Below are 61329 nucleotides of genomic sequence, written 5' to 3' on the forward strand. Positions count from 1 at the left end.
GACTGCTATTTAGTGTTAAATGTGGTGAGCTGACTTTTGGTGATGTGGTTTTGATGTGGAGATCAGTTCTCTGGGAAGTGAACTGAGATCACCAGAAACGGTTTACCCTCAGAAGGCTCTTCAGCATTTTATATATGTAACCCACACAACTCCTGGGTATGGTATTCTGTTCCCTCTAGCAGCATTGAGACCACTTAGAGATTAATGACTCTGCTACAGTCCTAGGTAAGAGCCTTGTGGCTTTTAGCTCATGCAGTAGAGGCTCAAACATTTAGCTGCAGAGGTCCGATCCCGGCCACAGATGACCAGGGTCTGTCAGCGTTACATATATATAACTTGTTTACTACCAGATGGTAAACAACTTTGGTAACTACCGCTTGGGCTGGATTTGAACCTGTGAACTAGAGAAGAAAGTCTCTGTATTCATCAATGAATTGCATGAGAAATGCAGCCAACCTGGAAACCCCACAACTACTATTATTTTATGTACAGTATCTTAATTATCTCCCTTATCATCCTAGCACAGAGTCTACAACATATGAAGCACTGTTTGAAGCTATGAGATGTTGGAACAGATGGCAAGAATGTGGTCACTGTTAAGCAGAGAAGAACCTTTGGATACTAGTCAAAAAGAAACAACAGCACTGGATAGGATTTACAAGTGGGGAACAGGTTGTTTTATTTTCTCCTCATTCCACATACACCATTTCCTGTTCGATTTATCAAAATACTTTAAAGCAATGGTTTTACTGGGCGTCTTGTGGATCACATATTACACATTAAAGAATGAGGAAATAAAATATTCATAGAATACTTGACTACATTTTTAGATCACCATAGCTACGGACACATGCTGGACCAATCTTGATTTTAATGGCAGGGAAAGGAAATATTGCAACTACATAAATTATTGGCTAGCACCGTTAAAAAAAAATGTATCTCTTCACCAGTTTCACAAAAGGAAAGGAACATCTTTTTAGCTTTCCATTTGCCTCACCAGCCTACGCCCCTTGGAACTAGGAGCCTGAGTTTTCAAAGTGCCAATTCCCTGAAACTGCACTGACTTCAACTGGAGCTGCAGTTACTCAGTACGTCTGATAAGCAGTCCATACACGAGTTTTGAAAGCAGCCTGTTGCCCCTGATATTAGTCACCCGTGGAATATTTTCTCCATACTGATATTATCAATCCTACCTCCCCGCCCCAAGACAATTAAAGTGACATTGCCCTCATCAGCACAGAGAAAATATTCCATGAAACTTGGAGGGAGGAGAACAGGTTGCAAAAGAGAAGGCACACTCTTTGGAGGAGGCACTAAGAAGTTAGCCTGTACATACATTTTTTGAAAGCTAGCAGTAGTTACAGCACAGCTGTAAGTAATTAATGAAGAGCAGTTTTGTTTTATAAGCATGGAGTCCTCATTCTCAGTACATGGAACCTTGATATGAAGTAATAATTTTATCTCAACACAAGGTTGAAGATTTGTTTTTGACGTACCACAATATCCTCCTGGTGAATAAAATGGTCTGAACTTTATCCAAGATAGTTAAGTCCATTTATTCAGAGTGTGTATGTTATCTCATACAGCAATACATAGCTAAAACCAAAAAGGACTGTTGTGATCATCTAAGTCTGGCCTCCTTTATAAGAAAGGCCATAGGACTCCCTGAATTAATTCCTATTTGAACAAGAGCATATCTTTAAGAAAAATATCCAATGCTGATTTTTTTTTTAAATGCTAGTGGTGGAGAATACACCACAATCCTTGGAATGTTGTTCCAATGGTTAATTACCCCTACCGTTAAAAATGTATGTTAACTACATGACAAAGAGGAAGACAGAAACCAAGCCAGGCAGATCTACCCATCCCTGGGAAGGATTCCCCTGCCATTGGGGAAGCTGTTGGATGCCAGTTATTGCAGACAGTAGATCAAGATATTGTTTCCACTGGATCCCTGAAATCTGCACAAATCTTGGAAGAGTAGGTGGGAAATATTGTGAGATTTGGGACAGAAATCTTGGCCTCTTCTATGAAAGGGGGGAAAACTCCCCACCCTACCTGTACAAAGTAACCAGGACATTCTGAAGGAGGCTCTAGCGCTTGATTTGGGAGGGTAACTTCTTGCAATATCTTATGTAAATGGTTTGGATGTGGTTATTTGATTACTCTCCAGGTGTGCAATGCTGCCTCATTTGACATCAGAAGCGTCACTGAAGCACCAAGTTTGAGACTTTGGCTATCAAGCTGAGATAAAGAAAGATGATTGGTACTACAAGATGTTGGTGAAAAATAAAAATTGCTGCTCTATAGGGATAGTGCAAGGAGTCTTCCCCTGCATTTCGGAACATCGTCTGGGCATAGATCTAGGGAGTGGAAGGACTCAAGCATAGGCCTACACTGGCACTGAAGCCCACAAAGTGTGCAAGCAGGGAAAGACAGAAGCTGGCCCATGTCCACGCAGTTCAGCTAAGGTGGCCTCACGTGAGGGAGAACACACACTGCCTGACTGGAGATTGCTAGATCTGCCTGAGAAGAATTTAATCTTCTCTTCCCATATAATTTATTACTCAGGTTGTTTTCTAACCTCTCATTTTAAATCTGGTTGGAAGCTTTCAGCATAATTGTCAATTGAGACTTTGCTCCCTCTGTTGTACTCAAGTTGTTTTTCTCATTTGGCTTTCTGTGCTCCCACTGAGCTGCTAATGAGCTGTCAATTATTTGTGCAAATTGGGAGAAAGACACTGAAAAGCTGCTGTACCTGAACTAGAACCCTGCTAACTCATAATGTTATGAAATAAGTCATTTTAGTTTTGACAACTATCTTTAGTCGTGTCCCCTCTTCAGTGACTGTACCATTTGTCTTCTAACAGCCATTATGTAAAATAGATGTGCCTTTAAAAGTAGTTCAGTGAGATAAAAGATCTGCTTGTTTAAACTTAAAGTATATTGAATATAAAAGAAAAGGACCTCATTTCATCAGCTAATTTTGTAACAATATTTGAGGAACAAGGGATGAAAGAGATCAAGCTTCCATTGGCATAATAAGTTATGATCCTGGTCATGAGGTTAACAACAAAACTGTCAAATATGCCCCTGATGTGGGGGGAAAAGAATCTCACAAATGTGCAAGTGTGGGTTGTCACAGGAGAACACACAGTGGCATGACTCAAGTGCTTCATTTTAATTACCTGCTTAAGTCATTACAGTATCAGGGCCATAGAGATATCCAGCTTGGAGCCCCACGCTTCCTCCACTGAGGTGTTTGTCTCTGTTGAGTCTCCTCCCTACCCCCAAACTATGGGAAAGGCAAGTTCAAATCTTGGCAAACGTAGGATCACTGCTTCAACTGGCTCCCTAAGAACGGCATGGATCTTGCAGGGCCCACCAAATGTAGGGACAAAACCCTAGGCCTTTTCCAGAAGGGGTGGGAATGGATGGCAAACCTCACCATCCCAGGGGGAGAATTCCCAAGAAACTCTGCAAATTGAAACTCCTGACATTTTTACTTTCCTGCATGGATTAGTCCAGTTTACTACAAAGCCTTTTATAGATGACTGGTACAGATTCTGGTAAAGCATTTTTAACTGTGAAAACAAAGACTGATTGACAAAGTGGATCATGTAAAGAGACCACCTAAGGATAAAGTAAGCTGCATTGTAGCAAGTATTTTCTTTAATTAGTAAAGAACACTAGACAATAATTGTTTTATATAGTCATATAAGATATATAGAAAGTAGAGTGTCCGATTCATACTGTTCCTTTAAAGTGTGCTTTGGGGAGGAAGGGAAAGAAAAAAATATAATAAACTGTTTTTGTGCATACCCTGATACAACTAGATACATGTGTACTACAATGTCATGTCTATGAAACATGGAATACTCAGGATTTATTAGAACCTGTCACCAGCTGCCAATTTGAATCCAGGTCAGATCAGTAATGAACAAAACAAGTTATTACTGTATGATAATTGTTCAGAGTTTATATCACTTGCTCTATTGCTCATATTATGACAGCTACTATTCACATGGCACTAACTGGTATCCTTTCTAGGAGAAGTAAAGGCCAACAATCAAGCCAGGAGAATTAATCACATTCCCACCCCTACCTCTAGAGGTACTCCAGGCTAACATTCAGGCCCACAGGAGGGGCAGCGTGACAATGTTATACTGACTCTGTGAACAATCAAAAGAATATCGGTCTTGTCAATCTCCAAGGCTATCTATCCATCACCTTTCACAGACAAGTTCACTTAAAAAACAGAAAATGAATGTCTTTTCTTTTCAGACTAGATTTATTTTCATTGACATCTGCTGAAATCATATGCTTTGGAATACAGATCCTCAAAAGGACAGTTTGTAACCTAAAAGATGCTGGAGTGATTTCAGCTGCCAATGGAGAGCAGCCAATCACTAATGCCCTGCTTTGCAACAAAATAAAGTATCAACATCACTGGTCATACATGACAGGTTCAGGTGTACAAACCTTTCCTTTATTCCATATTATAAAACTGTCCAATTTCAGCCATGTACCTGTAGGATGTATTTAATTTAGAAGAGATGGATGATTAATTGCACTTGTTATCACTTTTAAGTTTATTAAAGCCATTATACTTCAAAATCATGTTATTTGTATTACAATAGCACTTCAAGGTCCCAGCTGAGATAAGAGGTAAAGTAACTTGCACAAGGTCACACAAAAGGTTAATGACAGTCATAATTAGAACCAGGATCAGCTGAGTTCCAGACCAGTGTCCAACAGTCTCAATAATTCTTCCTGTACCCTGCATAACCATAGCTACACCATGTGGCATTAATTTCCCCTGTTGAAATTTTGTAGTGTAGAAACAAATTATAAAAGAAAAATATTATGTTCAACTCTTTATATCTATTCTTAAAAGGAGAGAAATTTTACTGTTTTTGTTTTTAAAATGTAGTTATCCAAATCCAATTGTAAAGAAACACCACTTAACACTTGCAGAGCTCTCACAATGACAGGATGTAATGCTATCTTTCTGCACTGTGGCATTATGCACACGAACACCTCCCAGTCATTTTGGTTTTGAGGAGTCTTTTGCCATGATCACTTTGTTTAGTTAGTGTACCAGTGATACAGTCTCTTTGAATGTATCAGTTTTTTTCATTGTTTCACTGTCAGTACTAAAAGTCACCTACATGGGAACAGCCCTCAGCTTCTATTCAGGGAAGCCTCTTCTTGAAGAGAACAGGAATCTTGCTTGAATAAGGATTGAAGGAGTTTCCCCCAATAAATGCGGGGGGGGGGGGGGGGGGCAGGAATGTTGCAGGAAAAAAAGAAGAAGGCAGATTCCCCAGTACCTTTCACAGTCAGTGCAAAGTAAGTATAAAATGCATGCATATCACAATAGTGCAAATGACTCAAAAGGTGCAGGGCAGTGAAAGAGTGAGGTCCACAGAATGCGGTAACACAATGAATAAATATCTCCCATCAATGCACATATACTTCCTTTCAGAGTAAGAATACCACCTGAAAACCACGTATCTGTTCCTAATGGCAATTCTAGGCTTGCATGATTCAAAGAAAGCACTTCCTGCCCCCCCACCCCCAAACACACAGAGTGAAAGACATGTAGTACCTCCACTAGCAAGATTAAACATATGAAAATAAAGATTAAAAAGTTATTGACTGATTGGTAAAACCTGGCATTTGCCATCTAACTGGGTGGAAAAGACACTGGGGCAAAGTCTGCTATAACTTAAACTGGGGTAAATCCAGAGAAATTTCACTGAAGTCAGTGAAATTTCTCTGAATCTACATCAATGTAACAGAGAAGAATTTGGACCAATATTACAAAATGGTTTCTATTATATAGTCCTCTACTAAATAGGATTATTCTTGTATACCCATTTAAATAGAATTACACCAAAGAACAAAAATTGAACTTAATCGCTTTTTTGTGTATTTTTAAAAAAGCCTTCAGAAAGAGAATTTTAGTATTAATGTCTGACATTCCTGGGTTGTCTATATTATCCCCAAATGATAGGTTTCCATTTTTTTAAAAAAAGGAATGAATAATTTCATAGATTCATAGATACTAAGGTCAGAAGGGACCATTATGATCATCTAGTCTGACCTCCTGCACAACGCAGGCCACAGAATCTCACCCACCCACCCCTGAGAAAAACCTCTCACCCATGTCTGTGCTATTGAAGTCCTCAAATCGTGGTTTAAAGACTTCAAGGAGCAGAGAATCCTTCAGCAAGTGACCCATGTCCCATGCTACAGAGGAAGGTGAAAAACCTCCAGGGCCTCTTCCAATCTGCCCTGGAGGAAAATTCCTTCCCGACCCCAAATATGGCGATCAGCTAAACCCTGAACATATGGGCAAGATTCATCAGCCAGATACTACAGAAAATTCTTTCCTGGGTAACTCAGATCCCACCACATCTAATATCCCATCACAGGCCATTGGGCCTATTTACCATGAATATTTAATTACCTAAACTGTGTTATCCCATCATACCATCTCCTCCATAAACTTATCAAGTTTATTCTTAAAGCCAGATAGATCTTTTGCCCCCACTGCTTCCCTTGGAAGGCTATTCCAAAACTTCACTCCTCTGATGGTTAGAAACCTTCGTCTAATTTCAAGTCTAAACTTCCCAATGACCAGTTTATATCCATTTGTTCTTGTGTCCACACTGGTACTGAGCTTAAATAATTCATCTCCCTCTCCGGTATTTATCCCTCTGATATAGTTATAGAGAGCAATCATATCTCCCCTCAACCTTCTTTTAGTTAGGCTAAACAAGCCAAGCTGCTTGAGTCGCCTTTCATAAGACATGTTTTCCATTCCTCGGATCATCCTAGTAGCCCTTCTCTGTACCTGTTCCAGTTTGAATTCATCCTTCTTAAACATGGCCTCGAAGAAAGAGTTCATTCTTGTAAACCATTCTCAGGCAAAGCTGAATCAGGGTATTAAAGGACAAAAGTCATGAAAATACATTTTTGAAAGTAGAAGGTATTACAACCCTTTTTTTCTCCCATAAATAAACTTCATTATGCCACAGTAGTGCAATTAATTAGAACTGTGCTTATTCTATGATAAACAGACAAATTGAAACATAGAAGCTGGCATAACAGAACTGACCTTTGTAAATCAGTCTCTCTCAAAAAAAGAGAGAGAACTGTTTATTCTTGTAAGCTTTGGGGAGAAAAAAATGCACCTCCACTGGAGAAATTAAAAATCTCAGAGTTCACTGGTGTGATCCTGAGTGTCACGGCGGTTTTGTTTATTAAATCTCTTTCCTCATTGCATCTCATAAAGCCCAACATTTAACTTGGCAGCTCCTAAGTTGTCCATGGATATGGAGCATCTGTGTGCTCCACCACCGCCACCCACCCAATGATGAAGTATCAGACAGAAGTCAGGGAGAAAATATATTCTTACACAATGTCCTAAAGAATTTCGTTGGTACAAATGATAATGCTATTTTATAAAATAAAGTGGACAATGATATCCCTGCCATAAGCATTGGAGGATGGTGCCAAGGGTCTCAATTCACTATTAAAGTCTATAGGATTTTTTTTCGGAATTTTTACAGGATGCTTTCTCACTTATTAAAATTGCACAGGACTTTCCCTAAAATGGTTATGTTTAATTCTGTAGGACTTGCCATAGGATACTTATTTTTAATTACATACTCCAAAAAAATCACAGATCCCATGACTCCTGTAACCAGTGCAATATGGTATAAGGTGATCTGTGAAAATCAGGAACGTTTTCCTCCACTCCCTCCAGGATATGGTACAAAATGGCATGATCTTCTAGATGCATGATGTCATCATGGAATAAGGAAGAAGTTTGGCTCCATTTTCTCTCCTCCCACAGAATGCCTGATTATGATCCTTCGGTATATCAACATTCCTATGTAGACTCAGACTTTATTTATCGCAATGCTAGACAATAACTATATAAACCACATACACCCTTGGGTGTCCAGAGCTAGAACCCAGAGACTTCATTTCCCAAAACACAGGCATCTACCACTTGTACTAATGGTGAATGTCCTTAGCTGTAGCAGCAGCAGATTCCTTAATCTCTCTGTAGGCCAACTACCTGAGGGCAAGATTGCAAATATACAAAGACAGTTCATTACATTAGCATATTATTTTAAAATATAGATAAAATGTTCTTGTCATGAGAGAAAAAAAAAGCTTTAAAATCGGGTAAGTTTCCATGTGGAAGGGAATCAACAGCCTTAAATAATAGCTAAGATGTCAGGTCTTTCAATCACACTGCAAAATAACCTACCATTAACTCCACAAATAAGAATCAAGTTGAAAGGCTTCTAGCAAATTATCAGTGAATCACCAGAATCTGCTTCAGGCAGAGAGATATTATTCCTAAATTGTCGCCAGTGATATATAGCTTTAGCATTTCTTATTGCTAATTTGCACTGGTTTCTCATACTCTAACAGATCATTACATGAGCCAGATAATTTGTACTGCTGCCAATAACTGTCTCAGAGGTAAGGCTGCTCAGTTTGACCATGTAGAATGAATAGCAAGAGGGAGTTTTCCCCAACTGGAGTGTTCTTAAGAGAAAATAAGAATAAAAAGCAACCTACTGATGTATCAGCTAAAAAAAAAGTCATGTGTTCTTAAGGCAGGTTAAAAATAACACAATGCCTTAATAATGCGCAAGGTGGTGTTTCCACCCCCATTTCTAGAAATACTGGCATTTAGACTGTGCCAGGATATAAACTATATTTTGAATGTTAAAACAAACAAAAATTGGGAGATCAGGAGAAACTGAGATGTCAGATGCAACTAGAATGATTCAAAGTCATCATTCTATGGATTAAAAATTGGCTAACTGATAGGTCTCAACTGGAACATATCTTGATTTAAAGGTGAAGAATCCACCAGAATCCTTGGTTAATTGTTCCAATAGTTAATTATGCTCACTGTTAAAAAAAAAAATCTATACCCTGTTTCCAGTCTGAATTTGTCTAGCTTCCAGTTCAAACAGGAATTAATTCAGGGAAGTCCTGTGGCCTGTTATATACAGGTCAACCTACATGATCACAATGGTCCCTTCTGGACTTAAAATTTTTAATTCTGAAGAATTAAAGGCATTTGAAAAATAAGAGATTACATGCAAAAGCAGATGATTCGCCTGTCCTGTCTGGAAGAGGGGAGGAGGGAAGTGGCGAGACAGAGGAAGGAGACAATAGCAGAAGAGTAGATCTTCCTTTAGGGAAAGCAAATAGGGAACTTATGGCTGAGGCACCTCTTCTCCAGCCAGATGCTGCCACTGCTCTGTAGCATGGCTAGAAACCTTTGAAACTCCTCAGCCAGAAGATAGCACCAACTGCTGCTCTCACCTCATCTCCCCACTCCTTGGAGAGTCCTCATTAGGTAGAAGATGGGGAGCAGAGGTTTCCCAGGTGGAGAGTGGGAGAGGATGGGGAGATGCATTCTTCATGTTCCTGATTACTTTAAGCCCTGGATGAAGGCTACATTTTTGTTGCGGCTACATTTTATGTATGTTACCCTGTCTGAGGTGTTCCCTGGGGTAGCTTTACCTCGTGGGTGTGCTGGGTTGTTTAACATCTAATATTACCTAGAATGGTTATTTTTCCAGGAACATTCAGTTTCCACGGTACTCCTGCCTATCCTTTCTTTCCGATTCTGCAGTTAGGACAAAAATTCTCATTTCCACTGCACTGCCAATCTCTATTGAATATGCTAGTCTCAACCTCCGCTGCAAAACTCCCATTGACATTGACAGATTCTGCATGCCCCACAGGTGCAAAATAGCCAATAGAGATCCTTAAATCAGATCTATGGAAGAGCACTGTTCCTAATTTGTTATTTAAAGTGTGAAGGTAAGACAGTGGACAGTATTAGATGCACAGCCTCTGGTCTTACTGACTGTCATGATTTGTTTTCTGGAACAAGGACCTGGGATTTGACAGGAACTATCTTTGAGCCCATTAGGCTTGCTCAGAAGTAAGGAAATAACATCAACTGTTTAATGGACTGGTAGCTACGGAAACAATGCTATTAATGTGCTTGAATTTACAAAAAAAAAATTGTCAGTATCTGAGCAACTGCTAGCTTCTTGCATGGAGGGACATTAAACCAAAACATTGTCGAGTGGCCCAACAAAAATGCATTAGAGTAGTTGACGCTCATAGCAAGGAAAGTGATGAATTATGAAGGATGAAAGCTAGATTCTGAGAGTTAAAGGAAAGGTTTGGAATAAACATAACTGAGGATTCGGCTATCATCTTCAGATGTCAAAGTTAAGCTTTGTTAAGATCCTCTACTTTAAATCCTATTTATTTTGCCTAATATTTTATAAAAAAAAATAGTACATCCTTTAATTACTATAAAATGGCTCCATTTTCTATTTGCTGCCCCACATGCAGCAAAAGTTGCTGTCAGCTTCTCAGGATTAGCACCACAGATCTGAAACTTCTTGTAAATATGCAGGGCATAGGAATGTTTTCTATTTTTTCCTTGCAAAGAGGAGATTATATACTACAAATTCGTGAGTTTTTCTTAAAATTTCTTACATTATTCTGTTTCTTCTTTTTAAAATTTATGTCGAAAAGAATCTCATTTCCCATCACTCAGGATAAGCAGCATAAGTCACAATATGGAGCTTATGTTTACAGATGGTTTAATATTTTGAGAAACACTACCAAATTCCCAATGTAATTAAATGATTCCACCTTTGAAGACATTACAGTGTAAATAAACCAAACCCTCAGAGCTAATAAAACTCACACAATTCTTTTAAAATAGGCCATAATTGTATTAAGATTATACAAAACAGTGAGAAAGAATTAACATAAATTTACACATTTACTGGAAAATAAAATCAAAGTAGGCCCTCAGATATTTAATATATCTTGAGCCAATTTTCTGATAATTTCATAGCCACTAAAATGCAGCTGTTAATGTTCCATTACATAAATTACTCCTAAAAGCCAAGGAATGCTGCCACTGAGGGCTTCTGTTTAGTCTGCATTTAACTACAGGAAATTGTGTTGTATCCAAAGTTTCGTCTCCCACAAACATAAGCTCTGAAAATAAAGAGATAGCAGAATCAATATTTGACTCAAGTGATATATAAATCTGGATAGCAAAGAAACACAGAAAGCCCATATTTGCAAACTATTTGTGCCAATGGTAAAATATACATTGTAAGGTGTAGATGGCTGGAATATATTCCAGAGGAACCTCATAGCAGAGGCAGATGAAACAGTTTGTAAAGAAGGAAACTGTCCATTAGTTAACATCAGACCTAACAAATTTTGTTCACTGCTCACTAACCTCTGATTCAGTCAAGGTGGATAGTTATGATCCATAGCACTTAATTGTAAAAACATACACAGCTTTTAATAATCTCCTGCTGTCTGAACTGGGGTAAGTGCTGCAATGTGTCTCTCTGCCATAAGTAATGTAAATGGGCTGTTAGCAAATTTTGTCCTTTCAGTTCAAACAGTTTCAGGCAACACTTGAGATGGTAATAGCTAGGTGAAGTTACATAGTTATTTTACTCACACCAATAAATACAAATGTTGTCTTGTGGGAAGCTTCTAATTAGCACCTGAACAACACCTGAGGTCCCAACATCCAATATATTATGTTTTGTTTCCTGAGTGCTAAGGAGACTAACTTTGGGGGTTAATTTTAGCTGCATATTTTTGAACCTGCTGTGCCCACATATGGTGGGCTATGCAATACAAACATGCAGCCTGTGGCTCCTTAATTGCCTCTCCTCCTTGTGGTCTGTACTCTTATTATCCTCTAATGTTCCAGACACAAGAAGTAGCTGATTCATTAGGAGACAGGGATGCTTTTGTGGTTAAGGCAGGAGATAATCACTCAAGGTATCTGGGACCAAATTCGGGCCTTAACTGACTTCAGTGGAATTGCATAGGTGCAAATGAAGGCAGCATCTGATCCCTTGTGTGGTGTGCAGTAATCACACAGACAAGGTGCTTGACAGATCTTTTCATTCAGTACCTAACTCCCCAGCGTCTGCATTACATAACATGAGCCTGTTAAAAGGTACAGTTCCTCACACCTGGGTGCTATTCCTTACTCTGTCACAGATTTCCCTTATGGCAGTTAACTTAAAGGTGAATTTTCAGAGGATCTTCTCTCTGGGTCACCAACAGAGTGTTTGGCCAGCCAAGCCTAGGTTCACAGAAAATATGTTTTAGACCATCCTTGTTACTTGAAAAATTGTTTGCATTTCAGTCACCCTCCTGCTACGGATTAGAAGGAAGATGTACACATCCCCACAGATACAAATTTATGAAATTTCAGTAAAAATGAAATGAAGTTACGATGAATTTTCAGACCTGGATATGTTTTTTATTTCCCAAAATTTGAGAAAAAAACTGGTCATTACTATTTTAGTGCAATCCAGTGGTTTTGCACAACTCTGGAACTCCGTTCTATTACCAATATTTGGCTCTGAAGACAAGTTAGGAAGGCTCTTATATTTTATTCTCTCATCACTAGAGAATAGAAAATGTTACACTGTCTCAGACAGTTTCATACAAGGATTTGGCACATGCAAGAACCTTCTTACAGCCTGTCTGATTAAATACATTTCACCAAGCATCATGGCAAATATACAGTACAAACTAGTGTCCTTTCACTGAGGATATAACCAACTGCCAGTCTTTGTCTTTGTCCTTGTCAGCTCCAGTGGACATTATATTTAGTGGTGACTACTTTAAATATGACAAAGGACAAGCAATCTAAAACATCAGCCCAGAAGCTAATATGTAAATTAATAAATGCAATAATTTTAATATAAAAGATTCCACCCAAGGGGAGAGCTTTTGAAAGTCTACACTGAGTGACTGTCTTCAGAAGGAAATGTTAATTAAACATCTGAACTACCCTAGCAAGGGTAGATATGAATTTAATATATTTTCAAAATGATTTGACACTGCAGGATCAGCAACAGATAAATTGGATAAATTAGAAATGGATAGCCTACATGATAAGACCTAACTGTGTTATGTCCTTGAGCAGCAGTCAGCCCCAATACTTTTTGTCATGAACTGCAACTAATACATGGTAGCTGCAGGCGTTCCAACATTCTAAGAGTACAGGAAGCCTTGCTCACTTCTCACTTGCAATGCATGCTATTGGAAAAATTGAAAGGAAACTGGGTGGGTGTCTGAGTACTCATGGATAGTGTATATAATGAGTGAAATCACAGCCCCAGTGAAGTCAACTGAGCTTTTCCAGTGACATCAATGGGGGCAGGATTTCACCCTCTGAACCTGCAAATAATGAATCAAGCTCTGTGCTTCCAATCACTAATGTATTTGATTTTTTTTAAATTAATTTAATTTTCTCTCTTTCTAAGACACATAGTAGTCCCTCCCCACCGCAAACAAAGCCAACTGATTTTAAAACAGAAGATTATTCCTATTACCCAAATACACCATTTTTTTTACAACTCCTTAAAATATATAAGAACTTACCCTCACACAGAAAGTACTAAAGCAATACTGCAAAGTTCTCCTCAGCTTTCATCATTTACGTCATACACTCTGTAGACTCAGCAGGATGTATGGGACTCAAGGCATTCAGCTGATTCAGGATGAATAAATATTCAAAGGAGAGTACCTTATCAACCAGATTGGTTCTTTTATACTCTCCAAATCATCTGCCAAATCCTCTCCGTTCTCACTAAGCAAGCTTCCACACTTAGGGTGGTGCCAGGGCTGGATTAAGACCTTTAGAGGCCCTAGGCATTGAAAAGTTTATGGTGCCCCCCAACCCATGTAATTCAAAATAAAAACAATATTATACTGTAAAATAAAATTTTATTTTTTGAAATGACATAAAAAAAATTTACATGTATGCTGAAATTAAAATAGCTTTTTTCCAGATTTTCTGATTTGCAAAATTCTGGATAAGTTCATCGAAGCTGACTTGACGAAGCATGTCTGCTTCCGTACACAATAGGGAAAGTGAATCAAGTCTGTCCTGACACATTGTTGTTCTCTGAGGGTCTTTTATTCTTTTCAGCTCAGAAAAAGCATTCTGCGGAGCAGTTAGTAATCATCAATGTTAGAAAAATACGTAGTGCGATCTCTACATTTGGAAATACACATTGTATTCCGTCTTTCAATACTGTGTCATGAAGATCAATGTGACAATTTAATTTTTCCTGTTTCATTAAACTTTGCACGTATATAACAGTGGAACTGCCGTACTTCTCCACAGAGATTCATGTTCAACTCAACAGGGTATGAGTCAACTAGCTTTTGGGAACTTTGTGAATATTGTTAGTCAGATAAGTCCATATCATTTAGAAAAGAAAATCTACTTGATACTTCTTTGTACACGTCACCTCTCCTCTTTAAATGAGCTTCAAGTGTATCAATTATAGCGTAGTAAGTAGATACGCAAAATTTGTCTCTAGGATTCAATGGTGTTTCTGTTGCACTGCTATCGTTTGCTTGTTTTTTCCTGATTCGCTTGCAGGACTCGGCTTCTTTGTAGTTAGTATCAGGCAAGATATCTTTTGATAGGTCTTCAAATCTTTCAAAATCATTCCTCAAAGTGTGTAAGTAGTCTGCTAATGATTGCCAGAGGTCTGCACATGTTTTCAAATCCAATTCTTTTTCTTGGAGAGCTTGACTTGTGTGGTAAAAGTTAAAAACGTATAAAGTAACGGGACTGCTGAGAAAAAACTTACTGCCACCGGACAACGATCAACAGCACTGCAGCCAACAAGATTGAGAGAGTATGCAGCACGTGGTATGAATATGGCATATTTGTTCTGTTCTAAAAGCTTCTTCTGCATTCGTTGATAACGCCTTGACATGTTGGCAGCACTGTCATAAGATTGACCTCTGCACTTTGAGAAATCTATTTTGCAAACTTGGCACAGATAATGCAGTACTTGATTTGCCATTTCTTCACCAGTGTGGCTTTTGAAATTGAGGAATGTTATAAATCATTCAACTGGTTTTTCCATCTGTGGGAGACACATCTTAGTACAATACTCAATTGATCAATATATGAAAGATCAGGTGTAGAGTCAACAGATAAACTGAAGTACCCAGCAGTACTTAGTTCATCCACAATAGCTGAACGAACTTTGTCACTCATTAGACCAATGAGTTCATCACATATTGTCTTGGAAAAGTATGATGGGTTACCTTTGCTAGCATTCCCATATTTTGAGATATGGCCTGCTAAAAACGGATCAAACTGAGCCACATGCTCTAACAATCCCAAGAAATTTCCATTCTGCAATGATCCAAATGTATCATTTGTTCCCCGGAAAGGCAGACCACGTTCAGCTAATGTTTGAACAATAGCTCTAACAAGATACAAGACATGTTGCCAGTATTCACGCTCCCCTTTAATTTGTTCTTTCAATTAACCCCCACCCTCTGTCCTGATTTTTCACACTTGCTGTCTGGTCACCCTTTCTGGTCCCTTAATTCCCTTCCAGGGTAGCAGTGTCCAACAAATTAAAGTCCAACGTCCTTACAAAAAAATTTTTAGCCCCAAGTCTGGGCCCTGTGGTCCTTATATCCCCACATCTTAAGGCTTTCAAAAGTCCTTATTCCCTTATATCAGGGGTTGACTTCACATCACCTTCCCTGGTGGTTGGTAGGAGGTTCCCTGGCCTCTGGGTTATAGCTCAGGGACTCTCTAGTGAGCAGGCAAGATCTGTCTCTTTGGACCCAATGCCTGCTACCTCCCCCTAGGCTTCTTCTTATCTCAGCCTATCGGTAGGCCCCTCCCACAGCCTCTATAGTCTCACCCTTTTTTCATGGCCAGGATTCACAAGACTTCCCCCTGGAATCCCCTAATAACTACCAAACCAAAAGTCAAGTTCAGGATCCTGACACAAGGAGGAAAGGAAAGCAGCAGAATACGGACCCTGGACTTCAGAAAAGCAGACTTTGACTCCCTCAGGGAACTGATGGGCAAGATCCCCTGGGAGAATAACATGAGGGAGAAAGGAGTCCAGGAGAGCTGGCTGTATTTTAAAGAATCCTTATTGACGTTACAGGGGCAAACCATCCTGATGTGTAGAAAGAATAGTAAATATGGCAGGCGGCCAGCTTGGCTTAACAGTGAAGTCCTTGCTGATCTTAAACACAAAAAAGAAGCTTACAAGAAGTGGAAGATTGGACAAATGACTAGGGACGAGTATAAAAATATTGCTCGGGCATGCAGGAGTGAAATCAGGAAGGCCAAATCACACCTGGAGTTGCAGCTAGCAAGAGATGTTAAGAGTAACAAGAAGGGTTTCTTCAAGTATGTTGGCAACAAGAAGAAAGCCAAGGAAAGTGTGGGCCCCTTACTGAATGAGGGAGGCAACCTAGTGACAGAGGATGTGGAAAAAGCTAATGTACTCAATGCTTTTTTTGCCTCTGTCTTCACGAACAAGGTCAGCTCCCAGACTATTGCACTGGGCAGCACAGCATGGGGAGGAGGTGACCAGCCCTCTGTGGAGAAAGAAGTGGTTCGGGACTATTTAGAAAAGCTGGATGAGCACAAGTCCATGGGGCCGAATGTGCTGCATCTGAGAGTGCTAAAGGAGTTGGCGGATGGGATTGCAGAGCCATTGGCCATTATCTTTGAAAACTCATGGCGATCGGGGGAGGTCCCGGACAACTGGAAAAAGGCTAATGTAGTGCCCATCTTTAAAAAAGGGAAGGAGGAGGATCCTGGGAATTACAGGCCAGTCAGCCTCACCTCAGTCCCTGGAAAAATCATGGAGCAGGTCCTCAAGGAATCAATTTTGAAGCACTTAGAGGAGAGGAAAGTGATCAGAAACAGTCAGCATGGATTCACCAAGGGCAAGTCATGCCTGACTAATCTAATTGCCTTCTATGACGACATAACTGGTTCTGTGGATGAAGGGAAAGCAGTGGACGTGGTGTTCCTTGACTTTAGCAAAGCTTTTGACACGGTCTCCCACAGTATTCTTGTCAGCAAGTTAAAGAAGTATGGGCTGGATGAATGCCCTATAAGGTGGGTAGAAAATTGGCTAGATTGTCGGGCTCAATGGGTAGTGATCAATGGCTCCATGTCTAGTTGGCAGCCAGTATCAAGTGGAGTGCCTCAAGGGTCGGTCCTGGGGCCGGTTTTGTTCAATATCTTCATTAATGATCTGGAGGATGGTGTGGATTGCACCCTCAGCAAGTTTGCAGACGACACTAAACTGGGAGGAGTGGTAGATACACTGGAGGGTAGGGATAGGATACAGAGGGACCTAGACAAATTGGAGGATTGGGCCAAAAGAAATCTGATGAGGTTCAGTGAGGACAAGTGCAGAGTCCTGCACTTAGGACGGAAGAATCCAATGCACCGCTACAGACTAGGGACCGAATGGCTAGGCAGCAGTTCTGCAGAAAAGGACCTAGGGGTTACAGTGGACGAGAAGCTGGATATGCGTCAACAGTGTGCCCTTGTAGCCAAGAAGACCAATGGCATTTTGGGATGTATAAGCAGGGGCATTGCCAGCAGATCGAGGGACGTGATCGTTCCCCTCTATTCGACATTGATGAGGCCTCATCTGGAGTACTGTGTCCAGTTCTGGGCCCCACACTACAAGAAGGATGTGGAAAAATTGGAGAGAGTCCAGCGGAGGGCAACAAAAATGATTAGGGGACTGGAACACATGACTTACGAGGAGAGGCTGAGGGAACTGGGATTGTTTAGTCTACAGAAGAGAAGAATGAGGGGAGATTTGATAGCTGCTTTCAACTACCTGAAGGGTGGTTCCAAGGAGGATGGATCTAGACTATTCTCAGTGGTAGTGGATGACAGGACAAGGAGTCTCAAGTTGCAGTGGGGGAGATTTAGGTTGGATATTAGGAAAAACTTTTTCACTAGGAGGGTGGTGAAACACTGGAACGCGTTACCTAGGGAGGTGGTGGAATCTCCTTCCTTAGAAGTTTTTAAGGTCAGGCTTGACAAAGCCCTGGCTGGGATGATTTAATTGGGGATCGGTCCTGCTTTGAGCAGGGGGTTGGACTAGATGACCTCCTGAGGTCCCTTCCAACCCTGATATTCTATGATTCTATGATTCTACTAACAAAACAAATTCTGCCCTCCTCAGTCTTGACCTCTCATCACTCGTTAGTTTCCCCTGCTCTGTTCCTCAGCTGAACACTTCCGAAGACTTTCTCCCCGGAAATCCAGATCTTGCCCTTTTATCGGGCTCACCACCAGAGCTTGCTCTACCCTGATAGCTGCTTTGAGTTCTCCCTGGCCTCTTGCCAGACTTCTCTGTTCAGGAGAGAATCCCAGGGCCAGCTCTCTCCCTGGACTTCCTCCTTGAGACTAGAAAGACCAGCACAGTCTCGTATCAAGAGAGGAACTGCAGAGTTTCTTCCCTTTCTTCCTTCAGCCCTCTTCCTACTCTAGCTTCCTCTCTTTATACTAACCACCCAGCTACTTCTCCAAATGTCACTCATCTTTAATTGGGCCTGGTTCACCCTCCAAGTGCAACTACCTTACTTTTCAGCTCCACTTAACTCTTTCATCACTTGTGTGAGGTGTACACCCCATCTCAAATATAAAAAAGAAAAAAAAATAATCAAAGCAACCAAAATCCAACTCTAGAGTTTTGTGCTGCTGTATCATTGCTAATCCTGAGGTACTTATTCAGGGTCCGTTCAGACCCCATCTGTACAAGGAGTTCCTCACATTATATTGCTCTGAACACATAGAAACGGGGGGAAGGCAAGACATTTGCCTCTTGGGCACCATCCATTCCCTGTTGTCAGGTAGATGGAGTGATCTCTGCAGATCCAGGGATCTGTAGTGGCAAGGCAGCAAACCAAGGGCAGGATGGGCAGGGTGAAGAATGGAGCCAGTTGGAGAGACACTTTTGCCCCCCAGGGATTAGTCACCAAAAATAAAGTTTCAAGCTGTATTAAGATGTCTTGCTTGCCCTCTGCCCCCCCCCCCCCCCCCCCCCCCCCCCCCCCGTACATACACAGGGGAAGCCTTTCTTAAAGTGGGATCCTGTACTGGGAAGAAGGGGGAAGCTCTGGCAATGTTCAGAAAGTGGAGATTTCCCTGGATAATTGGAGAGCTGCATGGCTTGGGGGCTGTACCCCTGCTTCTCTACCAAAGGCAGAAGGTCTCTCTGCCTCATTTCCTCCAGGGGAACTAGGGGAAGACTCCTTACAAAGAAGCTCACTGGAATCCTAAGGTAGTCAGGATAGCCATCTATGAACTTTCCCCATTAGCTGGCATTACCTGGGTCTTCTGTTTTACTCAATCCTTCACTTAAGTTAGAGTTACCTGAAGAAAAACTGACCCAGAATTTCAGAATTTGACCCTATATAGATACATTGGAATGATATCTTAGTAACACAGGCTTAAACAAACATGAGAAAACCATCTGTGCTTCCTGGCAGGTCACTGTCTGTTAATCATTAGTTATATGATATACCTGCCAGATTGCAATCCTTTAGGTGAAATCATAGGCTTTTTAAGCAGATATATACATGGCTTCTCTTAAGGACCTAGAAATATTTCACTATCAAAAGACATGCAGTGAAACTGTTGCATACATAAGAAATTTTTTTTGTAATATATTCTTTTTTTAATTTGCTTGACAAAATGTGTTCACAAACATGGATCTCTGTATAAAACTACTGGTATTTTATATTACTTCCCCTCCTTAGATAATTAACAATAGCCTTTTGTTTCTTTTTCTGCTTCACAAATGTAAATGCAAAGTTACTATTAATCCTCCATTTGGTTCCCTGTTATAGGTTTTCTATATATGTTGCTGCATTTATTTGGTACCTGATTTTTTGAATAAAATTACATGGTACTAAGCTGTCAAGGCATCTGTACCCCGTAGATGAAATACAGCTTTATAATTAATCAGTCTCACCATTTTATATTTTTAGATGACATGCAATATGCATTTTCTTGAACCCATAAAGCTGTTTTAAAAATTTATATTGTCAGCATGCCACTAAAAAGGATACTTTAATACTGAAACCGTTTGGTAATGAACATATGCATGTTTTTCAGTAAATTGGAACCAGAATGAGAAGTCTCAAACTGTGAATATAAATTAGTAAACTCTACTGTATACATTTATTCCACCACATCACTTTCCTCTGAGTTCTTTAATAGTTTTTTGCATAACAAAGCATCCATGTTTTAAAATGAAAATGAAAATTCAATTGAAGTAGTTCCTCTAGATAGAGCTGTATTTCCAACCATTGTAATACAAACTCTGAATGAATGCAATCTCTTACCAATTCAAATCAAAATCTGTTTTGGCTACAGAAGATATTTTTCCCTTCCTGGCAATATTGAAAAAAAACCCTCAAATATTGCAAAAAAAAAATTCCTTAATGAAAAATGTAAAATGTATGGGAAGACTGCACAGGAAGAGCAAATGTTTTCCCTTCATTTGACTTCCTCAGAGAACTTTGTAAAAAACCATAATCCTTGCTTAATATTAAGATATACACATGATCTACTTTAAATTATCTAATTATTATTCACTTACTTGGTACCTACATCTTACAAAGATGATACACTGTTGATTTCAATGGGAATTTTGCCCATCTATAGACTTCATAATCAGTGTCTTGATTTCTGTCTATTGGGCTAAACCCTCAGCTGCTTTGGAGCAAGGGTTGGTGTGGCTGAGATGCAAGATGGCAAAGATTGCTATAAACTGGGGTAGACTGGTGGCCCAACCATCTCCAGAGGCAAATTAGAGCATCTTTTATGCTGCTTTACTTTTTTCCAGCTACTACAGCCTCCCGAAGGCCATTATGGTAGAGAAGATTGTTGAGTACAGTGCCCTCCGGCTCCAGCTCCACAGTGCCCTCCATACTTCTATACCAGGGAAGGAGCAGATCATAGAGAGGGGTCTGGAAACAATGACTTTATACCAAAAGAGCATTTCTCCCTGTCAGGGGAATCCTCAGCTGCCTATTTAATGCTTCTTTAAGGTCCCTTTGCTCTATAAACAGGTCATGGCATGGGCCAGAATCTGGCTAGCCTACCATCATTTACAAAGTTACCCTTTCTTGTGAGTGTTTCTCATATTTTATCTTGTATCTGGAGTACCCAAACTGTTCTGTCATAAGCAGTGTATATTACATGCCCATGTATTTTATATTTCTCTCAGTTACACCAGTGCCACTGCATGGACCTCAATGGCATAACCCGAGCACACATGGAAGTAGCAGAGATATATTTTATACTCACAAGATTACATATCATATGTCCTGTAATTCTATAATAATGGAATTAATCTTTATGGGAAAAACTCTGTCATTAATTATACCCCTACATCCACCCCCACACTGACTTCAAAACAATTGCATGGAGACTTGAATCCCTTATTTACTGTCATTAACCTTTTTTTAACAGCAGATTAGGAATGAATTCAAGAAGTTGATTTGGATCACTGAAATACCAGGATTTTGGATGTCATCTTCTTCATAAAATGTGGTGCTAATTTAGCTTCAACCATCACATAAAAGGGGCCTGACCATTAAGTGGCACCCATTTTAGTGGGAGTTATGCCTACAACTGATGGGAATATTTTGTCCAACATTTGTATTAAAGATGTTTCCATAAAGAATGACTGTGCAGTACAAAGGATCAATGCCAATTCGTTTCTTATGTTAGGCAGTTCTTAAAAAAGTTGACATTCCCATGGGAATGGTAAATTGGAACAGTATTTACTACTAATAGTGTTGGTGTTTCACCCAGCAGGGAAACTGGGACATGGGGGCAGGAGAGAGAGGAGGCAGAGACAGGAGCATTCCTCGTTAGGAATGGAAGTTGATCTTGGTTCCTGCCTGACCCCAAGAAAGGGGGAACACAGCTCTCACAGTCACACCAAGATTCCTTGAACCGTCCCTGGCTGAGTAGGTCAGGAAAAAAAACTTTAATTAAAACTTTGCTTCTCTTCAAATACGGTAACACATATTTCCTAAGAATTGTTTTAGAGCTCAATGCATGAATTCTCTGTCCTCTTGATTGTTTATTAGTCTCAAAGATACAATAGAAAATTAAAATATTTCACAAGTGTTGTTTGGAACTGTTCATTTTTCCCCTCTTGTCGCTGCCCTCCCTTGAGTGAATTAGGACATTTTCTTTGATTCTTTTTGCAAAATATCAGCTAAGAATACCTGAAGGGAAAAACTTGAGTCGTGCTGACCTATCGTTTCTTTGTCTTTTCATTGTCATTGAGACATTATTCCAAGAGCACTGCACTGCTAAAAAAAGTTCAAACAAATTATTTGCTCACTATAGGGATAACTAGTTGAAATTTAACAGTGTGATATACAGGAAGTCAGAGTAGATGCTTTAATGTCCCCTGCTGGCCTTAAACTGTGAACAAAAGTGGAACACCCAGGAAAATCACTGCAGTGCCAGCTGATTTGCTGTTTCCTTATCTACAGCCACAATGACATACAAAGAAAACAGCCTCTGTGTTCAGTGCCCCTCTATGAACACTAAGATAACATACCTACAGCTGAAATATGTCAGTCACAACCCATTTCGACTTAAAAGTGCTTTATTGACATAACCCATCCAATACAGCAAAAGACGATGAGCCTAGAAACTACAGAATTATTATTTGTGCTGTTAGTGCCGAATCAGGGTCAGGGCTCCATTGTGCTACTTACTCTACAATCACATAGATATGGTCCCTGCCCCCAGCCTCCCAAAAAACTTTGCAATCTAATTTGAGTCAGCAAACGATAGGAGGAAAGGAGTGGGAGCATGAGAGTAACAGTAATAAGTTCACACATCTACGCAGACTAGCTGTAGACATAGTACAGCTCCCAACAAAGTCTATGGCAAATCCTCCTTTAACTTCAGTGGGATGAGGATCAAGGCTTGTTGATGGCTCAACATCATGTAGAAGTTTCAGGGAGAGGTGTAAGGGTGGGGGGAAGAGAGAGGGATTTTTTTCCTTAAAATTACCATCAACTGCTGTCCAATCTCTTGTTGCCATAAGTTCAGAAGTGGGTTTTGAGAAGGGGTCTGAAGGAGGGGAGGGTAGTGGCCTTACAGGCTTGATCACAGATGGCACTCGATCTACCAGGGGTGGCACAAAAGAAAGCGTGAAGACAGTTGTAACAGGCCAGGGCAGAAAACATTTTTGGCACATACCATGTGCCCCACCCCCAAGCAGTCAAGCTAAAATCTCCACAGAAGAGAAAGATGGGAGGGGAAGGGGATGGGGAGGCTACCAGTCACTGGCAGGGAGGGGCAAGGAAGATCATTTCAGCAGCTGTGCTTTGTGTGGACTGAAGAAAGGCGTGAGTTGTCAGGGTTGCCAAAGAAGTGGTAACAGTAATCAAGACATGAGAATGAGGGCCTGGACAATGAAGCTTTGTTTACTAGTATTCCTGTTCAATAGCATTCAGTGGCCCAGCCTGTGGACCAGCTTGCACGGTGGTACAAGGGACTAAGCCCTCCCCACCCTTTACTCCCTTGCACTAACTATCCAGGTTGCAGGTAACAGTGGGCGAAGGCAGCAGACTCACCAAGCTACTCTCATTTTCCCCCACCATGCAAGTGGGTGGGAGAAGGCTGGATGGAGAGGGAAGTGGTTGGAGGCCACAATGCAATGCACCACATAGTATAGCTATACCAGTATGCTGGAGGACATATACTACACCAGGAATAAGCCAGACACATGTTATTTGCCCCACAGAACAGGGGGAAAGTGGGAGGCAGATTATGGCTCAGTCTCATAGTCTATCTTTTGGTCTAGTTCAGATACAGCACAATAACGTGCTGCTTGTAGTAAGCATTTCCAAAACAAAAGTTTGGGCCATATGTGTGTTCAATTTTTTTTCACAGTCTGGAATAACTTGGCATTTGTCAAAAAAATAAAACTTTCAGTTAAAAGACCAATTTTCCACTGGGGAAGGGGAATGACAAAAAAAAAACGAAAAGCAGCTTGACTGAAAATTTTTGGCCAGCACAAATGAATATGCACTACATTGTCAGTACACCACTGTGATGTCATCACAACTGGGGAATAAGGGTCCAGTTCTCTAAAGGCTAGATTCACAAAGATACTTATGCAGTGTGACACTGATTGTTGCAACACCTGATTTGAGGGGCTGCTTATACAACACCGGGATTCACAAAGCCTAGGTTCCTTATACAATGAATGAGGAGAGAGAGGTGCCTCAGAATGTAATCCAAAAATCCACTGCACTAGGGTGGGGAGCCGTCTAAGCCAGCCAACGGAAGATACCAAGGAGAGAGAGGTGTCCTAAGTCCCATGTCTCTCATGGAGATGGGATGCACCTGTCTCTACTAGCAATTCACAGATGGGAACACCTCTGCTGGAGTCATACAGGTTAGGGGCCTACATCAGTTTCTGTGATAATTTGGCAGGCACCTACCTTATTCCACACAAAACAGCTGGAGGAGGAGAAGGGATGTGTTGCCCACCTTTGCCAAGAGGTTAGAGCACCCACATGGCATGCGGGAGGCCAGGTTCAATTTGCTTCTCTGCCTGAGAAGGAGAAAGGTGGGAGACCTCTCTGAATCCCCCTCTGAGCTATGGGATCATTCGATATGGGGCTCTACCACTTCCCCCTGCTGAAGCTGTTGCACAGCATATAAATACTTCAAGAGTCATTGGAGCAGGGGGACTGGACCCTGAGTCTCCCCCCTCCCAGGTGGGTGCCCTAACTAGAGTCAGTCTCTCTCTCACATGCGTGCATGCCCAGTATATATACAGGGGAACAGCTTCAAGAAGATGGGGGAAATGAACCTGGGTTTCCCACATCCCAGGTAAGGGCTCTAGCCACTGGGCTAAAGACAGGCACCACCAGCTCCTGACAGATTTTGCAAGTAGGTGGCTTCTGAGCACACCTACCCTATTGGGCTTCACATGCAAAGATAGGCAGAAGAGCACCTATCTTCTCCCGGTTCGCGGATAACTCTAGGAGTTAGGCAGGATGTAGGCATCTGACACTCAGAATGAGGCAGCAGTGTACACACTCATGGGCAAAAGAACTTAGGCACTTAGGGAACTTTTATCCTGGAAATTTAATTGCCAAGTGAGTTTAGGAGCCTACAGGGTTCAACAGAAGTTTTGCGGACTACTTTGGAGCTTGAAACCTGGGCTTCGGTACCTAAATATGGCATTTAGGCACTTAAGTCTGGAACATAAGTGCATAAACACCTGTGTGAATCTGGGCCTAAAGTTCTTACTCATGACAGTAGTCACATTATTTTATGGAACTATTCATATGAGTAAGGGTTTGAAGCATATACTCAATTTTGCTGTTACTTGAATAATATAATGTATAGCAGTAAGTAAGAAAAATACCCATAAACCTGTATTGGAGTAGGTAAAACAGGGAATTCAAGCAAGTGTTCTACATAATAGGGGCTATGCCTATAGCTCATTCTTTAATTTAGCTAAAAAAACCATTAAAACACATCAGCTGTCAGCTATTAAGGACCAAATGAAGACATTCTGAGTATAGAGTCAGCTGTGGTTGCATTAGAGGATGGAAACATTAGCTGTGGCACTAACATCATTGTGGTTTACTCTGTATGATTATAAATGCGTGTTTTTAAAAATACATGGTGACCTTTGCAATTTATTGTATGCACTAATTATTATGCATCATTGGCAGATTTTCTTAATGACATAAATGCTCATCTGGCATTGAGACTATGTTGTTGTTTGTTAGTGTATTTTATAGTGTGTAATTGTATGATGTAAATAAACCGACCTGTGCAAGAAGGCCCTGTGAATCTAAGTATAATTTTGCTGTACAATAATAGTGATATTAGCTAATTATATATTTCTTATAACAGTTTTAAAGTAACCTATTGCAGTATATATATCCAACTTGTAAAATAAGGAAGAGAGGGATGAAAGAAGATTTCCCTTTTGGAATGATTTACCATTTAAAAAAAGCATTCATCTAACTCTGTATGCACTTTTATACAGCAAATGACCCTGGAAGCCTAGAAAAGCAGTCTGGAAGGATTGCTTTCTATTCATGCTACAGGAGCTGCCTCAGTTAACTGATTAAAATTTTATTGTGGGACTAAAAGTCAGATATCTTTGTCTTATAAAAGTGAATCAACACACATTCTGTGCTATGAGCTACTGAGAATTTCTACAGCAATGAAATTACTACAGCAATGAAATAAACTTTCTATAAGAATCTTTGACAACACCTGCTATTACTTACTGAAAGAGGTAGTGGCTAGTCCTTGGATTTGTCTGAGCTGTTCTCAGTGCAGAATCTGGCACAAGTGGCTTTACATTACACCCCCTTTATGTCTGCTCACTCCAGGGAGTTATTCCAGATGTAAAGTATGTCTACACTTTGACCTGAAGGTGTAATTCCCAGCTCAAGACGATGTACCCACACTATCTCTGATTGAGCTAACATGCTAAAAATAGAGAGTAGCTGGAGTAGTGGGAGCTGCAGAAGGGGCTAGTCACTCTGAGTATATAACTAGTGTCTCAGATGCCTATGTATTGATGTAACTCAGGACAGAGTTTGGCACTTGAAATAGTTTATATTGATTTTAAACCCCTTTTTAAAAACTCTCAAGGGGCTTACTATTTCACCACTAAAAGTTGGCAGAGTAGTTTTGAAGGAAAACATTGTCCTAAAATACTAAGAGTCATAAAAAAGTGCCAGCGTGATTGACAATTTAAAACAAAAAAACAATTAGTTACATATTATTCACCAGAGTGGAAAAATTCATTCATGACTGAGCCCTTAGAAACCAATCTTGTACATTCTTCTGGACTGAATTTGCTAATACACAGAAAGGCATTCATATTATTGATTTCTCCTATAGAGTTTTCTTAGCTCTGGGTATGTGGGGTTTCTTAAACGTTTCTCTCCACTATTCTCATTTTCCATCTCTCTCTCTCTCTCACACACACGTACATTAGAGTGCCTGCAAGAGACCAACCCATCCCATGTATGTAAGTGTCTACATACAGCTCACTCCAGAGCCTGTCACTATTGCTCCAAGATTGGTCAGATGAGGTCACACTTTCTCCAGAATAGCAAATCATTCTGCCCTGTAGGAATACTCCAACCCAGCAAACCAGGAACCAGGTTGGGCTGGGATACCTGCATAATGTTCTGTCATTAGATCTTTCTGTTGCCCCTTCTATCATTCTTTTCACTGTTATTTTATCATGTTAGTTTGGGGCTTGTGGAAGATGCCACAGACAGACAGACAGACATGGAGACTAAAATGCACAAGTACAGCATGAGCAGTGGCAGTGCAAGTTTTCCAACAGTGCCCCATCAATGGGCCTCAATCATGAGCTGCATGGACCACCTGTCTGAGGCAGAACAATAGTTCGGGTTCAATGCCCATTCAATCCTTGGCCTTGGCCTTTTCGGTAACCTGCTAACAAACTGCTGATTTTGCAATGAAGACAGCTGCCCACTTAGACCAATCAAGGGTCATAAGAAGGTGAAAACCTTTTGTCACCACCAACCTGGGCAAAATTTAAACTGGTGACCCTCTGCATGAAAACCTTAATGGGTTGAGACTTTCAGAAATGCCTAAAGGAGTTATGCACCCACCCAACTTCCATTGATTTTCAGTGGAAACTGGGTGACTAACTCTCCTGAGAGATTTATGAAAAGCCCAGGGCCCTAAGCCACCCAGCTCAGTTAGGCCTTCCATCCTTTTGATTGTTTCTTCCACCGAGATATTCATAGGTTGGTGGGCAGAACCACCAGCTGGAAAGATGAATAATGATCTCAACAAAAGCAGAGTTTGAGTCCTTTTCCTCAGGTCTTTCTTTTAGTCATTCATAAACAAAGGATTCAAAAACAAACACACACCACAGCAGGTCCCAATTGCCAAAAACCTTTCCAGCTACTTAGCCAGCTGTAGAGGGAGGACAGGTACCCAGAACCACTACAGCCACTTCCCCTCTACTTTTATTTGATTTCCCTCCACATGCAGCCATCCATGCAACAGGTCAAAGTCTGATTAATCGCTCATGTGCTGAGGCTTGTGAAGTACCTTTCTATAATACTTATAAAACATACAATGTTCTATATCTACTGATCACCTCAAGATAAAGAAATCCCCCAAGTCAGGGTTGCATCATTAATTTACAAGGTTTTACTTATTTAAGTTTTTTATGTCCTCCCAGTCAAAATGCAGAAAAAAACTCTATCCCACAAGCATTCTCTCTCTACCAAACATGTAATCACCTCAGCTGAAGGTTTACATTAAAGGCACTTAATTTACTAATTAGTTCAGCAGTTACTTATTACATTGAAATTTAAATGTACTAATCAAATGTTTATTTTGTAATCATGTTACATTAATGCTAATTAGTGAAGTATTTATTGCTTCATGGATTACATTTAAATTTAAATGCTCTACTCAAAGTTTGACATTAAATTGCACCTAGCTAGTTAAGAAGGTACTAATGTATTGGCTAATTTCAAATCCCATTACAACGGCATAAGTATTGTGTATGTGTTAAACTGGTTCAGAAAACCTATTGTTTTTATATGTCACTTAAAGCATGTGGTGACTCACTCTGTGAATGGGATGACAGGTATTTCTTATATAACAGCAAAAGGATTAGATGTATGAAGCAAAGATTTTGTTTGTTTTCCTAATCTGACATTTCTTGTGCTCTAATATAACTCATAATGAAGAGACTTTATTAACATTTTTTCCAATCCATTTAGATAAATAAAATCACTTGGAGCTTGTGAAGAAAAAAAAGCAGTACAATTATGGAATGCCTAGAGAATGGTCTCTGAAGGAATTTCAGAGAATTTATTAAGGAATTTATTAAGGTATTTTGTTGTTATTAACTGAAATTGTTCATTTGTTGACACTACAAGAAAAGAGGATGCTACGGTCCTGATAATGAGGAGAATACGATATAAAAAGACATAGGCAACAGGTATAAACACACAGTGGATGGCCCGATTCTGACCTCACTGGTGTACCACCACAAATTTGAGCTGGAGTAAGTTGCACTAGTATATAGCAAGACTATTATATTTCAGTAGGGTTCAAAGAGTCTAATTAGGACTAAGTGCTGTCCATACATATAGTCAGACAAAGTGCTTGACCTGAAAAGCATGTATTTTAATTTTAAGAAATGATTCAAGAAATAGGTGAGAGAGAGACTAACACTGATGTTTGGGGCACACACCTGGGATGCAGGAGTCTCAGATTCAAGTCGCTGCTTTGAATCAGGCAGACTAGGAACTAGAAGCTTGGACTACCACATCCCAGGTGAGCATCCTAACTTTTGTGTGCGGTATGTGTATGTGTGTGTCTTCTGTGCCCTACCCCCACCCCACAAATCTTGGGCCGGAGAAATATTTTTGTCCAAACAGATAGGTTTACATGAAAAAATTCAGCTTTGACAGAAAAAAGTTGTGTCTAAAATTTGTTGACCAGCTCTAGTCCCCAGTCTTTTGCTTGTTTTAATTCTTCCTTCCAGCTACTGTAACTTGCAGTAGTGGACTGGCCTAGCACACATTAACCCAAGGATCAGTGATCACAATGGTGGCACAGAGAGAAAATGACTTTAGTATCCCTTACTCCTCGAGATGCCAAAGTTCCAGGCCTTAATATTCCTATTTTATAAATTACCAAATTCAGGAATGTTTTTCCTACCACATATGAACATTAAATTATATCATTAAGCATATCTCCGAACTATTTGTCTAAAAGAAGTGACAGTGTATTTAGATCTACAGGCATAGGTGAGATTTCTTCAGGAAGCATAGAAATCTTCTCACATGTATGCCATCTTGATGACTAATGGTTTATTTTAGGACATATCCTTTACTTTGATGTCAGCTTGAGCCATAAGTTTCATTCACTTTTTAATAACTGTCAAGACTTTTACAATCACAGGCCCCAGTAGCAGGGATTTTATTATTACCATCATCATCTTACAGAACTGTTAGGCAACACATTCAAAAAATGATCAGACATCACAATGTGACCTTCAAACATTTTATTTTCCTAGAAAACTGCAATAAGGTAAAACTACTGCCAAGTTCTCTTTGCCCTAAAAACTGATTCAAATACTGTATCATCCAGGGATATACCCCCTTTGTTTTCATAAAACAAATTGTCACTGAGCTTTACATTAGCTGCCAGAATTTTTCATTTTACAGTAAATGGGGCCATAAATATTATCAGCTCAACCTTTTAAAGACTCTTCTCTAAACTTTTGTTGAGGCTGAAGAAATAATACTTTATATTTGTATAATGCCTTTCAACCCAAAGTGAGTTTTCAAGCTATATACAGACAAGACTATTGAAACAGAGCCACCTCTGGGGCAAAGGGGTGAGTCAGCCAATGCGTAGCACACCACCCAACAGCTGAAGTAACTTTGGTCAAGAATACCTGAACTAACTGCTATTGTTACCAAAAGTACCAGGTTATCTTTAACGTCCATGTAAAGCAGACAGGACCTCAGTTCTGAAAGACCCTCATGAAGTAAACTAATCAAATAAATGTGGGTACATATATAAATGGGTTATCCTGTACGTTAACTTTCCATTGACAAAGGATTAAATAAATGATGATTAGATGTTATTTATAAGCATTTTACAGACATGAGGGGTGTATGAGGGATACTAGAGAGGGGTAGTACCTCTGTTGGAGGAACACTTCATGCTCCTTAGGGAGTAGTTCATCTGTTTTGGTCTCCACCTACACCTAGCTCTCACCTGTGGCTCCAAGTAGCTGTTTGCATGTGACAGCAGCCACACCCTGGTAAACCACTTCAAAGAGTTGGCTAACCGGGGTGAGGGTAGCCAATGGGTCTTTTACCCTGGGCTAGATAGGGAAACTGCCTTTCTCTGGCATGCAAAGATTGTTCTGGCAGATTGGGCAGAGGAAATCAATTTGTGATTCAGGGGCCATGAAGGTGGTTCAGCAACATGCGTGCGTCATGGAGAACATGACTGAAGATGACCTGATCACCCACTGCAGCTAAGGAAGTCCCCAGCCATAACTATTCTTTGTGCCATTAGAATCTGGCTTCCGCAGCCAAGAGAGTGGGACTGCCCTGTGCAATGGCTTTCTCACTCAAAAATTCCCCACACAGGTTTTCTCACAACTCTCATCCTATTAACATCATTTTACTAAATCTCACCATCGTTAACATTAGATTATTAATCCAAGTCCTCCAGCAATGGGGGCGTGGTAAAGCAACAGGTGGAGATGATCACTGGCAGTTGTAGCCACAATCCTGCATGTAGGTGGCCTTGGGACTGGTGGCCATTCAGCTTCATCCCTGAGGCAGCGGAGAAGTTTGGCAGCATCCTAAGTGACGGAGCAGCCCTTTTTAGGGTAGCACTGCTCACCCTTTTTAAGGGACGGTGCTAGAAAAGGTGCGCTAAACATTACCTGCCCCATAACATCTGAGGGATAGCTCAGTGGTTTGAGCATTGGCCAGCTAAACCCAGGGTTGTGAGTTCAATCCTTGAGGGGACCATTCAGGAATCGGGGCAAAAATTGGGGATTGGTCCTGCTTTGAGCAGGGGGTTGGACTAGATGACCTCCTGAGGTCCCTTCCAACCCTGACATTCTATGATTCTATCTGGCCAGACTACCGCAGCTGGCAGATCATCCTACAGTAGTTGAAAAACAATAAAGAATAAAAGACTCATTCTAGGAGCATGGAATGTCCACACCCATGCACAAAGGCCTGTAGTCCCTTCACAGCGCAAGTGCCCCAAATTAAATAGAATAGCCTTCAACATAGCAAAGGTCAAGCACACCAACTACCAAGTGCACGTTCAGCAGTCACTTGATGACAAGCTTTTTTCATGCCCACCAATCACTGGCAATCCAACAGAAAAATGGAACCAGTTCAAACATGTGATTATTGATACAGCTTAATCAGTGCTGGTGTCAAAGAAAAGGGTACACCATGACTGGCTCGATGAGAATGAGGATATTTCCAAACTCCTAAATGACGAGAAGAAAGCATTTGTTGAATGGCAGAATGAACTCACTTCCATCTCAAAGAAAAATAGGTTTAAGTACTGTGATAGACCCAGGCCAGTTGGGTACAGCAGAGTAGTAGAAGTCAGATATATTGGCCACTGGATTAACAATTTTCTGTTCCCCGACTGACCAGTGCAGAGGCTGCTCCAGACTAAAAACACCTGACTCCAATTAAGCTGCAAAGAGTCAGGTGAGGCCATTAAGCTAATGTGACCACCTGACTCTAATTAAGGCCCCTCTGATACTATAAAGGGCTCACTCCAGTCAAGCAGAGGAGAGCCAGGGAGCCAGAGGAGAGGAAGTGCAGCTGAAGGGCTGGTTAATGAAGACATCCTAAAGTCATTGGTAAGGGTGAAGAAGGGAGAAGCAGGAGAGCTGTGGGGAAGTGGCCCAGGGAAATGTATCAACTCTGGCAGTGAAATATTGGCTGCCAACAGCTACTATCATTAGGGTCCCTGGGCCGGAACCCGGAGTAGAGGGCAGGCCCGGGTTCCCCCCCAACCCACCACTACAGAAACGCCTCCTGGGAGGGGTAAACAGGCTCCTGTCAGGACAGGAGGCTAAACTGTTTTGCTATAAGGCTGTCAGAGCAACAGAGACTGTGGGAATTCTCTCACCAACCTCCTTGCTGGCTTATGATGAAAAGGGCTCAGTAGACTGTATCCCTGGCCCTAGAGAGAGAAGGGCTACGTGGAGGGTTGCAGTGAGCCTCTGAAGCTAGCATAAGCCGCCTGGAAGCCTGGGACCCACGGGGACAAGGTCAGAGCTCTGCCACAGTACCCACAGAGCAAGGCCTAGTCTGAACTGAGGAGAATGCAGGATGAGTGGTGGGAAAGGAAAGCTGCAGAAGTTCAGAATTATGCAGATCCAAACAATTCAAAGAACATCTTTGCATCTCTCAAAGCAGTCTATGGACCATCTAAATCGGACATAGCCCCTTTGAAGTCAGCAGATGGCACAACCCTCAAAGAAAGGACGGAATCATACAAAGATGGGCTGAATACTTCAGTAGTCTACTCAATAGACCATCCACAGTGGATTGGTATGTCCTTGATCATCTACCCAAGAAACCCATCAAAGAGGATCTTAACTTCCTCAACTGATTGGAGGGAGGTCATGAAAGCCATCGAACAACTGAACTCTGGCAAAGCCTCTGGAAAGGATGGTATTCCAACAGAACTGTATAAAGTATCAGGCCCCAAGGCCTTTGAGGTGTTTCATGATGTCTTGAGTATCATTTGGGAGGAAGAAGAAACGCCACAAGACTTCAAAGATGCTATTATTGTATCACTGTTCAAAAACAAAAGCAGCAAAGCTGACTACAGAGGCATTGCTCTCCTCTGTACATCAGGGAAAATACTAGCTAAGAGGGAGGTTTATTCCTGTTTTCTGTAACTTTAAGGTTTTGCCCAGAGGGGAATCCTCTGTGTTTTGAATCTGTAAAGTATTTTCCAGCCTGATTTTACAGAGATGATTTTTACTTTTTTTTTTTTAAATAAAATTCTTCTTTTAAGAACCTGACTGATTTTTCCATTGTTCCAGAACCCAAGGGTTTGGGTCTTTGATCATTTTGTAACTAATTGGTTAGGATATTATTCTCATACCCCCTTTCCTGGGGAGGCTTAAGGGCTTGGGGGGACTGCTGGGGGAAGAGAAACTCCAAGTGGTCCTTTCCCCTGGTTCTTTGTTAAATCACTTGGGGGTGGCAGCGTTACTTAAACCCAAGGTACAAGGGAGAATTTGTGCCTATGGGAGTTTTTAACCTAAGCTGCTAGAAATAAGTTTAGGGATCTTTCCTGTAGGTCCCCACATCCGTACCCTAGAGTTCAGAGTTGGGAGGGAACCCTGACAGCATTTTTCATCCATAGATGAAAGCGCTTACAAAAAGCAGGTCTTAAAGCGCTTACAAAGCAGGTCTGTATCGTTATATCCTTTCTACAGCTAGGGAAATGGAAAGTGGAAATGACTTGCCCAGGGTCACCCGGTGGGCCAGTGACAGAACTGGGAACAGAATCCAGGCCTTCCAAATCCCAACCCAGTGCTCCATCTGATAAACTGCCAAATGATTATAAGCACATCACTAAGAAGCGTTACCTATGGTTATAAAAAAAACTTTTGCTCTATTGGCATCTGTAACAACCTATGACAATCGATTAACTATTTAATAAATATCTATTAATATACAGTATTAACACTTTATAAACTTTTTAAATGGAACCTTAATATAAAATGTGACCTATAAATGTGCAGAAATAGCATCAATTGCTCCTATTCCTAATCCCAACATGAAATGAGTATAGTAATAACCGATAATGGGCCAGATTCTACTCTAAATCTGCTACCCACATCACCAGCAAGAAGCTTGGTTTCTGCAAGAGTTATGTTTCCAGGGACTATTGGTACAACTCAGCTGAAAAGGAGCTTTATCAATTTGGCCAAGCAAGTGGCATGAGCACAAGACTGAATAATGCTATGGGATTGAAAAGTTAATGCTTTTGGAGCCAATTACCCTGGCAAAGGATTCACAGTAATATATGGGACTATTCTGAGATGATCAGTGCAGGATTGTTGAGTGTAGCAAAGCTGGCTTCCCCCCACTTCTGCATTTCCCCCCAGACTGGTGTATGTCAGGGGCTGATTCGGCTGTTTTACTGGCTTTACGCCAACTGGGAATTCTCCCTATTCAGGGACTCATAGGGAAATGTTAAGTAGTTGGTTAAGTTCACTCAACAACCTCTTTGCACCACTGAATCAGCATAAAGAGGGTATAGCAAGGCTGAGAATCTGGTCTACCGTCCTGGTATTAAGAAGCCTACAGTTTAAGTTCTCTAGTGCACACAGACAAGCTTTTTTGGGGTGTTGTGGGGGTGTGGAGCAGGATAGAGGTTTTAAAACAATATCTCATTTGTCCCTGCAGTTCCCATCAGGTCTGTTCATAAACCACAGAGCAGAAGGATAGTTCCGCGGTTACGGCACTAGCCTAGTACTTGGGAGATCTGTGTTTAATTCTCTGCTCTGCCACTGACTTCCTTTGGTACTTTGGGCAAGTCACTGAGTCTCTGTGCCTCATTTCCCCACCTGTAAAGTGTGGGTAATAACACTGCCCTATTTCACAGGGGTTTTGTGAGAATAAACACATTCAAGATTGTTTGGCTCTCAGATACTATGGTAATGGGGCGGGGGCGCGGGTGGAGATAGATAAATACAACAGAACTGACCTCTGGCAGGAGATTTACCAGCCAAAATGCTAATGGATAAATGGACCAGAAACCTTCATCTGGCCAAGATGAAGGCTACATCATATAGGAAATTAATTTCCCATACAGAAGAATAAAACATTTCACCCCCCAAAAAGTTCAGTGAAACAGATGTAAGGATAGCTGGGCAATACCTGTTCATTGGACACATGAATGCTGAGGCTTCAGTTTCATGGTAACATTCTCCACCACACACAGGGACAGATTTTGGTGAGAGGGGAAAAGAGGAGGAAGTAGCATTTTAAGAGCTATCTTGGAGCTCCATTCTATGCTATCCAGAAATAACCCACATACAAGGAAACTACTTATTTCAATGCAGTTCTCCCCCTGCCATCAGAAACATAGCTTGGTCTCCATAGGAGCTCCACCAGTAAAACTGCCTGAAGTCCCTTATTCCAGATCTCTACCCAGAGGGGAAAAGAGCATTATAAAACAAATATATAGGTCTCAGTGCCTTAGTCAATTAAGTCAATGAAATGGGAGATATAGCTAATGTGGCAGCAGCTGCATAGCTACAAGGAAAGAGTTAGAACTTACTGAGTAGGGTGTGTTTGCTCTAACTGGATGAACAGATGCCACTGAAGATAGAAAGAAGTCCAGTGAATGCTCTGATTTGTGAGCTAGGCTTTCTTTCTGCTCTTCTGGAAACTGTCTCATAGCTAATTAACATCAGCTGTGAGAAGACTGTCTTTAACCATGAGCTTGTTTCATTTGCTTTCAACATAAGCTATATATCTGGTATACGTTGAATATAGCAGCTAGTTATATATTGGACTGCTTTTTCTACAGGTATTCACTATTAAAGCAGAAACAAAAAAGGGACAAATTAAGCTATTGACTAAATAACAATGCTTTTCTTTTACATACTACTGTTCACAGCTGATGAGAAAAAGATTAAACAACTGTTTCCCTCTGACATTTGTTTTCTTTTCTTCAACATGTGTTAACATAAATGTTATTTGCCTATAGGAGAGATATTATATCTTAAATAGTCTTCTTTGGGTCACCAACCTCAATCTCTTTCAAAATCAGCTTCCCCTGAATGATATCAGAGCTCTTTGATTGCCAAAGAAATGTCAGTTTTTCATTTCACTGGATAAGATGGCCTTGCTTTCTTATCTATAATTTATTTCCAATCAATCCCATTTGTGTCAGAATGCATGAAGAGGTCAATTCCCACCAGTACTGCATTTTTAATTAAATATAGTATCTACCAAACTAAATCTTGCCTTCCACTTGATAATCTTGATTTTAGTTCTTTAAGAGCTAACAATTAATTTAAACATATGACTACCTTTTCAGGTCTATCACAATCCTAATGCAAATATTATTGTAAATAACTCCAAGGAAGAAAAAATAGCTGCCCCTTAGTTCTACAATTTTCTTTCAATCGCTGGGAGGAGGGGAAAATCAGGATTCAGCTTTTGCCTACGTGGATGGAAAACATGGGGTCCGTGAGCAGGGAAATGAGATATGATCTCCCCTAGAGAATAGTATGTAGCTGCTCTCGATAGTCTAGAAATACATGATGGATCTGATTCTACTCTCTCTCAGTGGACAAAGCTAGAATAACTCCAGTGTAATCACCTAATAAACACTGTTAGTTACACCGACAAGGTGGGGCCGTCTGATCATACTGAAGCGAATAGGAACAGGGCCTTATTCTGTAAATGGTAAATAAAATCCTAAAGTTTATATTTTTCCCAAGCGTATTGTGTTTCACCATTCAGAGCAATTTATTGATAGGATTAATGAAAATGCCAAAGAACAAGTATGGAAGAAGTTGTCTCTTGTCTAAAGGAAACACAAACATGCATGTCAGAAGGGCTTGAGCAGAGAGCTTTGTTTTTGAAAAGTTGTTCCTTGCCTATAGTTATTTTTATAACGTGATTTATATAATAGTTTTGAGATCAGTCAAAACTTAAAGCATAGCTAACTGTCAAGGATACTGGTAACTGCTAACATGTAAGGTCTTTTGACAAGCACGATCAATTTCTAGCATGAGCAAAGGTTTCAGGAGGGATAGGTCTTCAGGGACTGTAGCTGCACTACCTTACCTGATATGGCTTCGGGCTAGCTGCTATGTTTCTCTTTATTCAGGTTCGATTTCCTGATCTTCCTACTGCCACATCCAAGTCTCTTTCTCATACCGTTTTATTCTTCAACCATAAAACTTAAGCAAAACATCAAAACAAAAAACAGTTCTACTGCTTACCCTGGGCTACAACTCCCAGAGGCCCTTCCTCTTGCCTCTCTCAGGGCTGAAAGGAGAATATACCCTTCCCTTCAGTCTCTCTGCTTTAGAGCTAACTGCAGGAGCCAATCCCTTCCCCCTACACCATGCATGTCCCCTTGGACTGAGCTCTCTTAACCCTTTCTAGAAAACACCTGACTGCTTCCAAGCGGGGTCTGATCAATGAACCAGACTGGCTGGCCCAAGACACCTGGCTCTTTTAGGGGCAGGCTATCCGGTAACAGGGCCATTTGAGAACAAACGTGAGGAAACTCAAACTAGGTTTATGATCATCATCTGAGGCTCAAACACAATGATCCCTAAATACCAGGTCCTGTGCGCGTAGCTACGTGGCTCATTGTGAATGCTTTGCCCAACTCTTATGTGTACCTTTGGTTCTGCAAAGAGCTCACTTGCTACCAATGTAGTCTGAATGTGTGTGTGTGTTGTGAACAGGGATATTTAGTGGAGAGGAAGTTGAGCTGGGATAAAATTTAGATTGGAATCTGTCTGCTGTAACAGAGGAGAATGCTTTATAAGTATGTTATCATCCAATTTCTTTTTTTTTAGGTTCCACTTCTGAGCAAAATTTGCACACCGCTCTTCAGATACACCTATCACATATAAATTTATTTTTAAAAAGCTTAAATTCATGCATGCAGATAGCCAGTGGTAATCAGAGTACTACCAACTTTCAGGAAAAATATGAATTATTTTACTAAACTGCCATGTTATACATGAGCTACAGTACCTATTATATTTCATCCAGCTACATTCCCCAACATTGAAATCAACTCAGTCAAATAATAGAGTGTCAAGTAGAATGAATCTCAAAGCTCTCTCCAGCTTTATGCTCACTTCTCAGCTGTCAAAACATGAGTTATCATCACTGTCAGAATTATCATCTGATTCTATAGAAGCATTTGTTTGCTTTCAGCATGTATTTTACTCTTAGTTTTTTCTTCCTTGTCAAGGTGAGGCAAGCTTGAGAAAGCACAGGTATGCACCCTAGCAGCAGAAAAACAACACATGAAAGACCAGTAATTTTGAGTGACAAAACCCATATGGCTAGAAATTCAGCATGAAAAGAAAAACCCAAACCACAGTTTGATAAGCAAACTTCTCTTTTATTTATTCTTTTTCACGGAATCTCTCTTCATTTACCAGGCTCAGTTCTTGTGGTGTATTTTCTCCTCAACTGACTGGCAATAATTCCATTAACATACACAAAGAGCGTGGCCTGCCAAGGTGTTAGTTTAGATGGAGCCCTGGAGATAAGAACTAAGCTACAGCATCAGTGCTTTTTTGGTCTTCAGTGGCTGAGCAATGATACTGAGGCTGATAAAGAATCACAGCTATGAAAGATATAGCAAAACTCTTGGGTTCTGCTCCCCTCTCTGGCCCTAAGTCAGTGCTCTGGAAGATCTAAGCAGCCATATGCTGCACCTACTATCTTCATCTCCCTCCCATAGACACGGGTGAAAAGGCTGTGCCAGGATGAATTGGGCAGGAGAGGGGCATGGCCATAGCACTTAGCATTATGGGAATTCTGGGCTGGACATCCCAGGTAGGGCTGCTGTAAGATAAAGGCTGCTCTAATTTATGCCAGTGAGTCTTTAACTTCAATAAAACTCTTTAATTGAGAAGTTATACACATGGTTGGATATCTACATATGCATCTTTTTGCAGGGCATCAAGAAACCAGATTGTGATGATTGGGAGAATGGGTTGACAGCAATGGAGTGTGCCTTGCACCTGGAAAAGAATGTGAACCAGTCACTCCTTGATCTGCACAAGCTGGCAACTGACAAGAATGACCCTCATTTGTGTGACTTCATTGAAATCCTACAATGTGGTTCTATTGAAGGAATATAGTCAGAGAGCAGGAATTACTTAAAGTAATAGTTATTTGTGTGTGTGTGTATAAACAAATATTATGTATTTCTTATGAGTGTTACAAGCGCTGCTTGAACATGAATAGAATTAGCATCTGAAGAATATTTTATTTTTAAACATCATTCTACATCTCACTACAATTTAAAAGACATTATCTCTAAATTCCCTCTATTGCCATGAATTCGCAACAGATTTGTGCCTCAGAATCCATGCTTTTATTTAAAAATATTGAAGTTTCTAATCCCTAACAATTGCTCGGAAAACCTTCCCCAAGGGAATGAAGAGTAAACCAATGAAGTGAGGTCTGCCTGACTTTGCATACAGCCTGAAACAATTGCTCTGGTGTTAGCTTTTGTGACAAAAGTTCCTCCTCTGCCTTGGTGTGTCCTGCGCTTTTTGGCGGATTTGTTCACCTCAGAGGTTCATGGCAGCCCTCAGTTTGGCCACTTCTGCAACAGGCTCAAACCTGCCATTCACTCAGCTAACCTCATCACTGGCCAGCATGGGGGAAATGGAGAACAATCGCCACAGTTTCTGTGTCCCACCTACTTGGTCGGGGACAGGCCAGATCCCTTTCCAAATTAGACCTTGCCTTCTAGTGTTTCTCACGGACCAGGTCAACTCCTCCTGTGTCCAATCAGGAGTTGGGAGGAACCCAGACCTACCCTTTACACCAGGTTCCAGCCCAGGGCCCTGTGGATAGCAGCTGTCTACAATGTCCCCTGTATCAGCTGCATGACAGCTGCAACTCCCTGGGCTACTTCCCCATGGCCTTCCCCAGCACCTTCTTTATCCTCACTGCAGGATCTTCCTCCTGAAGCCTGATCACACTTGTACTCTTCAGTCCTCCAGCAGCATGCCTTCTCACTCCCTACTCCACTAATTGATGGGAGGTCCTTTTTAAACCAGGTGTCCTGATTACCCTGCCTGCCATAATTGATTCTAGTAAGTTCTTAATTGGCTCCAAGTGTCTTGATTAGCTTGCCTGTCTTAATTGGTTCTAGCAGGTTCCTGATTGCTCTAGTGCAGCCCCTGCTCTGGTCACTCAGGGAACAGAAAACTGTTTATCCAGTGGCCAGTATATTTGGCTTCTACCAGACTCCTGTACCCCACTGGTCTGGTCTGTCACACTTTGAAATCTAATTCTGCTGATTTCAGTGTCAACGTTGATAATTTCACTTCAGATCAAACATCTAGCTTTTGTCTTTATCCCAAAAACCCACCTATCTCCTACTCCTTACTTGTTGCCAAAAGCCCTAACTACCCCTTAGCCAAATGTAAAAGCCTTCAGCTTCCCCTCTGACATGTTATAATTTAATTATTCATTTTTAATATAAAATTCTATAGCATATTGAAGATATATATGTCAATGTCAGTCATTTTAACATGTCAACGCCTTCACTGTCCCTTTTATACATTTTCATATTTAATTCACTGAGAACCTCCACGTTTTATTTACCTGAAACTGCCATATCATCTGCTGCAGAAACCAGGGTTTCTTGTTGCAGAGATTCAGTCCAGTTTCTTGTGTAGGAACAAAGCCTTTCTTCAATCTTCTTCTTGTAACAATTAAAAGTCTTTTCAGTTTTGTAATGTGCTTGTCTTGGCTTCTAAACCAACCCGCAGGAATAATTTCCCCTGGCACTTTATTTGAAGTAAGATTTCCTGAAAACCTGGAAAAATGGGTCCCTGAACTCAATATTAAGTTGATATTAATCTGAACTTTGCCCAAAATTTAGGTACAAAAGCATATTCCCTTAATATAGGCATTCAGTGAGAAGCATTCTATGCCACAGCTTTAGTCAGTGTTATTAGCTTTAAATTCAGCTCTACTAATTCATGGGGAGTCAAATAGGACCTATTATTGCTTGACCCTAACTGAATTTAGAGCTAATCGGGCTCTTCATTAGAGTCATTAAATTGATTTCAATTAATATTAGTTAAGTGAGGCTGAAGGTGAAAGAGTTAAATCCATTATGGACCATAACTTCTTCCCCGTGATGACAGTAAGGGCTACTGCTAATGAAACTTTAGCTTACACATGCAGTCTCCAGCTCTTTTAGGAAAACCTATGCAAGCTGGTCTGCATTTTTCCACATGCACTGCACAAAATCACCCTCATCCCTGAGACCCACACAAAGCACATGTTAAAGGCAAGTCTGGATTTAAATTCCTCTTCAGAAAAAAAAATGAGCAGCACAATTTACTACATATTATTAGGACTTGTCTATACAGCCCCACAATTTGGACTATCGGGATGCGAGCTGCCACATGCCCTAAGAGAGCTAAAGCTAACAAACTAGGTACCTTTCAGTTCGCACCCACACAGGGGAATTACAGTGCAATACGCTAGTGCATGCTGCAATTCACACACCTGTAGTTCAAACTGTGGGGCTGTATACTCAGCCTCAGATTAAAAAGCTCCTGGAAACGCCAGTTTACAATTTACAAACTAAGACTCTGAATCTCATTGAATCAGAAGATGAGCAAACTGGGGCTCTAAAAACTAACTAGTGACATGTGTTGTGTTTTAAGTATCTTTGAACATATATTCCTACTTTCCTGGACTTCTGGCGAAATGACTAGTGTTTGGACAAGCACTCTGAAACACTATATTTTTAACTCAAACGTGCGCCTATCAGAGTTCCTCTGTATGCCAAGAAAAAACAACCCATTTGAATACCTTTGCAAGAGAAGATTAAATGGATGGAAAAAAAAGGTTACTCAGAAAGGGAAAATAATTCTCAGACACTGAAAGCACTCATCTTCAACTCTTCTAAAAGAACAAACACCACTAGTGTAGTCACTTGCATCCACTAACATGAGATGTAAAAAAGTAGTTCTTAACCTTTTCCACATTATGATTCCATGTTACAATAGAAAACCCTTCCATTTAGCCATAAATAAAAGGGAGGATTATCACAGCCCCACTGAAAGCCTGTGACATAGGACACAGTATTGTCAGCCCTAAATGTTCATAAATCATGAGTCAAACCACAAAGATCATGAGACTGGCTTAAAATTGAGATTTTTTTAAAACAAAGTAAAATATTGGGTTCATGTTATTTCTCTTCTGGTTTCTGAAAGGTTAGGGTACATTTGGGTCATATTTCCAAATATTTAACCATAGCCATGAGGATTTTTTTAAAGTTCCCATGACTCCAGGAACTGGGGCTTTAAGGAGAAATACCATAGAGGTGGCAATGCTGTACCATTATGACCTTTTTAAATTATTCATTTAACCATTTTTGGAACACCAAGTCAACATATAGCACAAATTAGAAAAAGTTAAAAAGGAGGAATGAAGTAAAAAGCAAGTCAATTATCCTCAATGCTCTCTTCCCCACCCCCAACCCTTTTTTCCTTTTCAACATCCACCACTTGTGCCGCATAGCTAACATTAATATAGAAGCATGTGAGGGGTGGCTAGGAAGATCAAAAAGGTCCATCATTTTGTAATGAGGACATACCCAAGCTCTAATTCACTCAGTGATCCACAGGCTGAAGTTTTACAACAAGTTCTGGTTTCTATTTGTCTTTCATGTATGCTTCTTTAAAATAAATGAATATGGCTTGAGACCACATTGAGAGAGGATGTATAAGGTGGCGTAAGTTAGACTCATGGAGCCTGATCTCTGGTGCAAAACAGGCAGACAGCTACTGAAGAATGTCACTGGTGTAACGAGCATTCCACCTTGCAGTCTCTGGTATGCGGATAGGACCAAGGAAGAGGGAAGTGGTGGAGCACCTCTTTAGTCCTGTTGTTCTTGGGTCTGTTTGAAGTGGAACGTATAACCATGCTCCATCAAATGATCATGTAACGTAGTTAATCTATAGGAAACATGCAATTTGCCTGGACCATTTGTATCCTATCAGCACTACCATGTACAAGATTGCCTGAAAAATATTTTTTAAATGGATCTTGAATACTTAGTGCCTAAATCTCTCTTTGCATCTGAAAAGTTTGTGAAATACTGTCAATCGTTTTCATGTATTTTTAGTCAAACAATGCTCAGGTACAATAATTCTGACAAGTTATTATTGATGACATTACAGGAGATGCCGTATGGCAACAGCAGGAAAAATAGTAACATCTTTATGTTCCATTTATCACTTCATTGACACACATCCATATAAATGCAAATATGTTGATTTAATCTGGAAAAAGTGCATTGGTTGTGGAAACTTTAGTTAATATTAATCTTTATATTGTTTATACAAGTAAGTGAGGGGCAAAAATAAATTCCTGAATGCCAGATGGCCCTGGTTCATCTTTTTCCAGGTAGTGATTGACAGCAAGGACTTTGATTTAACTTAAAGTTTATACAGTTTCCCTTTGAAATAAATCCTTAAATCATTATTCGTTTCCCCCTGAATTATCTTCCATCCTAGATCTCAATCCTTTTTATGAACATTAAGCCTCAAAACATTCCTGTGAGGAATTCCTCCTATTCTATATTGAAGTTCTAAGGCAACTGTTATCTTGGTATCTAAGCACTAATATCATAGGTAGATATACCTCATTTTACAGATAGGGAATGTGAATAATTGAGATTAAAGCCAAAATTTTCTAGAGTCCAATAACTTTGGTACATCACTGAGAAACCTAGGTGACTCGAATAGGGTACTGAAGGACCCCCAATTGGTAGACACTTTTTGAAAATTTGTGCTTAACTGACTTGCCTAAAGTCATAGCAAGTGTGTAGCAGAAGAGAACTAGAACCCAGAATTCTCATCTTCAACAATGGGACTTGATTCCTACTTCGAGCAGCCATTTTCTGTGGACCCTAGTGCAGAGTCTCTGGAAGCAACAAGTACCTGGCGGAGAGGTTGCAGCAGAATAAGGTACCTATACTTGTGGATCTCACTCTGCCAGGGAGCCCATCCAGTGCATCTTAAAAAGTGTAGCCAGAGCATTCTCCTCCAGTAGCCCTCCTACGGAGCTCCAGACACCAACTGAGCTCACCTGCCCCATGTAGGCAGGGAGGTGATGAAACACCATTTGCCCTAGCCTGGGTTGAATGCACTAGTGCAGCACTCACCCTACACCTTCTCCTTCCCCTCATGCTAGTGTGGAGGTTTTGAACAATAAGGCCATGCTTCCTCCCCCTTTAGGAATTAAAAATTACTGAGAAAAGTCAGTCATGTTATGTGTGTAATATATTACATTAATCTAACACAGTGAACTTGTTGTACTGCCTGACTCTGGCACTGAATACAAGTCAGGAAGAAAGAACAGCTGACACAGCTTTGTTTCACTTTATGGTTCTTGAATATTCATTTCTTTTGTAAAGGTAACCACAGACTATCCAGTACTGCAAATTCAGCAGTCACTTGCCTTCCTCCATACTTATGCTCCATTGTACAACTCCGTATCTCAGTATTGAGGACAAACATTCTAAAATCCTCACAAGTCCTGGTTTGGCATCACTCCCATGAATTACATGGGCCTGGTGATATCACAATTCTAAACTAAAAAATAAAAAAAGGCACGAGCCAAAGTTGTTCTCAATTACATCTCTACTAGTTTTAATCCATTTCAGTTGAGTTACTCTGGAATTACTCCTATGTGACTGGCCTATTGACTTCACTGGGGCAGGAGGGAGTTTGCTTAAGGGTAGAATTAAGTGCTACATTTCTGTGGCACAGCATATTTCACAGCGTGCCATCCACATATTAAAAATAAATGCTGCATGAGGAGAGTTGACAGTTTGCGTTTGGTAGTAAGTTTAGACTATTTTTTCCCCCAAAAAGAGAATACTCCTCTATCTCTTATATTCTAAGAGGACAAATCTTTAGTTGCCTTTTAGTGTGTGTTCATCTGCTTATCTTTAGCTCATTCAACAGTTGTTCAAATTATATTGCTAATTTATTAGGATGACAACAACCCGAGTCAATAAAGTTATCGTTGTTCACTCTATTTACTGTTTAAACCATAAAGCTTTGTCTGAAACAAGGTGGATTGTTAACAGAATGTTTGCATCAGGCTTTGATTTATAAGATAGTCGATGCCGTTTTCACAATTTATTCCATGAGCAAATGTAAGTGTTACAATAATAAGCACAACATTACATTTTAAAAATAGGAGTAAAATACAAGCAATTGAATAAAATAAAGCTTATATTGTCACAAATATATATTCAGGAACAGCTTTGGGCATTTCCCCGCTATGATCAACTTCCAACTCTATAGATTCTTACAATGACAAACAGTAACACGAGAACCCCTTATTAGCCATTACAAGGACTCACTACAGACAGATTCTGCCTGACTTCTATGCAATATGTTTGGAGGGAAATGGAGAGGTGAGGCACAAGAAGTCTTCTTCCTCTTGTGCACCTCAGAAAGGCAAGGCAGGATTCTTGTCACTGAACTCACTCACTTCCCTGCGTTTATGGAAGCTAAGAGACTGCTTCCTATTCCCTCTGCTCCTTTAAGGTATCCAGGAGTGGAGAGGTGGTAGGGAGATAGCTAAGCCCTGCTACTCTTCCTCTATCAGTCAGTCATTAAAGGACGTGGCAGTGGGTATGCAACATCTGTGCATCTGGGAGCTCCAGGAAACATTTCCTTGTGTGATTTGGCTCTGCACTCCTCCCCCTCCCCTGCCTACAAGACACAAGACACAACCAGACCCTAACTTGATATGGGAAGTGGGGGAAATAGAAGGAGCTGCTCCCCTAAATTCAAGGGTGCTTGGTTGCAGCAGGGGGCAGAGATGAGGGGAGGAAGGAAGTTTCCATTCCCCTGAGCACAATCCTACAGAGCTCAGCAGGGATCGAGTAGGGTCAGACTGAAAAGGAGCTGGGTAGTGGTAGTGATAGCAGCTACTCAAAAGTAAAGTTGGAGAGGAAGCAGCTCCATTGCTTGTGAACTATCAGGCATGGCTCCCTCCTTGCCTTTTCCCTTTCTGGCCCATTTTTATGGCCCGCAGAGCAGTAGCTCTGGGCTGCATCTGGGTGAAGACTATACGTCAAGTGATCTAAATGAGAAGACACCATCTTACAGCACAACCCTTTAAAACCAGAATGTTTTTTTTAACTAACAAATATTTATACAGTGCTTGTGAAATGTGTTGGGTTAAAGGCCACAGATATTGAACTCTATATCTAGAGATCAGGTACCTTATGAGCAGTAAGAGTGCAAACTTAGATCTCACACAAACACTGACTCGTACCAATGTGCCACACCCTATACCTAGGGGGACCTCTGAAAGAATAATGAGGTCAGCGCCCAGAACCTATTCAGTCCTCAGAATCTCTGCTGAGATTGCCAGAAATAGAGCTAATTAGTGATTATTTACTGAATTTTGTGATATGAAATTACACTGGGAACTGAACGGAAACCAGACATTATACATAGACCGCTGAACAATTGTCAGATAGTAGCAAACCTTAGTTACTGTTGACATGGACCATATTTGAACTAGAGACCTAGTAACAAAACAGGTTTCAAAGTATTCCCAAACCTCAGAGCCTTCCAGTTTTCATCAACAGACTTTTAAAAGTAAGGATTGTTTCCCCTCAGCTCATGGGGCAGAGGAAGGAGGTACTCTGAATTCTTTTCAGCATCTGAAGTTAAATACAGAACTCATATGCCAGCACCAATGTGTACGATTCCATGTAACAATATCCTGAGCCCGGATTTGCTCTATCCAAAGGAGCTCTATACGGAAGGAGCTGTCCAGATTCTTATACTTATTCTGATGCAGAGGATGCAATGAAATACAATGTGCAGGGGATCTGTCCAGGTGCTGAAATATGAGAACTGTCAGCATGGGAGCAGTGAGCCATAGTACAAAAAGCAGAAGCTGCATCAATCTAGCCAAGACTCAGAAGAATTTCTGCAGTTCAAGAGAATACAAATATCTTACATTACAGAATGTATCTGTAATGGCCCAGATTTTCCAAACATATACTATAGTACTTCCATCCCAACATCCATCATCCTGAATACACTAATTTCTATAACCTATCTCAGGTATACATTGCTGGCTTGAGCCAATAGTCACATAGTCCAGAAATCCTGCAATCTGTTTCTATGGGAGGACTTCACTGGAAGCTATTGTCTGTCTTGTTGGTGAGGATCCATAAGGAAACTTTAAAGAATACTGTACTCTCTATTGAGGTATTTTCTGATAAATTTGCCAGAATTTCACAGATGATCTTGTATGCTCCTATGCTCGATTTAGAAAAGGCTTTAATAGCTGATAAAGTTTGCAGACCAGATGACTGAACTCCAGCATCTTGATTTCACACAGTGGCCAAGAGAACACAACATATTTCATCTTACTTTCCAAATGAGTCCTGAAACTACATTCTTGACCATTCCACTGTGGTCCAGAGAGCTCAGCATAGCCCATCCTCCTTCCTATACAGAACTCCACTATATCTTTCATATTCACCTGAGTTGGAATATCCAGACACAGTCCATATATTCACTTTTACCCAATCTTCTCTAGTAAAGTCAAAGACCTCAGAGGAGATCGTTCATTAAATCAGTCTAGAACAACAAGAGAAAAAACACACACCACCTATTTACTGTGGAGTAGAAGAGGGACTTGATGTGTCTGTGGAATGTATTACTTATTATGACCTATAATATCCAAGACCTATACAAGATTAAAGTTATAATTATGATATAAAGGGTATCCCCATTAGTTGGGATCAGGGTGGTGGGGCGGGAGGAGTATGAGTGCAAAACTGCAAAGTTCTAACTGTGCTTTCCTCACTTTTAAATGGTGTTTGCTTTTATAAATACAACATTCTAATAATTTTGCTTTTAATTAATGGATGTTTGTTTATTTACAAGTTTTTTGCTGTGAAGATTTTGTGAGGTACAAGGTGATACAGACTGCATCATTAACTTTGTTTCTGGCATACTACTTCTGCTAGATCAGGCAACAGTTGGGGAAATTAATCTACCATGTCCTCTTTGATGAGTTAACCTACCCTTGGTTCTCTGAATACATTCTCAGTTTCCGAATGAATATCTCAACTATAGTGCTCCAGAAGAACGGCACATTATATTCTATAAAACATGCAGTAAGATCCGTAGCACAAACCATGAAATTATGAGTTCTATCATTTCCAAATGGATTCCAATTTCTCGGATTGAAACAAGCAGAGAAGATTGGCTATGAGAGAGAATTTCCATTTGTGAGTACTGCTCCACAGCAGGAACCTATTTACAGAGGAAATTGCCATAAACAGTAAAATAACTCAAACCTGAGAACTTTTCTATGTTCAGCCTATAAAGAGCCCTTATGCTGCCTATCCATATCATTACAGTAATTAATATCTTGATATGCCATAGACATCTAGCAAGCTCCTAGCATCAGTAGGTGTCTACTCTGACAAGAGTCTATTTACAGTATCACAGAACAACTAACACTTGTATTGGTTTCTTGGCTCTCACTTCATAGGCTTGATAAGTAAAAAGCAGTAACAGCAAATGAAGCTGAGGTTGAAAGACATGTTGGGTTTCCCAAAGGTATTCATACACTTCATACTGCCAAGCACTTGTGTACCTTCATGCTTTTGTCTTCAGTCAGTTAAAACCAATATCACTGTCATTGCACAAGTGATATACTATATACAGTTAAATGGATAATATGTGACAGTTTGTGATTCTCATGGATACTATACTTGAATGTCTGACTAAATGCTTGAATTACAGGATGCGGATTTACATTTACATTGCAGAATGACATTTACAGCTGCCATGGCAACCCTCCCACACCCCACTCTCTCCCTCCTCCCCTCCAGAAAGAACTCCTAACCCAAATAGAGCTTCCTATAACCAAGAAAGAAACATGTGCTGAAGACTTCATTAAAGTCCACTAAGTCAGTTTGTTAACCTGGAAAGTTCTCTGATTCTACAGTGATGGGCACCCATACGGAGTCCTATGAGAGAGAGAGAGAGAGAGAAAGAAAATTATTCCCTTCACCGCTATCTTAAAATTATGTTTCTGGGCATGATACCAGTAGCCCCTGAAATCTGAAGATATTAACTCTTACTAGGGTAACATGCATATTTCATTTCAGAGCATTAACCCAAGTGATGTGACTAGGGCCAAGAAATAAAGTTCAATTTCTTGGCAGCATTCATGTGTGCCAGACTCTCATTGTAGATGGATGGGCAATATTCCATTACCAAATTATCTGACTGGTTAAGTGATCTGCAGATATAGTCACTTTAACAGTACGTGAGCATAGACCAGACATGCATGGTTTTGATGCTTACCTTGGTATCTTACTGGTCATCTTTAGAACTTTTACATAGTTGGAAAACTTTAATAGTGCTCAAAGCAGTATTTTTATAGTGCAGTGTTGGGAAATTATAAGCCCAATTATGTGAACAGTAATTTCGTATTTTCTTGTATAGTGCACTAGAAATGTAACCTTATAATATTTCAGTATGCAACAGAATCAGCTATTGCTGTTCCTATAATTTGTTTCAAACATCTCATATCTGTCAAGCTAAGGTGTGTTGTAATAAATGAAATCGTGTGTATTCTTTCTACATTTGCATTTAGTTTCCCTTTGCTATTAATGCTGGAATCACCCATCAAACTGACTCAGTGTTAATGAGACTCAAAAAACAAAACAAACAAAAAAGTCCTTCAATCAGTCACTAATTCATTAAATAGGAAAAAGCCCAAATGAGCACAAATCCCCTGAACTGGCAGAATGTGTTTTATTTCTCAATAAAAAAGAAATTGTGTTTTAAGATTTTGATTTTAAGAGTTCTAGAAATTCTTAATTCAGTCCCTATTTTTCAAGGAATTATTCATGTATCTACCTCTAGCTCATGCATAACTATTTGCAAGATCAGGAGCTTAAAATAGAAAACAGGTTAGCTGCATTATGTTTCTATTAAAGCTGGTCAAATTATTCATTGCAAATAAATTATCTGGTGATCCATAAAGTTATCTCAAATAGTTTATGCAAACAATTTTTAGTCTACACGGAGTTCACTTTGACTATGTGCCATTTGCTTTCCCCCGACACACACACCTTTGGTACCTATAGTTCAGCATCCCTCCCCCTCCAGACAGGTTTTCCAGTTAACAGATACTCCCACAAAAACAGGTTTCAGAGTAGCAGCTGTGTTAGTCTGTTTCTTCTCCCTGAACAGATTACTCTGACTTTTAAAATAGAAGTAAATGACAATTAGCAAATATTCTTCTTTGTCCATCAGTACTCCATCAAAGGAGACTTTAGATTTAGAACTAGAAAGCATCTAAATTTGAGTGTTGAAGTCTCCCCTTTGTTGTTACTGCCCGGTCTAGATACCGGAGAGAACTCTACAGATGGACTTAGCTGCCTTTAAATGCCTCCTTCCCTTCCAAGCAGCATCCGTGGCTATGAATTTCTCTAATGCCCACATATCAGACTGTGATAGGGAATTCATTTTCAGAGCCATTGCACCAATCACAAAAGAGGATTTGAAAATAATTCCATTATAGAAGCCAATATTGAATTATTACATTGTGGCTGATGAAGTAAAATGGAATTAGCGGAGAAAAGCGTAGAGAAAGCTTATGCTTGGGATTCATGGAAGAGCCTAGTTCAGCATCATTACACTACATGTACATAAATAATAGCTGGAGGAAATTCCCTACCTGAGTACAACATAATGGTTTTAAAGTAGGTTAAATAGTTAACAGCTGCAGCAGATTTTCCATCAGAACACAAGTTTTCAGGTTTACCGTTCCTCACAGGACATTTTAAATGACAAGTGAAATAACTCTTGGGGTTGGAAACACACATTTCTTGGATGAGTAGATTCATTTTCGGGGCTACAAAGCTGGTGGGTCATGCTCTGCAGCTTTACATCTGCTGCCAGTTTTGAGTTGTTAATTCTACCTCCCACTCCACCCCACGTTTTGTATCTAGGAGGGAAAGAACACTTACAAGATTTCTGAACACTAAAGTCCTGATCCTGTAAGCAGCGGCACACTGGCAGAAGAATAACCCGCACAGAGCCCCAAACAAGCCATCGCGTTCCATGCAGGACTCTGTCTGCATGGTGCTCTTTGAAGGATCAGTGCCTAAACTAATAGGGTGACCAGACAGCAAGTGTGAAAAACAGGGACAGGAGGTGGGGGTAATAGGCATAGATATAACACAAAACCCCAAATATCGGGACTGTCCCTATAAAACTGGGACATCTTGTCACCTTATAAACTAGTGAAAGATACATAGGATTGATGAGAGCTCTAGAAATAGGACCACGGAAATTATTAAACTGAAGAGAATTTTAGCCTTTTCAGTTGCTAATTTGAAACTGATTTCCACACATAAAAGGCTAATGCATTAAAAAATGGAGCCATAACACATGACCTCTAATTAAAAATGAATTGCATGTGGTAAAAAAACAATTTAAAAAACTACTGTAAAGTGAACCCATTTATTTTCAATGTCTTAATAATAGTATCACTTTAAGTGATCTATTGATTTGCAAAGATATGCATTAAAAACCCCCTTTTATTATGTTCTGTTCATGAAACCACAGGGCTAGAGTCGCTAAGTCTTAAAAACAGAAGAGTTCTCATGTCAAAGCAGGAGTTTTCACCTTTAGATGAAGTTATATTAATGAAGAATCAGGAGGAGAATATGCATTACATGGCCTTTGTACAGCTTCCTTCTTCATTATCTTTGAGCAACATTTCTTGGGCTTAACATTTGGAGTAGGGAAGATTTTGCCTGTGGGGGATAGAAAATGCCTTAATAAATTTCTCTACCTACCATAGGATTTTTAAATATATATTATTTTTAATTACTTAAAGAACTTAAGATGGTGCTGGTCTATAGCCTTCATTTTCTGCCTAAATGTGTGTGGTTTAATACATAGTACATTTATTTCTATTTATGCTTTTGTGACAGGTTTATTTAAAGAGAGTCACAGGCTGTGCAGTGTGCCTGAGTTAATATTGCTAATGGAACTTTAATATCTTTTTATTATTTTGGCCCTAAAATCCCATTCGCATCTTTAAAAAAAAATCTAATACTTAGCAGGGCTGTTGTTCCAACATACCACCAGTTGTTGTGTGAGTGCACACCCCACGTAAGATTTAGCCCTGTCAAATGCCCCCTCTCTTACATGTCACTCAACAGGCCCCAGCTCCCTCTAACATTTAGTGCATTCTCATAGGAGAGGAGAGCAGTTAGTAATCTGACATCTCCCCCCTCCTTTCCCCACCCCCCTTGCTCCCCTGCCACACACACACATTTTCAGGAGGTGCCAGGTGGTTTTCTCCACATCTTCTGGATAATACAAAGCTTTTGCTAGCAGCAGGACTGTGAAAACTCCATCCATTAGCACTATACATTAGCCTTGTGCATTTTGGGGAATCGGAGGCAAAGAACCCTATGGCCTGAGAAAGGAAGTGGTTGTTAGGTATTAAAGATCTAACAACAAGAATGAGAGGAATGTTGTAGGAAAAGGCAGGCAGGATACCTGCCTTCCCAAACCCCCTCTCAGAAAATCCTTACACCATTTCCTGAATTGCTGTATGTTGCCAGGGAGGAGAAAAGGCATCCCCTTTCCCCGGAAGTGACAGGATGGGGAGCAGGCCAGCTCGCTGCCCTTTGGGAACACCAGATAGGCTGGAAGGTTACAAGACTGCTAGGGCATGCCCCATCCAAGAGACCAATAACAGCAAATGTAAATGGGAGCCTGTCAAGCTGTCCTGCTGTGGCTCAAGAGCGTAAGTACCAGCCTCAGCGCAGACTTATAAGAAACAGGGCACAAACCCCAAACTACTGGCGAGTTCTATACTTCGATTTCACCAACCAATCAAATGTAAACTCCTCATGCACTATAAACAGCTTTGACATGGAGTCACACACAGTCCCCTTACGTAATCTCTATCTTGCCACTCAGGAAGCTTATCTTTGTGATAGATGTTCTCTTACACCAAGGATCATAGCAATATTCAGGTTACTCCCAGTCCCAAAGGATGAGTCACTTACCCCAGGTCAAGTGCACTTCAGATTTCACACCAAAGACAAAGGCAACACTTAGAGCCACTCCTATAATCAACTCTCTAAAGATGTATTATATAGGAAAAGGAAACAAGAGTTATTTACAAGTTTAAAGCAGGTGAACATACACGCACAAATGAGTTAAAATTTCAAGTTTCAAAAGGTAACTGAAGCTTCTATAATAAGCAACTCTATATGCCGTGTAGGGCTATCCCAGGCTAAGAAATAGAGTTGTTACTTATGCCTAGAAAACCTTGCTCCGCAGAGTCCAAGCAGCATATCAATACATTTCCTCCTTCTCAGAGGTTGTTTATTCCTTTCCCGCCTTGCACTGAGCTGCAAATTTAGCTGATGGGAGGAATTCACTTGCATGACTCATATTCATACGGGGCGAGAGCAATCAATGTATTGTGTCTTCGTTAATATTCCACAATAGTTCATCTGGTGTTGATGGATCTTCCCCATTGGGCAGGACATAACACTTTCTGTTGGAAACCAGCATTTCACATCAATTAATGTCTCTCCTGTCTGGTATTTTACACAGTTACAGAGGCTTCCAATACAAATACTATTTTATAATATGGGCTACAGATGTTATAAGTGAGATTAATGCATGCAGCAATTTACAAACATTCAATAAAGAATGAATACTAAACACATTCTTATAATGCTAATACCTATTTCAACTATATTAACACATGGGCGAGACAGACCGATCTAAGCTATGTCTTTGTCAGTGTTCAGTTGAGACATGGGGACCTTGGCATAGGCTGGCACCAGGTATGCTATTGTCATAGAGCCCATAACATTTATGGATGGCAGAGTCATGAGGGGAGTTGTGACCAGGGGCATGTAGGTATCCTATTATCTGCTTCACATGAGAGCAAGGAAAGGAAAGAATTGTCTGAGAGAGACTTCCTTCTTCATCATCACATGGCTATTTCAGAGCAAGAAGGGTAGGGAAGGAGTAGGTCTGCAAGCTTGAAATCTCTTCATGGAAAATGCCCTGCCATCAACCTCCACTCTATTAAATGGTGGAGACTCCAGCTTGAGTACCTCAGCTGATTGCCTTCTCCCACCATACTGTTCTGCCACACTCCATAGCAGCAATCGCTCAAATAGGAATGTCTCAAGTCATGTAGGACTTTCTAGGTCAAAATCACATGTTCAAATCCACTTGGAAACCAAGAGCTCCAATGCTTAGCTCCCATGAATGTAGTTGACTAGGTTAACATAACAGCTATATTCAGTGGAAAGCCTGAGGATGAAATCCTGTTGCCATTGCCTTCAGTGGGACCAAGATTTCAGCCTGAGGGTTTTAAGCCATTATATCATTTTAAATATGCTTAGTGTACTTTTATGAAAGCATTTAAATCAGCAGCTCTTCAATGATTCATATACTACCTTCTTAAAAATACGTTGTAGTGAAGGGACTCGATGGAACATCCACCTCACATTCCATAGTTGGGACCCCCTGATTAAACAGACAAGGATGCAATTTGAGATCTTAAATCTTTCAAAAAATGTCTGTATAGTTTTAAATTTACAAATGCAAACACTTAAAGGTGTAAGGGAAAGTTACCCCTGTCAAAACGTGAATACAGGAATCGGTGTTCCTCCTGCATGTATGGAGACAGCCATCATCTAACACACAGCAGGGGCCTGCATTCCTCAGAGTATTTTTAATGTTATCCCTATCACATACTTACAAAAGAAATACTTAACATGAACTGAGGTAAAAGAAAAAACAGTATTCAAATGGCCTATATTAAAATGTATAATTTTTAAGTCTACTCCCATATTCAGGAAAGATGTGGACAAATTGGAGAAAGCCCAGAGAAGAGCAATAAAAATGATTAAAGGTCTAGAAAACATGACCTATGAAAGAAGATTAAACAAACCCAATTTTTTTCAGTCTGGAGAAATGAAGACTTAGGGGGGACATGGTAACAGTTTTCAAGTACATAAAAGGTCGTTACAAGGAGGAGGGAGAAAAATTGTTCTCCTTAGCCTCTGAGGATAGGGCAAGAAGCAATGGGATTAAATTGCAGCAAGGGTGGTTTAGGTTTGACATTAGGAAAAACTTAACTGTCAGGGTGGTTAAGCACTGGAATAAATTGCCTAGGGAGGTTGTGGAATCTTCATCATTGGAGATTTTTAAAAGCAGGTTATACAAACAACTGTCAGGGATGGTCTAGATAATACTTAGTTCTGCCCTGAATGCAGAGGGCTGAGCTAGATACTTCTCGAGGTCTCTTCCAATCTTATGTTTCTATGATTCACTTAACAAGTATGGGCTGTATCCTGCAGCCCTTACTCATATGAGCACTACCACTGATTTTAATGGGATTGCTCAAGAGAATGAAGGCTTCAGGATTGGATCCTTTACAAACAGTACAAACAGGGTTTTGTATTTAACGCACATTTCAATTCACTTTTAACCATCAAAAAAAGCCTTTATAGTCTGTCAAGACATTCTCGTGGAGAAAAGGAGATCAAGGATATCAAAGCAAATGTTATTTCCCTGGCGAAATTCCTGCACTATCAGAATCAATTTTCTTTTGTTTAGTCAGATCACAATTTGATTGTTGAATATGTGATTGTTAGTCTATGCATTTTTAATGCTCCCAACACAGCAGTATCTAGGAATGGTACTATAAAGGAACTACTATCCACCTCATCTTTATTGTAAGGAACTTAGTGGAATTCTCTATTATTCATTTATATTACAGTAGCACCTGAACGATCAAGGCCTTGATGTGCTAAGTTCTGTACAAAGAGGTAGCTCCTACTCCATTTTTCTTTAGTAGCCATGAGACTTATCTTTTAAATTAAACAATTTTGTATCAGCAGGACTGAACAGTTATATTGTAATGGACTCCCTGTTCCCCAGTGACTGGGTTGCAGGTGGGTTAAGAGAGAGGCAGCAGGAATGCAAAATTTAACAAAGTGCTCTTTTGGTGAGTGGCACCACTTGTTCTCAACTCTAGGAGAGAAGGTGCTGCAGCATGAAGACTTGTGACCATGTTGTTTTGGGGCTCATGACAAATCACAGCATTTACTCTGATAGGGGGAAAACCAACAAATGTTTATTGAAGATGGTCATCCCCTTGGAGGTGGAAGCACAGGTGTGATCTGCACCAGTGCCACTCAGACCATAAGCAGGTCCCAGGTAGAACAGAAAATACTCCAACACCAGGCCTACGTTCCCTAAGGGAGCCTCTAGCCCCCTGTGGTCTGGCTCCAGTCAGGCCTTTCTTCAGGGAGTTAGTATAAGAATTCTGCTCTTCCTTTCAGCCTCCGCTCAAGAGAACTGGCTCTCTCCTTTTAACCATATCCTCCAAGCCTGACAGCTCTTACAGGTGATGCAGGATGGGGCTGATTGAGCCCACAGCACCTATGTTATCCCTTTTCTGGTCAGTGTGGGATTTGCAAACTCCACCACAGGGTTGCATTCAAGTCTGTTGGATTCTTTAAGGCAATTTGGTCCTGCCTCCTTCTTTCAAATACCTCTGAAGCTACAATATTTTGCAGAGGAAAAACAATTAAACTTTTTCTCTCTTCTATTGAAGAAATCATCAAATGAGCACAGAATTCTTTACCTTAGTTCACAGATACAGAGGTGAAGTAATTAGATTCAACTATGGGAGCAAGTGAATACAAAAGATGAACATTCATGTGCTGCCATCCATACATTTTATATTGGCAGCACAAAAGGGAACATCTTTCTTCATTATCTAAATCAATGAAGACTTCTAAGTTATCAGAGAAAAACAACAAGTAGTTGGAGCAAAATAGTCTGAATATGAGTGAACATTTAGTGATCAAAATTAAATTGTCTATTTCCCACTTGAATGCATATAAATGCACTCATAGGTAAGGATGCTAGCTTGTTTTCCTTTCATTATTAGTCATCACATAATCGGCATATGATGCTTTTTGTTTCAATATCAGTTTCATAGTTACGGGCACAAACTGTAATGAATAGATCTGATGTTCTCCAAATAGCACAAATATTTGTCCTAAATAAATCAAGCCAAACTATGATGTGAACAGGAATGATGATGGCAGGAACATGCTTCAGGAGACTGACTTGCAGCTGGCAGCCTATGGGCACTGGAGCTGTAGGATGGAGTCAGTTCTACTGACTCACTTTCCTGTCCTTAGAGAGTTGCTCACAACAGTTTCCACCATCAGTAACAACCCACCTGGGTTACCTCCAGCACCACATAAAAATCCTGCTGGGACACCAAGGAACCTAGAGTAACTCTCAAACCAGCCAGGAGACACACAGAACCTTAAGCCAAAAAGGCAATTAGCAGCAACACACTTCTAGATCACATTATGGCCAAAGTCAGGTTCAGAGAGAAAAGGGGGACGGGGTGGGGAGGGGAGGAGAAGACTCACAGGCTATGCAGATGGTACAAAGTTTGATCAAATCCCTGCAGCACAGTTAAAAGTCTATCAGCGGTATATGGGTGATGCATAAATGGTTCTCAACGTCAAAGAGGCTGCACAACATTCAGGAGATTATGTACCAGTACCCATGGCACAGGATTTGTCCTGATAGACTTGTCCTTTAGAGTCTTACCAATGCAAAAATACACCCGCATTAATTAAATGTAGTTAAACCAAGCAGTGAAAATAAAGAAAATAATAGTCTAGAAAGAGAGTGCCTTCTTGGGGCTGTTCTGCTAGTATTTCCAAAATGTGTGTCCATTCCATCTATTCTATCACTGGGGTATCTAAGAATGTGTCTACACTGCAACCAGGCACTCACCTAGACATATCTGAACTAGCTTTAATCTAGCTTGCACAGGTATTGGAGCAGTTAAGCCACAGCAGCACAAGTTAGCTGCCCAAGTAAATACCCAGCATTCTGTGCTGACGCCCCAGCTACCATGGCTTCACAGCTATCAGTACTTGAGCTAGCTAGATTAAACTTACCTCAGACACATCCACATGTGCTGGAATCACACACTCCAATTACACTGTAGATGAACTCTAAATACTGTATCATAATTTGGAGATTAGAACTTGGTGCAATATTAATATTTCCACTATTTCTATCACATTGAACCAAACACAGTGGGCTGAGGTTCCATTGCCTTGCACCTTATGCAGTCATTGATGCCTTCACAGAGTGAGTAGAAAGTGGATAGAAACCATCACAGATTGGAATGGCAACATTTTAAACCTGCGTCCACAGGTCTATATGATTGCATAAGGTAGAAGGTTCTCTATACCATCTGAGGAACAACTGGTGTGGGACAAGACTTTCACTGTCACAGAAGGCAACATTTGGCCTAGTATATGTATGTAGTATCTTTCTCATATTTCTGTACGTTACATGCTATTCAGTGATTACATTTCCCTCCACACAAAACTATCTCTCATTTACACTTAGTGATGGAGAACCTCACAAGGTTGATTAGTTGAATTTAGTATTCAGACATCAGATTCCTTCCCTCTATTACATTAGTCTAGCAACTCAGGATTTACATCATCAACATAACCAAACATTAGTGGCCCATCATGATTAGCTCAAATTTTTCCAAGCCTCTTTGGAACTGATCAGGAAACCTTGTGAGAAAAAAAATATGCTTTTTTGGGACATTTTCAATACTAGTTCTGTAACAACAAAATAGGATAAAACAGCCTGATTCCCTTGCATCCATATACCCAGGAGTAACATCATTGAAATCCATGGAAAAAAAATCACACAATCAAAATCAGCGTAAGTGAGAACACAATTAGGCCAACAGTTACATTCAGAAGGTTTCCTCTTCTGAACTTTTCGGTTGCTAAGCAGCATAGATACACACAAACATTTAACAAAGGCTATTTCAAACTAGGGGGAAAAAACACTTTGGATTAGGCTTGGTTTGAGGCAATTCTCACATTCTCCTCACTCTCAAATAGTTCACTCATCCCTAATTTACACATGACTGGATTTGTGGACTGCACCATGGCCAACATTACACAGAGCATTTATTTTTCTCCCAATACATCAGACACACCAATGCATTAAGAAAAAACCGTTTAAAAAAGTGAAGTTACAAAAAACACTCAGCAGCAATATGCAGTGATGATTTACATGTTTCTCAACAACATTTTCTCCGCTAATCAAATAAAAAGGCACAGTTGTATTAGTGACACACACATCGGAATATTCTGGTGTTACTCTGGCTACATAAAGTATTTTCCAGTTTGATTATACATCACTACCAACATACCTGTCATGGGAGCTTCCGACAGAGAATGTTTATGTGAATGCAGCATTTCCCACTGTTCTCAATACTGTCCCCATCAGCAATTGTCTGTTTAACTGAAAAATTTCCAGTCCAATAAAGACCACAAAACCTGGATGATCACATGGATCTTACCAGGCATACGTCTTGGGTTATTTCAAGAGAGCATTCTTCATAAAGACAGCAAATATCCCTAGCTCTAAGATGCACAGTCAAGTGTGGCAAAATATATATTATTCTAGGAGTGATTTGCTTTACAGCATCTATTGAATCAAACCCTCCTTCTTTAAAGGAATAATTCTGGAACAAACTGAAAAAATGATTGCAAAAAGAGAAAATATTAGCCTGTTTTAAAAAGACTGTGCCCAAATGACATCCACAAATATTTCTGGGAACAAAATTGTGCCTTTTACTTTTAGCTGAAAATTGTGAGCATAACAAAGGAGACCAGGTTTTAAAAATCTTACTCAAAATGTGCATACATAGACACCTAGCCCCCCCAAAGCATCTAAATTTGGATTATTTTTAACCTTCTAGCTTTTTGGATTAGGCTTTAACTGCCTACATACAAATTATTCCTGATCCTGAATAACCTGTACTAAATTAAGCGTCCTCCAATCCTGTAGGCAGTCAAGGAATACCTCCCTAATGGAACTTTCTCCCTGGGGAATGAGGGTACATAGTAGCAGAGATGAATTAATCAATTGATCCATAACACCTGAGCACAGATTAACAGCTGTAGCTGTGACAGCCAGGCTGTGGGAGGAGTTTCAGCTGTGTGACAGCTAATATGGGAAAGAATGGGGGAGGGACAGTTCTGTGAGGAAAGAATGTAGCAACATGGAGGAACAATGGTAACTTTTTGATCTGAGCTGTTCTTAACAAGGCACTCTGCTGGTGCAGATGTATCAGGACTAAAATGGAAATTTCTGTACTTCCCAATCAACATACAGCATCTACTTTTAGGTGCCACTGACCGACCGTTCCAGAGCCTCTTGCTATCAATGCCTCTTGCTCCTCCTTTGGCAGCTAGCACTTCCAATTGACTCACTAATAATATGCAGACTGGGGAGGACGAGAGACACACTGGGGGCCAAATGGTTTATCTTCAAAATACATAGCAAAGGGCTTGTTGTGCCAGTAAGATGGCTGTGTTCTTGACAGCGTGGCACCACTCTAACACAAGGGGAGCTCCTCAAAACATGATGTCCCCTGACTGGGGCATATTATTTCCCAGTGCTCTCAATGCACAGAGGCAGCATGCCTGCTGACCCACCCCTAATGAGGGTGCAGTTTGCACTCCCCTTCATAGCCAGCCAGTGCTCTAGACCACTGCATGGTAATGTCAAGGCAGGATATGTCCCTGCTCCTCTCCATTGTTTGGAATGACTTGCACTGAGAGCAGTTCATGATAGTATCATCCTGTGTTTTTCCTGTAGTAGAATTCCCCCCCAACTCCTCATTCTTAAATGCAACTAATGACTGAAAAGAGATAGTTCACTGTGACTGGCCCTCGTGCAGGGCTACAGTACGCAGGGAAGGCTCCTTGCACTTTTCCCTGCCACTGTCTGAGCCAGTCATCTTCACCACCTCCTTGTGAGGTAGGCAAGGATCATCTTTCCTGTTTTCCGTAAAGGGAAGCTGAGGCACACAAAAGTTTGAGTG

General features: G+C 40.5%; 2 long non-coding RNA genes across 3 annotated transcripts; one reads left to right on the forward strand and one right to left on the reverse strand.

Moving 5' to 3' along the window:
* Window positions 1–10656: 10656 nt before the first annotated feature.
* On the reverse strand, window positions 10657–60293 carry LOC122461758. Of its 2 annotated transcripts, XR_006283921.1 has the most exons (3): window positions 59650–60293; window positions 54818–54887; window positions 53329–53475 (listed from the first exon to the last, which is right to left on the reverse strand). It is a non-coding gene; the product is annotated as an uncharacterized LOC122461758 (long non-coding RNA). The 2 variants fall into 2 exon arrangements; XR_006283920.1 differs by lacking the exons at window positions 53329–53475; window positions 54818–54887 and adding an exon at window positions 10657–11076.
* On the forward strand, window positions 17459–39372 carry LOC122461759. The gene is made up of 3 exons (XR_006283922.1): window positions 17459–17468; window positions 26410–26414; window positions 39228–39372. It is a non-coding gene; the product is annotated as an uncharacterized LOC122461759 (long non-coding RNA).
* Window positions 60294–61329: the final 1036 nt, after the last annotated feature.

This window comes from Chelonia mydas, chromosome 9, assembly GCF_015237465.2.
Source record: "Chelonia mydas isolate rCheMyd1 chromosome 9, rCheMyd1.pri.v2, whole genome shotgun sequence".
Lineage (NCBI taxonomy): Eukaryota > Metazoa > Chordata > Testudines > Cheloniidae > Chelonia > Chelonia mydas.